Source organism: Ceratotherium simum, chromosome 2, assembly GCF_057802395.1.
Source record: "Ceratotherium simum simum isolate JZ-2026a chromosome 2, ASM5780239v1, whole genome shotgun sequence".
Lineage (NCBI taxonomy): Eukaryota > Metazoa > Chordata > Mammalia > Perissodactyla > Rhinocerotidae > Ceratotherium > Ceratotherium simum.
Window position 1 is genome coordinate 82883023 of NC_141901.1, and position 72089 is coordinate 82955111.

The following is a 72089-nucleotide window of genomic DNA, read 5'->3' on the forward strand; positions in this document are numbered from 1 at the left end:
TAATCAAATACTTTTTCCATTTTTCAATTGGGTTACTTGTCTTTGTTATTGAGTTGTTAATATTCTTTGTATACTCTAGATAAAAGTCCTTTATCAGATATATGATTTGTAGTATTTTCTCCCATGCAGTGGATTGTTTTTTCACTTTCTTGATGGTATCATTTGCAGAATAAAAGCTTTTCTCATTTCCTTATTCCATCGCCATGCTTCCAAATAAATTACTAGCACGGAGATCCTTTTCTCCAGTAATACTTTTGAGGTACCCAATATATGATATTTACCATTTAAAAATGTTGATAGATAATCTTGTAAGGCTTACCAAAAAGAAGATGAAAAGAGTATTCCATCAGATAGAATTTTGGTATTTTGTTTTATTTTAATTCAGTTGCCAACTTTTAGTTTCATTCAATTATTAAACTCTGAATTAAAACAAATCTTTATTCATTAATGCCAAATAAGTATAAAAGTCTGTCCTATCTGTTACCCATATTTATAACCCAGCAAGAAAATTCCACATTTAACCTGCAGTCTGTAATACTTTTCCTCCTGTAAGAAATACTTTTTGGTTGAAAAGAGTGTTTATAGCCTTGGCCATTCAGATTAAGGAGGAGCTGAGGGGTCTCTCACTGCCAGGAAAAAAACAAAACAAAACCGTGAAGCCACTTGTGAAAATCCTTGGCTTCTCTCACATTTCTACTATTTCCCATGGAAAAAAAAGGATAGTAACTAAAAGTGCCTCGATCACAGTGCCAAAGCACAATACTCTGCAGATAGTGAGAGGTCACTAAAACTTTGCTGCATAAAGTTTGAAAAAATTGCAAAGAAGCCAGCTAAATTGAAAGAGGAAAGGGAATTTAATTAATGCAATATCTTAGAGGAAAATAACTGTAGAATAAGTAATAAGTGAGCAATCATTATACTGAAAACTTACTCTGTTAAGGAAAGGTGACATACGCTAAGTCTAGAGCAGAAATAGAAGTTCTCAGGTAAAAAGTGAGAAATCAAGAGGTAATTTCAATTTTTTAACTGACGTTTTCCTTTCAAAACTGGAAGAGATCCCAAAATCCATGGTAAATATAAAATATTTTACAAACTCTGATGGTTCCCATCTCCAACACGCTAATAAAAGGGGCAACAAAGTTGTCTGAAATGCAGGACGAAGGGAATTGAGCAGACAGAGAGACGCTGAGATGGTTTTGAATGACTGAGGGAGCTATTTAATAAACTCACAAGGCCTCATGAAATTATCAAAAGATGTTCACAGATAAATTAATTCCATCACTTTGCTTTTGAAACATGTTAATATCTGTAGTGACCTTCTGTGAAGACATTTCAGAAGGAGATGACGGTAGAATGAGTATATAGAGAAGCACAACAAGTCCGAGGAAGCCAAGACTGCAGGGCGTGGGAAAATCACTTTGTTCAAACATCAAGACATGAAAAACCAAGAGCCCAAAACAAATAAGTGAAAAGCTAGCTCATTTGAGATTGTGCTTTTTTTTCCTTCACATGTTCTAAGCACTTTTGTGGAGGAAGTACTTTCCTCCTACAAAACCGATGTAAAGCAGACTATTTTGATCATAAGCAGATCAGAACCTGCAAATGCTTCTTAATCCACCTTTCACTATGACTGATAATCCCCAGCCCGTGAAAACTTACATGGAAATAAAGTTAAGAAACACATTTTTGAAATGTCCCCTTTAGGTTTTAGGAATATTAACTACCCTCAGCTCAGTTTTCTGCAGTAGAATATAGTTAAATGGTGCTTCGAAGTTCTGAATGACAACATCGTATTGAATTCAGAAAGAAAAACTGTCAGCCAAATGTAGATCATTCATTTTGTGAATTCAAGGATCTTGATTTGAATGAACTTCTTTACAAAATGTAGGAAGAGGAAGGCGATGAAACAATGCAAAATCCTGATGCATTATACTGTTTGGAGAATTAAATTTTTAATGTTAACTAAGAAAAACTCGTGAAGCTAATGTAGTTTAAAGAAGAACACTATCAAAGAGTCTCTTCTAGGCAGAATGCCAGACAGCTTGAGCCAGTTTTCCACAAACAATACCTTCAGGTTTTATTTAAATTGAAATAAAACCTGTTGTCTTAGCTTTAGCTGGCACAATGAAACACACAGCTTCTTGCTCAATTCCAACATTAGTCCTACAATTGCATCTAGCGATACTTATTTACCAATATATGCGCCATAGAGTTTTTACATAGCTTGCCAAAAGTTATTGTTAAAATTCATTATCCAGCTAAAAGTAAAATAAATGAATAGATATATAAATGACTAAATAAATAAATAACACTGAGAGCTTCACGTTTCACTTGCCAGAAGTAATTCAGTTGGAAATGGAAACATCTGGAAATAAAATGGATGTATCATAGGAATTAGGTTGAACTAATTCGTGTCATCTGGAAGTATTCCTTTAAATGACACATTTTTTGCTGGTAAGATAATCAATAATCTTATCTCCAATTCAGTTCTTAACATCTTAAGGGATAGGACTCTGGAGAAACTTAAACTGGTCAAGTAGATTTGCATTTTGAGAACATTTCTCAAATTGCTTATATTCAACCAATTCTTTATTTTGCTTAATGAGGGGCCTTAAGCCCAAGAGTCATTACACTCCTAAACAAATACTTTCTGTGTCCACACAAATCTTCTATTTATAAAACCTTGTAGGTGCACACATCAACCGCATTTATGGTTATCATATCCCCTTTATTGGACATACTGTATTACTGAAATGTCTCTTTTTAAGAACAAACTTATTTTGTCTTTGTATAGTGTCATATTTTTAAAAAATATTATTTTGCTTTTTCATGTATTATATGCACACTATCATAGAAGTGTATTTCCAACACAAGAGTATTTTAAATATTATTTTGTTGATAGAAATAATTCTAGCACTAAGAAATCTCAATTTTCTTGAAAACTTAACTTTTATCTCAATATATTTCACTAATACACTTGAAAAATAATTTAGTTTTATTTATAATTTTTCAAAATATAATATAATGTTTTAATCAAATCATTTTACTCAATAAGATAATCAATATTTATTGATTATCTACCATGCAAAAAACATTATGCTAGTTGATCTGGGGAGAGTTGATATAAATATCAAGCATAGTTGATCTTCTAAGGCTCTTGAAATTTAGTAGGGAATAAAAGACTTGGAAAGCAAACTAAGAGCAAAGTAGAAATGAAGAGGAGGGGGAATTACTCATATTTTTAGAATATTATATTATAATTTGAACCAGATATTATAATTTGATATTATAATTTGAACCAGATCCTGAAAAGCAGAAAGACTCAGAAATAGGTATAGAATGGCAGAAACTACCTTTTGTGGGGCAATATTTTGATATTCAAAGAGAACTGGATAGCAAGATGAGGGGTAAAATTAGAATAAATTATTTGGAATAGAGGAAAGATTCTAAATAGAAATAGCAGAAAAACTAGGAGTAGAAAACAGATTGCCAGATGATGGCCAGTTTACAAGGTGACCCACCTAAGTTTAAATGAAGGATTTTGAATTGTATAGTAATATTAAACACAGAATTCAATGACCCATCTTTCTAGTACGCCTTTCCTTACAGCATATGTTGAAAAATTGAAACTATGTATCTAAGAATTCCTTGCACCTAAGTTTCAAGACACAAATTAATTCTCTTCATAGAGATGTTCTTGTGCTTGATTTGGATGATAAAGTTACTGAGGTTCTCCCTCCTGTTGGCTGCTGCTGCAGTGCATGGTCATGAATGCCCCGGGTATTTCTGCAACAGCATTCCAGGGTCAATTTACTAATTGTGGGCGTCAAGAGGCAGTTGCCACAATAGTAGTGATATCTCCCTGACTCCTTAATTGTAGCTCTAGTAGAGCCCTCTTGATTCTTCTTTCTGATTCTGGTAGAGATGGTTTCCCTAATGGGCCATTTCAATGGTGTGGTCCCAAGAGTTACGGGATCTGGGGGTCCAGGGTAGGGTCCACTTTTCCAATTCATCAGAAATTTTTGTGAGCATATAAATATTCCTTGTATGAAATCACTTCTTATGCAGATAAATAAAGTGGTTTATGTTTTCTGCCCCTAAAGTCTATCTGATCAACAGTAAAAAGACTTTCATTGATATTCAATATTTATTTCCAGTAGGAACTTTGGGAAAGCATGCTTGAAGTCTGTGAAATTAGACAAAGATAACTTCTGATAACATTAGTATACGTAGTATAGTTTGTCTCTATTGGAGAGTTTGGCTAAATAATTAGTTATTCTTTCAGCTTTAATTATATGGATTAAATAGCATGCAATGTGCAGTGTTCTATTTCAATAATCAGTGCTATTTCACACAGTAAAACTAACCTTCTAGAAATCTCAGGGAATAAGAATTCTACCTAGAAGATTTTCCTGGGTAGCCAAGGGCATTAGTCATTAGAATATTACATAGATATAATAGCTATTAGATATATATATAGGTATTATCCAATCATGAAATGAAAGATTAACATTGTTGAAAATAGGAAAAATACAAAAAAAACACAAAGTAAGAATCTCATAATTCCACTTCATAAATATACCTGCCACTAGCTCTCATGCCATATATCGTCCTTTGGAAGAATGGGTATTTATTTTTTAATTGCTTTATAACTTATATTTTTAAGTCAAATGCACTATGTCTCCTGCTACATTATAAATATGTAAAATTAAAAGTCATTTATTCTTTGTTGTCTATTACCTTGTTTTAAACTTATTTATAATAAATACTACTGTGATATTTCTGGGATGTTTAAATTTAAATTATTTCGTGTCCTAACTAAAACCAATATGCACTTGTCTGTGAAATAAATATGTGAATGTGATTGGATATTCCTTGATAACGCAGGGACACCCTATGAATAATTGTTATTGTGATGTGCTACAGATGGAGATGGAGATGGTACATAATGAAGAAATCAGCATCAAATGATTTGGTTTCTTGAAAAGAAGCAACCTTATTATCTCACACTCTGAAGAAGGTTCTTCTTCACTGTTGACCTTAGGGTTTGCTAATTTCTTAGCATCATTCAAAATATATTTAATCTCTGAGCACTCCCCCAATATACCACAGGCACCTCCATTTTGTATGTCTGCCCTTCTATCTTTTTCACACTACATATTATTAAAGAGGAATCAGGAGTCATCATTGCTGTTTTTCAAAAATGTTTATTAATGTCTCATATGAGGCTCATTCAATGTCATAAAGATACCTCAAAGTAAAATAACAATTATTTTTATTTCTGTTAAAGCTGGATTAGAATATTTTGCTTGGTTCCAAGGACAAATACTTTCACAAACCATCCGAAGCCCACCTTGTAAATTAATACAGAAACTCAGTACAAGAAGAGATTGAGCTGCATGTAGATTGCAACCTGCTCACAAACCAATCATGGGTAAACTCAGAGTAAAAGAGATTTTTTATATAAACACCAAAACTATATTCTATTTTTTTGTTGTTTGTTTCATTTGTTAAACTTTTTATTTTGAAATAATTTCAAACTTACAGAAAAATTTGCAAGAATAGTACAAAAACCTCCTTATTTCTTTAGCCAGATTCTCAAATTGTTAACATCATACAACATTTGCCTTATTATTCTGTTTCTATATCTATTTACATGTATTATTTTTCTTGACCATTTGAGAATATAAAGCTCCATTATTCCTAAATATGACGGTGTGCATTTTCTTAAGACAAGGGCATTCTCTTTCATAACCACAATAGCATCATTAAAATTAGAAAATTAACATTGATATCATACTACCATCTAATCCATAGACCCCATTCCAATTTACTCAATTTTATCATTACATCCTTTAGAAATTCAGGATTCAGTGGGTTATGATGTGTTATTTTCTCTGTTTAATCAGATGTTACAATTGTCTCAAATTTGGCAGCAGAAACATCCTTAAATTAATTCTTGTGTCCTTCTGACATGATGGCATGATGATGTCCCTCATTCTCTGATCATGGCCTTTCTTCTGGCACAAAACTATGCTCCACGTTTAGCTTATAATTTCCTTGACTCAGCTCTGAAATCAGTCATCTCTCCAAGAAGCTCTGGTTTCTTTTATTGGAGAACCGAAATAGAAACCAAGATCCAGATGACAGGTTTGCTCATTGTTACTGGGGTCTTATTGCTGCTCAGGTGTCAGTAGGCAAAGGTAGAAGATACATGTTTGCATAATCACAGACATACATATCCACACATTCATATATATCAACTCTATATCTGTATATTTATAGAGAGATATGTTAAAAAAAAAGATTTCATACCAATATTGATCCAACATCACGGGTTTTTATTCTACCTTCTCTTTTCACATTTGTTACTCTCTTCTCTAACTGTGAGAAACATGGCTCCTATTATCCCCAATATAATGGCGAGGCCAAATAACTATTCTAACACTTTAATTGAAGGATGGAATAGGTTAATCAAAAAGACAATAAAAATCGGTCCACTTGATCTCCTCCTCCTCCCTCCCCATCATGAAGACTCGAGAGTCCCGTGTTCAATAGGAGTTGGGTAGACAACGTAGTTGGCAAAATGGGGTATGGTAGGACTACAATTGATACTGAGGCACATGTGATCAACACATATTTACTGAGTATCAATCACGCATAAGATGTTCTGCTAGGTTTTTGGGGGGGAGTGGCTTAGATCTAACTCTATTCATGTGCTTTTTCTTCTGTATTAGCATAATTTAACCTCATCTTGTAAGAGAACTTCTTTCTTATCTGTCTTCTCATCATTGGTTCTCTTCTGACCCTTGTCTGTCATTATGTCTGTTCTGACCTCCTTCTGACCTCCTTGTTCTAAGATGTCAGCCTCAGTTAATAGCATAATATCACAGTCACAGTCTGGCATTGCCCAGAGCACTTTCAAATAATATGATAGTGGACAAGTCAATGTTTCCTACCTACATTCACTCTTAAAATTAGGTTGGGGAGGAAAGTTTCATTAGTAACATGGACACATATGTGTATGTACACACACCACAAGCACTAAAGAAGGGAACAAAACAATGGTAAGACAGCAAGCCCTCCTCTTCTTCCAATTTGCCATGCAAGGCTGTTGTCTGCTCCTAATAGATGTATTCATTATTAGTATCTTAATAATTTCTGGATAATTTTGTATTTGCTTTCTACTCTTCCTTCACCACACTCAGGAGGAGTATAACCTTGAATAGAACTCCTAGGCTCTATTCTTAGTTCCTCCTCTTTCCAACTGCTTTCTCCAGTTCAACCACTATTATCTACTCCCCACACCTCAAAGCAGCACATTCCTTTTGTTAGAGCAAAAAGCAGACATAGTTCAGCAATTTGGAACACATGGATGGAGTCTTTAAAGCAATGCTCCTGCTGTGAAACCACAAGCACGTACATGTCACTAGAATTGGTCTCACATTTGTTTGTTTTCTATATGATGCTGTCACTCCACTTTTCACATAAATAACAATCATTTATTTACATATCTATTCATATGTCTATTTATAGTAGTATTAATGAAGCCAGTAGGTTAGGGAATCAGGAAAATGCTTTTCATGTATTTGGAATGGAATTTTATTTTTTATTTTCTTTCATTACTTTTTTGTTAATTCTTTCCAATGGTACATATGGACTGTATCTTTTTTTTTTTTTTGTATTGTGAGGAGGACTAGCCCTGAGTTAACATCCAATGCCAATCCTCATTTTTTGCTGAGGAACATTGGCCCTGGGCTAACATCCGTGCCCATCTTCCTCTACTTTATATGGGACGCCGCCACAGTGTGGCCTGACAAGCGGTGCTTCCGTGTGTGCCCTGGATCCGAATCTGTGAACCCCAGGCCACTGCGGAAGCAGAGCACACACACTTAACCGCTGTGCCATGGGCCAGCCCCTGGACTGTATCTTTTATGTCTCCAAGCCCAGATACTGACACATTGCCTAGCAGAGAACTTAGCAAAGTCTCAATAAATATTGAATATTTAATGAATTATTGGATAGGTCTGGATTAATGTATTAACGTATTATTACCTGCATTGAAAAATTTAATTTCAGCACAGCCCAAAATGCTGGAATAAATCAAAGCAAGAGCATGTTCTGGAAGGATTTAACTGGTATTAGAAGGGGAAGGAACTAGCTTTGAACCTGTCTCTGTTCACATGCAAAATTTCTTTCAAAAGTCTTTCTGGGGGCCTGCCCAGTGGCACAATCGGTTAAGTGTGCTCACTCCGCTTCAGCAGCCCAGGGTTCGCTAGTTCGGATCCCGGGCGCGCACCAATGCACTGCTTGGCAAGCCATGCTGTGGCAGCGTCCCATATAAAGTGGAGGAAGATGGGCACGGATGTTAGCCCAGGGCCAGTCTTCCTCAGCAAGAAAAAAGAGGAGGATTGGCAGATGTTAGCACAGGGTTGATCTCACACACACAAAAAAAGTCTTTCTGGCTTTAATTACTGAGTCTTTAGAAAAAAATATCTTCTGGTGCTTCAAATTGGTGGTATATGGTTAGGTTTCCATATTTTTATCAGGTTTTTATTTTTGATCATTCAATTTTTTCCTCTGTATTATAAAAGCTTTAGGATTGATCTTAAAGGACCTCTATTTCAGGTGAGACACTGGGAGCAGGAAGCAAAAAAGGTCCTAGATTTTGTTCTAAAACCAGATTCATAGAAAATACTGTCTGGTTATTTCAAGCCCCAAAGCAATACCTTTAAAAATTCATTAAAGGTATTAGGACTTTTTTTTTTTTTTGTAGTAATAATTACCTAGTTAATGGAATTTTGCTTTTTAATAAAGAGCTATAATCACTAAATTGTTACATTGAATTAAATAAATTTTAATTTTCTTTTGATAAGACAGATGTCATCTTTACACATATACTGCTAAAATGCTGGCTTAATACTGATATTGATCCATAATAATATTTGAAATTAGTATACACAGCCTCAAGAAATAGGTGAAAGAATAGAATAAGTTATTTTCCCATTCCTTTTCTAACCCACGCAATTGAAAAGATGTGAATTTTCATTTTATAACACAGACCTAACCTATCTTATTTTAAATTCATTGTAGGAGCTTGACTTGCAAGAGAAAAAATTCATAGAATATTTTCAAGTCCTTTTGCTGTGGAGATTTATGCAAATTCTTTATGGAAATGTAGACACAACTTTCCCTCCATCAGTGATGATGCATATTTTCCTGTGAAATATAGACTGGACCTCACCATCAATATATGAGACTTCTCTAGTGTACTCATTGTGTAAAAAGCACTGATGACATCTCATTGAAAAATAACCTCAAATTAATTCAATATTTCAAAAGACTTTGAGACTTTTAAATAGCAGGTTTGAGTGTATTTTCTCTATGAGGGTGAGGGAGAGAGAAGAGATAGGTTGCAAGGGTTGGGAATTAAAGCAGGTTTTAATAAACACACAAGTTATTAAGAAACCTTACTCAAATTAAGGACCCATCAATGACAGGTATAACAAGGTTTTTACAAGCCTTACAGCTAAAATGCAGGTGATATTAGTATATTTTGACTATTCATTTTCCACTCTAAATTAAAGTTATGGCTTTGAACACTAGGGAATGTTAGTGAATGAAATAATCAACTGCAAAATGGGAAATAACTTGTTCTGAAAATCTTTTCTCAAGTGATTTTTGGAATAGAATCTACGCAATAGAATTTTTCCTTTTCCTCAACTAGGGAAGGAAAAGAAAATATAAGCTTTAAAAATTATCATAAAAATTATCATGATCATATCATTTAAAAATTATCATAAAAAAACACATATGGCGTAAGGCCTCTTTTTACTTACCAAAAATATTTTTGATAGGAGAAAGAAAGGGCTGGAATCCGGGAGGGCAAGTAGACATGTGCTTTTTAAGTTCTATTACATTGATTGATTTCATAAAAGTAACGAGCAATTTAAAAATTACTCTATTCACTTATCTCCTTGTACTTTTCAACAGATGGCACCCAGCAAAAGAGGCATACCATCAATCATCCTGTGTCTTGCCCAGCGCTTTTCCTGTTCCGCTTTTCTCATGTCTCTCAGCGCCATTTGCCACTACGGCATCTCTACATATCTGTTTGCTGAAACAGTCAGCTGCCATAGCTTGGCTTCCTAAGTCACTTGGCCCAAATTTCAGTCTCTCTCTTAAAGAAAAGCTAGGCACAATGTGTCGTGTCCACACGCTCATACCAATATGTGTATGATTTGGAGAAGAGGGCACTGGCGCAGAGCAATTTCTCCACTTTTTACGAGTCCATTGGTCTATAATGATTTTCAAAAAGTTAGATTTTGTGGTGCGTCTTTTCTTGGTGCAACTTAATCGGATGGCTTGGATCGATAAACTCTTGCATTCAGAAGCATCTCCAAGATTTTGACAATTTGTACCAATTAAGTTCCAATGTATCACGAAGTGACCCACCTGATAGTATCTTGTCAGTCAGTTGACAACAAGTTGCTCCTACTGCATGAATTACAGACTGATCAATTCCCGAAGGGGTCCTTCAAAAGGGCAAGAGCAGCAACACATTAGAAGGGTAGAAGACTTACACTTAAAGGAGAGAGGAATTAACTTTCACCAAGTTAATAAACGCCTACACTCTTTTGATTACTAATAGGTATTAGTTTGCACTTAGGAACCTATTCTGTCTGAGTGAACAGATGCTACATGGAAATGTTAGCGTGCCAAAGTTGAAAAACATCACAACAGTAGAATTCTAATCTTCTTTTGGTTAGAATAGAGGGCTCAGTCCTATTTCAAAATGAGTAAAGACACATTAGAGACGGAACCATTTGCAGCAGTAACAAGATGCTTTGCAAAACCTGTTCCTTTTATAGATGGTGCATTTCATCCTACTTCGGCCTGTTTGTTAGACACAGTGGTTTGATTTTCCTTTCACTCTATCAGGGAGTGTGAGTACTGTTCACTTTGTCTTACCACATTCTACCTTACAATGCCACCTTTGTGTGTATGAAGGTCCATCTATATAATATGCGAGCCCAGTGCAAAATGGAAATGTGAAGTCTCTTGTCCAAAGATTGTTAAGACTTTCAAGATGGTAACAGCAGAGCGTTAAACCAAACATAGGATGCTGTCTATGTGCATATCTTTCTCACTCCAGTTTAAAATCTTCAAAGACAGGTTTTTTCTTCTTTTAGTTACTTTGAACATTATACATGAATATGCTTTAAAAATCAAAATATATAAAAGGACCTACAATAAAAATCAAAGAACCTTCTGCCCCAAACCCTCAGTCACATTGCCCAGGGAGCATCACGCTCAGCAGCATCTTGTGTGGGATGTGCCTTGTGCAAAAGCCTTTACACTTGGTAGAAATTAAATAAATATTTGTCGGTTGCTATTTCAGAGTGTATGTTCTGGGTATAGCAGCAATGGAAGAGAGCCATTGCTTGAGAGAATGTTTGACAGTTAAGCTGGAGAGGAGACCTAAATATGCACCTTCATTTAATGAGTGAACACAGAATATCAATAGTTTTCTCTTAATACTAATTGTGCTCATTTATAATGCTTAGTGAAAATTAATTTTAAGAGATACTAATTATATTGTACCCACATAGAATTCACTGTTGGCTTCATAATAGGACTTGCTTGACAAAATCAACTGAATTGAAAGCATATTTGGATCCCTGTAAGAGTGAACCTGATTAATTTGCATTAAACTGTTTGATTTAGATTAGGTTAAAATAAAACACACTTGGAAAGTCCTACTACGTAACAGGAAATTTAATCACATCCTCAGGACATCTCTGTGCGTTAGGGTTTGTCATCACGATTTTATAGACGAGAACAGGAAAGCATAGAAAATGGGAGGAACTAGTCTAAGGCCACCAAAGCAAGTAAATGGTTTCCAAGTCTGTACACATTATAGTACTTACACAATCCCTTGAGTTTCCATGTTACAGAAAACTGTTAAAAATAGTTCACCCAATACTTGTATCAGTTACTCACCGATTATAAGCTTCCTAAGTAAACTGATAATTGTACTACTCAGAACATTGTATCTTTTGCATTTGGAAAAAAATATCATCGCATCAGAATTCTCAACGCTAACAAAGTGTGTGAAAGGGGAAATCAACACAACTAATGTCTCAACCTGAAAAGCAAAAACAGAAGGAGATAAAAAGAAATGACCTGGAACCCTATCTGTCAGCATTATTTATTTATTTATATGCTGGATTTATATTGTACTTTCCTTCTGAAGAGCTGATGTAAAATCTTGCTTTGAAAGAGAAGTTTACAAAATCAGCCTGAGTTTGGGGGTGGATAACCTCACAACATATTCCGAGCACTTGGGGAATGCGAAAGAGCCTGACTGCCACCTTGAATGGGTAATTAACGTTTATTTATCAGTTAACACATTTACAAGTGTTTTGCTTTCATCTTATATTCCTTTCTGTTAAAAAATGAAGCTTTTAGTGGTGACGACATGGTGTCCGGATGAGTATGGTTAAAAGGAACAGTAGGTAATCTGTAGTCTTTTCCAACCAGAGCACATGCGAAGACTACCCCGTAAGCCCTGGGGGGATAAAACAATCTTTTGCATCATATCTCAAGTGTGAAATGAGAGCTGTATCTTTGGCAGCGTTTAGATTTCTAACCACATGAAGGATTGGAAGTGTTTTTGTTCCAGTGTAAAATGAGAAGATGGTGTGATTACAAAATATTCAGGTCTGGGGAAAGGACTGAAAAATAGCATCTTTTCTCAGGTTGTTTTTATTCCCAAATGGGCCATGTATTTATTTACTCTTTTATTTTCTAAATTTTTTCAGTGTCTACTATATGTAAAACAGTCAACAGAAACACAAATATTTTTAAGGCTTGGTTCCAGACCTCAAAATAGAGTAAGGCAAAGAAGAGTAGAAATGATTACAGGGAATGCTCTTCATGGTGAGATGCTGTTTGAAGCAGGAAAGGTGGACCGTATATAATGGGTTGAGTATGGAATTGGGTAGCCTCAATGCCTGAACTGCAATGCTTTTGTGAGTTTTTCTGGAGAAAAGATAATCTTATAGAAAAGTTGCAAAAAACATTTTGACAAGCTATCTTTCAGATCTGTGATGCCTGCATGAAAGAATTTAGGCGTAGAGGAAATAGGAAGATGTAAATACATTGCGCCAAATGTGATCACAAATGAAAGTGCAAAGGGGACGTCCAGCTGACGTGACTCTGGATAAACTGGTCTTGTTTGTAATAACATACATTTTCTCCATGAAAATCACTTAACAGTGCTCACTCCATGATGGACTCCATGTCATTTGATTTTCCACTAATCTGGTATTGTTTATTCTTATGTGATACAATGCTTTAAACGCTAAAACTAATTTTTCTCTGACATTAAGACTTTTAGTAACTAATTTACCGGGAAAAAAAAATCTTTTGTCACCTGTTCTCTATTCTTGTCCTTCTCAGTGAACTAATTTATTATAGTAAACACTGTTTCAGTATTAAGGTAAATAAGCTATGATAGAGCTCATTATGCTTACAATCTTTTATTGCTGCTAAGGCAAACAGTAGCACACAAGGTTGCTGATGAAAAAAATAAGATGCTTCTCCCAGTCTTTGTAAGAATGTTCTGGGAAGACAAGCTAATATATATATATATGTAAAACAAAAGTATATATATTATATATATATAAAACAGATATAGTCTTCCCAAGAATAACTAATTTCTGTCTCTTTCTGCCTCAAAAAACTTTCATTGTCTTACTCAAGTTCTCAGAATAAATCTTGGACTTAGAACAAATCATTGGTAATCAGCATCTCTTGCAATGTGTCCTAATTTAATTATTCTATGCTTTTTGTTTGTTTGTTTGCACGTTAAGCTCTGGGCAGACCGAGCTCCTTGGAGCTCTACCTCTGCCTGGAATATGCTTCTTCCTCATTTCCATGTGTTCAAATTCAACCTGCATTTTTATGCCCAGATAGACTTTCAACTCATCCAAAATCCTTCTATTTATCTCTACATTAAATAATCTTGCCTGCTCTGAACTTACATTGTACTTTATCTGAACTTTCTGTATGGCATTTGTCACTTTCAACCGTGTATAATAGTTCTTTACATAACACCAAGAACACAAATATACATGTTATTTTCCCCTCTCTCTCAAGATAATAACTTCAGTGAAGCTCGTGTCTAAATTTGTCACACTATCTGACATAGGAGCAAGCCATTTGCTTTGTACTTCGATGGTATGCAGTAGATATTTTTTAAGTAAATCAATGAATAAAGATTAATGTTATAAATGATGAAACAGGTAGGTAGCAGCTCAGTGATTTTCACCAAGTCACAAAGAAAACCTGAAGATGAAGTAAAATTAAAAATTTCAATTCAGTAAATATAACAATTTAAAATATGTCAATGGGAGTAAATATTAATTCACTAAATATTCCAGATGAACATTTGACTATAGAATGGACCAATCAGCATTTTAGGGGAAGACACAATACACCCACCCCCCCAGCCCAGCCTTACCTTGATTTTCACAAGTAGTTTCTTTATTTCCCTAATGGTTACATAATATATGGAACTATTTGAACACAGAGACATATAACTTGAACATTTTAGAAACTAACATCTAAAATTTGAGGTTCAAAACACTCTTAACTAACCATTTTGAGGTTTGATTTTTTTCATTTTTGTGTAAGTCAGACACTTCTAGAAGTGTTCCAATCTCACGAGAAATACAAAGCTGTTGGTATTTCATTTTGTCCAAACCACAGAATGCTTGACATTTGGTGGAAAAGCTTATTTTTTAAAGGTGTTATGCCCTATTTCAGTTACATGTTTCACTACAATTTTTCTTTTTTTGCTTTTGAATAAGGGGAGAGGAAGATGCTGGTTATTCATAATCATAGCCATAGTGTGTGTTTAATTATCCAATTTCATAGATCAAAGGAGAACACCTAGAATTGCCCTTTTGCTCTTGACGCTCCTATTCCAGTCTAGTGCTTTCACCATCTCAACTCGGAAGTAACAAGACAATCTGAACTGTAAGGAAAAATCCCCGTGTCTCTTTAGCAAATATTTAACAGCACCAGGGAATAGTGTAATTATTTTATGTGCTGCTAGTGCCTAGTATCTATTTTCCAAATTTTTTTCCTGCAGACTCTTGCATCTCTTTCCTCCATCCCTACGCATTCTTTGGTTTCATGGCTTTAAGATCTAGATGTGATATTGAAAAACATATAGGTCTGCTTTCACATTTTATAAATTAAGAAATTGAATAATGAAATTAAGATTAGAGTAACGAAAGATTAAGATTAGAATAACCAAATTAAGATAAGAATAATGAAAGAAATTAGGAAACTGAATAACTGAAACTGATAACATAGAGATAAATGTAAGGACTTATTAAAGTCATACAGCTACCAAGTTCTCTGGTTCATTTTTGAGTGTATATATTGATTGGAAGGAAAGTAGAGGTTGGTATCAGGGAATTAAATTACTGAATTGAGAAGAAAGAGTAGAAGTTATTCGTATCTTACGTAAGAAAACAAACAAAAGCAAGGAGAAATATTTGTATTTTGTATACTTAGGGTCACAAGGTGAAGTGAATCAAGGACATGGTGAGAGTTTGATCAAATATCAACAAATTTTGACTAAAAGCTGAATTCCCTTCATTTGCTCTTGCTAATCAATTCACATTGACCAAAAATCACTTGCAGAAAAACTGAGTAGTAATTGTAGATGGAGCCAAATGGAGTATCTAGTTTTAGTTTGGCAAAAAGAATGGGAAGTTTAGAGAAGCTTTTAACCCTTGAAAAAATAAAAGATGAGGTCGTAAAAGAATAAGAAATTGAGTCATGTGTAAAAAATGTATTTTGGGTCTGTGCCCTTCAGAGCTTTGGGTTATTGCAGATGTGCTTTTCCAGTCATGCATTCTGTTCAGTGCATAATTCATGCAGTGTGTACACAGAGTATCTCACCTCTTCTACCCACTGGGTTCACTGCCCAGAAGGAACATTTGCCCAGGAATTAACAGAACCCATTGTCTTGGTGACATGTGCTTTTTAGATTTATATCAAAACAATTGTAGTATTTTGTCTCTTACAGTCTCCCAGGGATGTTGGGAGTAAAAGAGGAAAGTCGACATTCCTGATTTCCTGTTAACTTTGCCCCAAAACTCAAACACCCATATATTCCTGGGAGTAGGGGTGATCTGAATGCAAGTTAAAGCTTAGTATCGATAGCCAATGTGGATGGAGCAGATTGGACTGGTCAAGCTATTCTCTTTATTAAAGAAATCTTCTAGATGTGAATAAAGCTTGTACAGTTGATCAGTCCCAGAAAGTCAAGAGGATGACGTGCTGCTTTTCATGTAAGAACTTCCAAAAATGGATAGGACCCATTTAAAATACATTTTAATTTAAATTTACTGATTATCTCTTTGGATCCACCCAATTTCTCAAGCCTTTCCTTCATTCCACCAGTCCCGTGGTCCCAGCTTCCTGAACATTTGTCCTCAATGATATCCTTTTAAAGATAATGAATGCTGCATATTCCACCATAGTAATGTATAGAAAGTATATGAGGTAAATTCAGATCCATTCCCAACTATGGGCCCAGTTTTATAAAGATTTGCTTACTTACTTAACCTATTTGCATTTCTTTGCCAGGTAAGTTTAAACAAATTCAATAAATTATATTATGTAGCACTGAACTAACATATACTATGTTAACTAAACTTCCTCTTTTACAGGTAAAATGAAAAATGACATTAAATGTGGTTGCAAAAAAACAAAAGACAGATCTCAAGCTCTTTTAGAATCATTTAAAGATTTCAATTTACATTCAGCAACATTTTTAGGTGCAAGTGAATTTTATTTTATTCTAATATGTCATAAATTTATGTTTGTATTTTAATTGATAAGATTTAGTAAACTGAAATGCCATACAGGAAAATAACTCAATTCCATAAATATTCTGGGTAACTAATTGTTTTTTGGTTCACAAAATGCACCAACATTGTGTTTCTTGAGTTATATTAATTTATGAAGATAATAGAAACAAATGATTTCTGATGAAATGCTATGTATGTCTAGCTTCCAATTAAAATCCAGGCATATTTCCAGTATAAGAGTTAAGCTTGATGCTATACTTTTAGAAAGTTACTTGATAAAAAAATAAGTGGATAACTATAAAGAAACCAAATCAATCCTGACATATTCCTTAATATGTTAACATATTTTGAAATAAAAAGAATGTTAAAACTGAATTAAATTATGTCCATTCCAAGTTTATAAAAAATCATTTGTATTTCTATAAATGTAGTTAGAGATAACTTTGCATTAACAAATGCATAATCATGTAATACGAAATCTTTCTACCTCATGGTTTGTTTCATCATTACACTTATGTATAAGAGAATATTCATTTGAATAATAATGACATGGACATATATTCCACCCCCCTCCTGATCCGTGCTTCCAAGTGGATGATGCACAATTATTGTAAATCCTGTCCTCTTTATACCTCTTTAGTCACTTTTTGCAGGAAAATCGGAAGGCCTTTTCTGATTGGTAAATTTGGGAAAAATAAATTAAACATGCTTAGCTCAGCCACTCCTTTCTGCTGGCATAGGTATTCTAGTACATGGTTTCAAAACAAAATTCAGAGAACTTTACTTGACACAAATATTTTATTGAATGAGAAACACACTGTTCACAAACAGGAATTCTTCAAACCCAAAACTGATATGAAGCTCAGAGGCATGATGTTACAGGATGGCTTATCAAGTGAAAATGACAAAGTCGTTTAACCTTTACAATGATTGGTTATTACAATGGGAGTTTCCACATGGCAGGGGATTGGGTAAAAGTGATTATCTTATGCTATTTTACGAAGATGATTTAAGTTTCTTTTATGATTATCAGAGGCATTTAAAAGAAATAACATGTTTTGCTTATGTTCATGAAATAAACTAGAATTAGTTTTGGTTATGTGACTTAAAAGGTTTTGTCTGCTTGGGGGATTTTCAAGTCTGGTCTCCAGTTTATTTTAGTTTAACAATGCTAAGTCGTTCAAAATGGGTAATTCTTCCAAATTCTAGGATTCCTTGTTAGGAGATAATTTGGCTTTCATATCTAAAGTCATGTCCTCCTACCTGGTTTCTATTAGTATTTAAAAAAAAAAAAAGGAAGAAGGAAGGAAAGAAAGAAACTAAGTTTGATTTTTATCAGTCCTGCCTTTTTAATCTACCTCACTTTGGGCTCAATTTCTTCTTTCTCAGTAGAAAAAAATTTGTCACCTATCTTTAGTGGAACAGGCTTTTAGTTGACCTAAAGTTCTTTTTGTCCCAAAATGTGTTCCACGAAGCTATAGAACTTTTGTTGTACTCTTGAATACTATAAAATTCTCTAAAGGATTGCATAGCTATCCATGGTAAGACTTTAAGGATTAATAAAAAGTTTCTTTGTACCGAGTTTGAAATGTAATAAAATTATCCATGCTGATCAGATGCTCTCATTGGAAAAATGTCTATGACTTTGATTAGTAAAAACAAGAAATGTTTCCCTCCATCTAACATTTGAGAAGACTGATGGTTCGCCCAAAGGAGGTAGATTTTCAAAATAGTATTTGATTTGTGTCAACCCAGAGACAGTTTTCTTTCCAATCTACGATGCTGCTTCTTTGGAAAGACTGCATATTGCAGCTAAGCAAAAAAATAAAATAATAGTGCGAATTATCTTAGTACTGATTTTTTTTACTATCCAGTACCTGTTCTTTTATTATATAGTTAATTTTTAATATATATTCATGTGTAAACAATGTTTTTTAGAAAATAACCTCCTTGAGAATAAATTTTGCATTTTGAAAAGGCTCTACAATAGATCATAAGATAAACTAATTTTTATTGTATACAACAGTGATAAATCTTATCTACTGAATAATATGAAGCTTCCTTTAAAATAGAACACAGGGGTTAGATGTATTTCATAAGAATTGTTTCTTTTTCTTCTGAACCACTATTACTGATCAAATCACTGTATTTTTAATCCTGAGGACTCATTTTTCCTGTGTAAATAGATAATAGGAGAGATCATGCCTACAGAACAATATATGGTATGCTTCAAGAGGCCATTGTGTGATAGTTCTCATGGCTCTTGGCCTAGAAAAATCATGTGATTCCTATAGTAAGAAGCATGTAAAACGAACTAGCAGATAGTACAAAATCAAATATTTAATAGTAATTTGAGGACGTGTAGTCAAGATAATCAGAAAATGGAGCAAAAATTGTGTAGCTAGAATATTTGGGGAAGGCTTTTCAGATGCAAAATATTGCTTAGTTCATATTTTGTTTTTTAATAACCTTGTTCTGTGCCATTTCCTCTGCATGGTGTAAGTTTTGAGTTTCTTAGTCCTGTCTTTTCTTCTCTTGGAGCTAATTAATGGAATTGTAGCTCTTTGTCTTGAAAGCTGCAAACCCTCTTAACTGCAGTGAAAGAAATCTCAGCAAGATAAGGAGAAACTATTCCCTCCTCTCCTACAGCTGTAGAAAAAATACATAATTCTGCATAATACATTGTTTTTGCAGAGTTATTTTAAGAAGTCTAAGATTTTTGGACTATGGAGACTTTGCTATCCTGTGAAATTAAGCTTTAACCTCAGTGACATCTGTGATTCTGATTGGTTGTAACCTAATAATTTGTTGCCCTGGTAATATCCAAGCTGACATCTCTGTTTTCTGAAAAAATAAAATCTTGTTTTCTTATTAAGCCAGAAGAGGATTGTTGACATTTTCTTCTTTTCCCACATGCTTGGAGTGCTGGTTGAGAGGAAGCCCAATCCATGACTCTGCTCTATTTCTCATTTAAATAAAGAAGTTAAGACATTTTGCCTCATTTAAATTAACAATTTCTTGGAGATGTTATTTGAACTAAATGTTAAAGCAGTGATGAATATTAGAAAGAATACATAGTTGAAAATTACAAGGAGGAGATGTTGGTTTGAGTACCAAATCTTCCACAAGCTCACCATTCATTCATTCATTCATTCATTCAGCATACTTTTATTGAGTTCCTGTTTGGTACTAGAAACTCCTCCAAGCATTTAAAATAGAGAAATAAACTTGGAGTCAGAACAACTTGGGTTTGAAAATAGAGTCTATCTCAGAAAAATTAAGTGGCCTTGAGCAAGATAATGCGTTCACCTCAATAACTCAGTTATCTTTGTCTCATCTTTAAAATGGTGACAATGATAAACACAGAACTGGATTAAAGTCCAGAACAGACCTCAGTGTATTAGTAAAACAAATAAGAGATAACATGATTTATAGAATAACTGAGACATATTTGGAAAAGTAGATCTATATAAGTGAACTATATAAGTGAACTATTCAAAATCTTAGAAATCTACAGTATGTCACGGGGCTCAGGGGAAGGATCAACAAAAAGCTTGTACTAGATGCTGAGATTATATCCTTGTGCTCTGAGAGACATATGGGAGGGTAGAGACAAAAGTGGGAATGCTTCTACACATGTTACCTTAACTCTAGAAACTTCACTCTTTTGGTCTCAACATCCTTCTTTGTTAAGTGAGGGAGTTTGAATACTAGGGTCCCTTCCAGCTCCAACATAATGTAGTTTCATGTGATCCAGAAACTATTCTCATGGCTCAATTTTGCCACTTTTATTAGACACAGCTCTTTTCCCATGTATGAGTCAGAATTGTTGTTATTTGTAGTTTGCTCTTGACTAGGTTTATTTTCCAAAGAATAAGAGAATCCTATGGCTCATTGCTAGTTATATTCTGACTATGAGGATGTGTTCCACATCAAGAGGCTTCCATCACCTATCCCCTCATGCACACATTTTTTATTCAACCGCTACCTTGCTGGTCCTTTATGGTTAAATTGCCTCAAGTTTCTAAAGTTCTTAGAGAAATTATGAAATCTTTACATTAGTTTCTTTGTTCTATTTTTATAATTTTTCCAACATTTATTTTCAATTATGAGAGATTGAAAGGTCTTATGCAAATAGTTAAAGCACTAATACAGTGATCCATAGACATCTAATATTTTTCAGTAAAGAAAAGAGTGGGTGTGAAAAAGATGCTTGAAAATTGTTAATTAAATTTCCTTTCTAATAAAATAAAACAGGTGAATATTTTTGTTTGATTTTGAACTTGATAACCTCAGGAAGAAAAGGAGATTTAGTCGAGATTTGCCTCAACTGGAAACTTGAGCTCTTACAGTAGTAAAGTGGCATAAATTCTAGGTACAAAGAACTGGAAGTTGCTGTGACTCATAAGTCTCTACATTGTCCAATGAACAGAAGAAAATGTCCTTTAAAAACACCATTCCTCATTTCCAACAAGCTGTAGCATTTCATCTTCACCATATCACTAAGGCGAAAGCTTGTATAGGTTATGGTCATCAATCAAAGTCCCTGTTAAAAAGTTCTTTCTACTTTAACTACTCCAGAAATTCTCATTTAGGAGATGCAGTTCACTGAGCTAGATCAATCCATACTAATGCAGCTATCATGACCTTTATCTTTATTTTCCTCTTTCAAAAATGCAATATAAACATAAATAAAAGAGAAACCAAGTCCCATAAAGCTAACAGTGTTTCTAGTTTGGTTTCTTGTCACTGTTGATTTTGTTGTGTGTGTGTGTGTGTGTGTGTGAGACAGTAGTTTGAAAATTCTTAAATTACTTCTGTCTTTGCTCGTGTAGTGGATGCGATGATATTCTGCCAGATCCTCCTTTCAGGACTGAAGCACTCATATCCTGGCTGTACACGGAGGGGAGGTGCTGGCGGCTGAGCCCTGTCAGCTGAGTCCCTCCCCAGGAATTGGTCCAAAATACCTTTGCCACAGACACATCCTTCCTTGAAGGAGGCACACGTCCAATGACTAGTCATATGGAAGTAAAAGGTGTGGCCCCTTTGCTTTAGTGGTGGAGGCCTCCAAAGGGCTCAGAGCTGAGGAATTGTTGCCTGTAAAATGCAGTTCAACTGCTCCTTCTGCCTGATTCTACTTCCCTTATTACACAACATATGATGATCCTGACTGTAAGCCTAGGAAACTGACCTAAAACAGATGGTGTGAAAAGATTCTTTTAATTGTGGTTTAGAAAATTATGAAATTCTTCTTTTCAAATGACACCACCTTTACTCCACTTGGGGCGCACCTTACCCAGGTGTACCTTACTGCTTTACATAGGGACTCAGGTTCAGGAATTTAAGGAAAGAGAGTAAAATGATATCAGATAGAATGTAAGTTTCTTTGAAAAGCTTTTATAGGACTCATTAACTGCCTGGTAAAGATAGAAATATACATTTCTCTACCTCTTCCTTCTTCTATAGCACACAACTGCAGAAATGGCATCTCTGGGTCAGCATAAATGAAATATCCTATGTTGCCTGCTCCCTGCTGGTTCCACGTTTATAACATAATTTTTTTATGTTTCCATAACTTTTTACCTATTCTGAGTAGCATCTTATATTGCCTCCTCCCTCCACCCATGCTCACCAACATCACAGGTTAATAGTTTAAATACAGATGTAAATATATCACTCCCTCACCTTCAATAACTCCCTATCACCCGAGGAAAAAGTCATCTTTTTTAGAATGTATGGTATGCAGGGCAATGTAGTCTACACTTAAAGCTTTAGCCTTGTGAAGACTAGAAGTGTCAATACTTATTTTAATATAGAGGATGTTTGTACAGCAAGGATTGCTCTAATTTCAACTTATCATAACCTGTTACTGAAAAAGTTCTGGCTTTACCAGAGAAATTTGGTTCAACTGAAATCTTGAGAAATTTGGTTCAACTAAAATCTTTCTAAGAAAAGCATAGGTAATTATGAAAAAGTAGTTTTGAGGAGATAATTAGTCAAATAAGAAATCATGCATGTGTTTTCCAATATTTTCTCTCCATAAGCAATTCATGTTCTAAAAAAAGTCAACGCTATTAACATACTGAAACAATAATCACTAAAGTGTATTGTTTTATACAAGTAAACTTGGAAATTGCCTTTTCTTTAGATGTCAGAGTGATTAACAATTAATGTCAGTTGAGAATGCATGTTCCTGGAACTAATCTAACTACCAATCTTCTTATTAAGTCATGATGGATTGATAATCAAAAATATATGTCCTGAAAATGTTTTTTATAATCTCTCTCTGTATATACACATATGATTATTTTAATATACATATATTGAATTACCACATATATATCTGTGTACATAAACACATATGTATGTACATATACACTTTTAATCCAAATATCTATATGATTTTTCTTGCATGACAAAATATGTCACAGAATATTATATCTTCTAAAATTTAGCTCATGCCAATTCAGAAAGTATTTATTGAATATCTGGCATTCTGCTTGCTAGAAGTTTATAACATAGCCTTGTCATCAAGAAACTTATTGTCCTGTGGAGTAAAAAATTTTGGATAAAATTTACAAATCTAAAAACAATGAAAGATCTTATCTTTTAAAGGGTTAAATTAAAAGTTTAAAATATATGATGTAGAAACCTATAGATATAGATTTACGTAAAGGAAGAGTTCAGTGTTTATTAACAATTTTAGTCAAAACTTCCAACTGCTGAAAAATAAATAATTGTGTGTATCATGTAATACAAGTTTATGCATGGAATTTATTCATGACATTTGCAATATGCCTTTATTTCTGAGGACCATTCTTTGAGAGACAATGGTGCAAAATATCTTTCATAACTGCTTTGTCCACACAGCCATCACGTTCTTTTATTCATACGAAGCTAGTAGTCCTTTATGTACAGTTAAACTCGCAAACACTATCCCAAGTACTCTTAGTCACCATGGTCACAAGACATCTCATTTACAGAGTTTCCTAGAGCTAGCGTATTATAGCAGCTGTAGTAAAATTGGTAGATTTACTTCCAAATCTCAATGTACTCTAGCTAGCCCAAATTTCCATATTCAGGATATCAGAAGCAATGCTGGATTCCATCAGAGGTGGTGCAAATGTTAAACAGAAAAAATGAAACTCTTTTTCTGCGTAGCTGCAGAAAAACTACAAAGCAGAATGACTATAAATATTCTATTAATTAGCTAAGTTGTATAACATATTCTGTTGATAATTGAGCTGTAAATCATACAATTTTTTTCTTTCAGCCATTTGCTTTCAGAAAAAAAATAATGTAGGTAAATGAGTCAAAATCCAAACAATTAAATAAAAATTTACTTAATATAATGGTATAATATTTATCATTGCTTTATTTTTTCACAGGCTATAAAATAATTTACAAATAACACCTATTTGTCTTGAAAAGGACTGTAGCATTTTATTATACATTTAAAAATCTCAAAATAAACACAAGGGTAAAGTTACTCATTATGAAATAAACATGGAGTTTCAAGATTCATTTTTGAGTCAAATGAAGGTGTTGTGCAAGGTAAGCCTAGGAATTATGAGGGGTGAGCAGTTTATAACAGTGATATTCTCAACTGGTAACATTACTATTTTTTGCGTCTGGTTGTTGAAGTCACTATCTTCAAATTCATCCTGCAACACACTTCTAGAATCCCTTCAAGGTTTGAGCTTACTGAAGACCTCTAACTGCAATTCAGAAATGAATTTGAATTTGAACTTTAAGGTGTTGATTGCCAGGCATGCTAAATGCAGAAAAAATGATAATCAGTCAACAATTTATATTACTTTATTACCATGTTAATTCAATTCATTCAACATTTGTTGAGTGTCCATTATATATTGGTCATTATGCTAGGCATTTATAACAAAATATGTACTGGCTTATCATGTTTTAAATTTGTTTAACAAACAGCCATAACCATATTTCAATTTAACGCAGTCTGTTATTTTTACAGTTATAATCTGTTGTTTTTAAAAAGCACATGTTCAAAGGCATTTATTGTCATCTATGTACAATTTACTGTGCTAAAATAATGGTAATTATTACTATATTTCTATTAGAATTTTATTCTGAAATTGCCAAGGATTGTTTATTTATGCTTTCTTTCCTAGCATTTGGTGTTTAAAGAAGCTTGAATTAGTAGAAATATAAGATGTTCAACATCTAAGAATATTGTAAAGGATTTTAAATTTGGTCTCATGAAGTATTGACAAATGAAAGATGGTTTTAGTTTATTAGGTCTCTAAGGAACCAAATTAGGACTGGAGGGTAATAAACATGAAGGAGACAGACTTTCTTCCTGAATAAAGAGACAGAGTCACTCCCAAAATGGAGGCAACTCTCTCAGTGGAAGGTGGCCTCCATGCTACAGCAGTATTCATTCAAAGCATTTGTTGGGATGTTATAGAACAACATGATCAAAACATTCTGCAATGATGGAAACATTCTATATCTGTGCTTCTGATACTGAGTCACTAGCATCAAATAATTACGAAGCATTTGAAATGTGACTAGTGTGACTTAGAAGCTGAATTGTTTTTTTTTTTTTTTTTTTGGTGAGGAAGATTAGCTCTGAGCTAACATCTGTGGCCAATCCTCCTCTTTTTGCTGAAGAAGATTGGCCCTGGGCTAACATCTGTGCCCATCTTCCTCTGCTTTATATGTGGGACGCCTGCCACAGCATGTCTTGACAAGCAGTGCGTAGGTCCCTGCCCAGAATCTGAAACCGCAAACACCAGGCCTCGAAGCAGAGTGCACAAACTTAACTACTATGCCACAAGGCTGGCCCAAGAGATGAATTTTTTATTTTAATTGATAGAAATTTAATTTTAAATAAGCATACATGGCTAGTGACAATTATATTGGACAGCAGTTACCGAATGTATTCAAGCAGAAGTCACCAGTGACATTTAAGATTCCTTCTCACACAGTCAATGTTTCTGTGATTTTTAGATAATAAAAATTGCTAACAATAGGCTGTCACTGGCCCCCTGAGCACCCACTTTATGCCTCCATTGCACAGAACTCACTACTTCCTTTAGTGAAGTAGTGTACTGGATACCAGACGTTACACTTTCTATGCGACTGGAAAGTAAAAAGATTTCAATAACACTAACCAAGTTGCGTGCTTTTGTAATTCACACACTAGGTTGCTTCCTGTGGGGTTAACCTTAAATAACTTTCAAACTGCCTCACGCCACTAGTGGCCATCATGATTGTGTGATGGCTATTTCATGTCATTCCTCATGAACCGACTGAAGTGAGAGCTTTCCGGAGGTGTAAAGCAGACTTATTTGGCAGAGAAGTCAGGCGACCACTATTGTGAAAGCTCAAAGTCAGGTTCCCACTTTCAAAATTTGCTGTTTGTGGGATGAAAGAATGATAATCCGCCCACATTGCAAAATTGTTTCCAAGGCAAAAGACTTTTAAGCAGCAGACAGGTTTTTTGTTTTTTTTTTCCACTTAAAGCCTTATTCATGGGCAGCTGCCAGAGGGGGAAAAAAATAAACCTTTTGACTTTTTCTGAATATACTATAATACAGACTTCTTAAATTGCATAAAATTTCAGACAAAGTGGGCAGCCAAAGTGAAATATTTGTTTTTCCTCAAACAGACTCTATTCTTCCTACTACAAGAGTTTTTTTCATACTGTTTTCTCTGCCTGGAATGTCTTTCCTCACAACTTTATGTGTTGAAAGCGTACCTGATCCCTAATATCCACATTAATGCATTCTTATCCCCAGTTTTCTTTATTCCATCTACCTAGAATAATTTTTTTTCTTGAATCTACTTATATTTATAGAGTAAGAAAATACACGTTTACCTCACTCCACTAGATCATATGCTGCCCATCTTGATGGCTCAGACATCACTGTCACCTCCACAGTGCTTAGAACAGTGCCGTGATAATATTAGGCGGAAAACAGACATGATGAATCAGCAAACAAATGAGTGAAGGGATGAATGAATGAACAGAGTAAATTCCTAGGAAACGGTTCACTGGTAAATGTGTCTGAAAAGCAAGTAAAACGCTAATTGAAACATTAACATTTTTTGAGAACTCTTTACATTGCAAATTACATGAAGCCCCGTTTACACGGATGTAAAAGCAAAGGAGAATTTATTGACTGAAGTAGCTTGACTGGTCTTTGGGAGATGAGGCTTCAGTGCAGTTGGAGACAAGATTTGAAATGACATCAGTAGGCTGGATTCTTTCTTTCTTTTGACTCTGTTTCCTCTGCCTCCTCAGGGATCCATGATGGCAGCCAGCAGTTTGAGGGATTTATAGGTTCACTTTTTTTTTTTTTAATTTTTTGTTTATTGCAGTAACATTGGTTTATAACATTGTAAAAATTTCAGGTGTACATCATTATACTTCTATTTCTGCATAGATTACATCATGTTCACAATAGGTTCACTTTTGAAGAGTGACGGCCCTCTCCCCAGTGCTCCTGATAAGACTGGAAACTCGTTTTAGGCCTCTGCAATGTGATACACTGACTTCTTTAGCCCAGGTCACATTCTCCTATCCTGGGACTTGCCTTGAGGTATAACCCCACCACATGGTGAACTAAACCCACAGGGTTAATTGCCAGAAGAAGAGGGAATGTATGTTGGGGAGAAAAATAACAAATGCCCATCTCAGCAAATGAAAAAAAACTAAATTTTAATGAGCCACACTCTGAACTCCATTCAATCCTACCATAAATGACTTGAGACTCCAGGGAAAGTTCCTTATTCTTACTATATTAGTTTTGGGGCTATTTTTTCTTCTGAGTAAGAAAATTCATCAGAAGAGAGAGTGATTTGCATAAAATCCCTATAAATTGCAGAGAGGATTTTCAACTAGCATTTTCTCACCTGTGCGTCTTTCATAGGTACCCTGTGCATCTTTCACAGGTACTCTATGTACAGCTTTCATAGATACTCCATATACATCTTTCATAGGTACTGTATGTGCATCTTTTATAGATATTCACTGTGCATCTTTCATAGGAACAGTATGTGAATCTTTCATGGGTATACCATGTGCTTCTTTCATAGGTACTCTATATATGTCTTTCATAGGCACTGTATGTGCATCTTTCATTGGTACTCCGTGTGTACCTTTCATAGGTATTCTATGTGCATCTTTCATAGGTACTACATGCATTTCTTTCATAAGTACTATATGAACATCATTCATAGGTACTGTATGTGAATCTTTCATAGGTACTCTATGTACATCTTTCATAGATATTCAGTGTGCATCTTTCATAGGTACCATATGTGAATCTTTCATAAATATGCTATGTGCTCCTTTCATAGGTACTCCATATACATCTTTCATAGGTACTGTACGTGCATCTTTCATTGGTACTCCATATGCTTCTTTCATAGATACTCTATGTGCATCTTTCATAAGTACTCTATGTTCATCTTTCATAGGTATTGTATTTGCATCTTTTATTGGTAATCTATGTGCATCCTTCATAGGTACTCCATGGACATCTTTGATATGTTCTATATGTGCATCGTTCATAGGTACTCTATGTGCATGTTTCACAGGTATTGTATTTGCATCTTTCATTGGTAATCTATGTGCATCCTTCATAGGTACTCCATGCACTTCTTTCATAGGTACTATATGGACATCATTCACAGGTACTGTATGTGCATCTTTCATAGGTAATCTATGTGCATCTTTCATAGGTAGCATCTGCTGATAATGATACATGTCTTTAGCATCAGGCTAATATTATTGTTGGCTTCTTTCAGAAAATGTCTCTTGTCAGGCATGACTCAGATTGATAATGACTCCTGGGATAAGGACTAGGTGCCCACTCTTACCAGGGTGTAATTAGGGGCTAAACATCCTCTGAAATGACATCTGATTTTTGCTATTTTTCATAATCTCCTGGTGTCTTGTTTGATTTTGACCTTAAACTTAGCCTTAAATTTATGTTTCTGTGTATTCTATAGAACCAGGACTTCTTTTGACTTAATTCTAAGAATTATTCTCAGGCTTCTTTAAAAAAAAAGAATCTGTTCCCTCCTATTACTTGTGGAAGGCAACATAAGCTTAAGAGCACAGGCCTTGCTGTCAGAAAGGACTCATTTCTTTTCTCAGATCCAATCCTTAACTAAACATGATATAATTTAATTCCCTGACCTATAAAATGACAATAACGTCAAAGAGTTTTTGTGAAGACCAAATAAAGTACATAAAGTACATATAAAGCACAGTGCTTAGCACAAAGTAAATGTTAACGATTACGGGCATCATCATTATTTGTTATTACCTATTAGTTGAACAGCATATTATGTAGAAAGTTATCTAAGAACTGACTTGTTTTTTATGACCCTTCAAGTTCAGTTCGCTATAAAAGATCTGATTGGAAAACTGTGGGCCATAATGAAAATGATAGAGCCCTCAAAATACTAGATTATTCATTAGCCAATGCTCATATGTTCACCCTTGACTTTTCATTCACTACTATAACCATTTCCCAGTTCTAGTTCTCTTAACAAACCTGCTTATTTCTATGTCTTCTTTCTCAGTTTGGACTCTTCTTCACCTACAGGACTGTATCACATGATGAAGGCTAAGCCCCATCAAAGGTAAATTCCTGAATATAGTGATCACAGATGCATTACAAAGACTCACGCTCCTCTGATCACGTCCTTACATACTGCCCTCATGGCGCCATTACCACCTTGCTTTAGTTTGCCTGAAACTTGCTCTAAAACAGTCCTTTTATAAAATACTATGTTTAGGGGAATTATGATTCGCCCAATTTGAGTAAGCTGGAAACATTGAAATCATCTTAGTCAAAGTCTTGAACCACAATGTTTGCGGCACACAAACTTTTGTGTGGCACAATATTCTTTCTAATTCTTATTTCCAATATTTTAAAAATTAGTTCATGTCATCATTTCTCTTTTTCCTGTACCCTTCATGAATTCAAGAAATATTTACTAGTATTTACTGCTATGTTCCATATATTTTGCTAGGTACTGGGATATAATTCTACAGACGCATCTCTTCATTCAGAAAGTTGGTTGTTTTGTTTGATGGTTTAAACAGGCAACTAAAAATGAAGCATTGGATATGATGTAATAACTTTAGGACACACAGGAAATCACCAAGAGTGGAGGGAGATGAAGATCTACGGCAGGAAATTTATGTAGGCCCCAGGTTATTAAGGCCCTTGTATGAAATGGCAAGGATTTTGGGCTTTGTTCTAAGTGTAACAGGGAAATATTAAAAGATTTTTTTCAGACTAGATTTGAGTGTTAGCAACATCTCTATGGTTGTACGGGAGAACGGATTCCAGGGAAAAACAAAGGCAATAGTGAAGATATGCTGCTCAATTAGGTGATCATTAATGTATCAAGGGTGGGAAATAATTGTCTTCTATTTAGTGCCATTACAGAGCTTTGGACTTCAGGGCAAAGATAAGAGAGGACTTGGTGATGAATTGAAAGAGAGAGAAGAGCCAAAATGTCTACCAGATTTCTTATTTGAGCAAGTACACGGAAAATCCTATTATGCATTTAGCTAGAAATAGTAGAAGAGGCAAGGTCCCTATATTCACTCTTCTCTCTCCAAGCCATCATCCTCAATGCTATCAAAGTGATCTTTCTAAAACAATTTTGATTATAAAAAGTCCCTGCACAGGGCCAGCCCTGTGGCTTAGCAGTTAAGTGCGCATGCTCTGCTACTGGTGGCCCAGGTTCAGATTCCAGGCGCGCACCAACACACCGCTTCTCCAGCCATGCTGAGGCCGCGTCCCACATACAGCAACTAGAAGGATGTGCAACGATGACATACAACTATCTACTGGGGCTTTGGGGGAAAAATAAATAAATAAAATTATAAAAAAAAAAAGTCCCTGCACAAAAAAATTCAATGGATAAACAATATTCAAAGAACAAAGCGCAAACATTACATTCAAGTACCTGCATAATTTGTATGCAGCTCACTCTTTATTCCTCTCTCATATTTTTTCCCTAACCACGGTCTCTGAACCTCTGTGTGTGTGTGTGTGTGTGTGTTGTGTGTGTGTGTAATGTGGCCTATAATCAAGTCTTCTTAGCACTTTGTCCAACGGGTAAAATCCTCTCTATCCTTTACGATCTAGTTAAAATGGCACCCCTTCTATCCAAGTTCCCCAGAGTTCTGCGTGCCAAATTAAGCACATCCCGTTACAGCCATAATCTTATAAAAAAAAATATAATGTTACACCACCACAATGGACTTGCATGTCTTCTGGCCATTAGAGTGTGAATTCCCACATGACTGAGGTTAGCTTACTCTTGTACCATACCTTCCACCATAAAGCATGTGCTCAATAAATGTTTAATGAATAAAATAAACACGGGGACAGGTGTGTTGGCATAGGAGTGGACACAGAGGTGCCAAAGTGGCTCCTCTGTGCTCCAACTCTAACTCTGCGCCAATTTTCTAGTTCTAGTTTGTCCAGAAATCTGTGGTGACAATGACCATAGATGGCAGAGATTTATATGGATAAAAATGAGAATGATTTTTCCCCCCAATTTAGATAGTGTTAACATTATCCACTGCTGTCATGCCTTGCCCATTCACTGAAGGACAACTTATTTGAAATATCAAGTATTTTCAGTCGTTTTAAATATGACTTGTAACATTGTCTACATTCTGCCAATATGCAGGCTTACACATCAGAAATCCTCTATTCAATTTTCCATGAATTTTTACACATCGAAGTTGATCATAAATTTCTCCTGTCATTGACAAAATTTAGTGCCATCACCTGACTATATGAAGTACCCTTGTTTAAGTCATGCATTGTTCAAATCAATGTATATAATCAATGTGAAAATTATATTCAATACATTGGTCTTTTTAAGCATTGTTAGGATAAGTTTTATGTTGTGATTTTTACATGAGTTGCTTGTTTACTGTAAAGTGCCTAGGCGATAAATGATTAGCTACAAATCTGATGATCAGCTGTTGAATTTGAAAATAATCACCATATTCTAGTTTATATGCCCTGCTCTTTTGCCTTGAAAGAGAATAATAATGTGAATATGATGATTCTTATAAAATTACGTGTTAAATATATTTTCAATAATTAATCTTCTAGAATATAAAGCAATATATTTTAAAATTGAAAGCTTCCTCAAGAAACAGGGGAAATAACATGAAATTAACATAGAGGAAGACATATTCAAAAACTACTTCTACAAATCTGTTAAAATGTATATAAGAGTAAATAAAAGAAGGTAGTGATCATTAAATTTTTAAAAAATCAGTTTTGAATTTTACTAGTGAATGCAAATACCTAGAATGTCTAGTAATACTTTTGCATTTGATTGAAATTCATAGGAAAATATCAGGATTGAATATAGGTATGAGTAGGATAATTCAAAATGTTTGCAATCAATTAAATTATTTTCTGTGATTCTCCCCTCCTCCTGTACTATAAAATGAGCTGAAAATGCTTAAAACCTAATGGCACCTCCTTCTTGCAAAGCTTGCGTGTTAGGATCTTCCAATATTTTAGTGGCACATCACTGCATAGCCTCTATTAACCAAAATTATCAACTGTTTTGTTTAATAGATGCATATTTAGATATATCCAAATTTTTACCAATATCTTTGCATAGTTCTTCTTCTTGCCTTTTAGTACATAGTTCTGCGCTGAATTTGCTTTTTCCTGAAATGCATATTTTAATGGTTTTTAAATGAGTATCTGGAAGAGGAATTTTTTCTATTATTTTCATTAATTTGTAAAAAGATGTTGGGGATTAAGTGAATACTCCTCTCCCACGCTCACATAATGGCTATTCTATTAAAATAATGATTATTTGCTAATAATTTGGAGGGCTCTAGCTTGTTAGGCTGCATGAGGAAAGTGGTAGAGACTGATCCTATTTATAAAGCAAATCTCTACTAATGTCAGTTACTGAATAATTCATAAAATAAAAATACTGCCCATCAATAAGGCCATTGTACTTTTTCAGAGTCAATTTCTTAAATATTTCTTGAAGCCTTCTCTTATTTGGGACAACAATGTTACCAGCACTAATCAGTATGCAATTATGGATGCCACATGCTAAGAAGGTCTTGAGATGACTTCCAAGTTTCACTAGTGTCAGCTAAAATAGTCTTCTTTTTTCTAAGAAAACTAAAGGGTCTTCCTATCCACCAGAAGCTATCTAATTATGTAAAGAATAGTGATTAACTGATTATGATGAATAAATTAATCTCCAAGGAGATGCACAAATTCAGACATTTCTAATTAGTATAATTTTCATAGGACAACTAGAAAAATTCTCTGTTCTTATTAGCAATGATTAACAGAACAATAACTAATTTTTGGCAGCTTCCTAAAAATTATTAGAATCATCTTGAGGATGCAGATTAAGGAATTGTAAATTCATAGAAAAGTTGTTAAAAGCTAACAATAAGCAATAGCCTTAACAGAAAACTCTGTTTCTAATTAGAAGAATTCTCATCTTCCTTTGTTATGCTTTTCATCATCATTATCAACATCATCAACATCATCACAATTGATACCATTGAGTATCTACTATTTGGCTTGCAAAATATTATGCATTTTATATGATGAATTAACCATAATCCTTTCAGCAGCCCAGTGAGGTCAGTGTTATTATTACCTCCAATTTGACCATCATGCAAAATGGAAACTATTTTGCTTGGTCCTGATTAATCTCCAATTTCACTAGAATTTCTGTTTATTTAAAATTTTTATCATTAACACAAAATTTTTTTTAATGTTATTTATTTATTTTTTTGGTGAGGAAGATTGGCCCTGAGCTAACATCTGTTGCCAGTCTTCCTCTAGTCTGTATGTGGGATGCCTCCACAGCATGGTTTGATGAGTGATATGTAGGTCCCTGCCCAGGATCCAAACCCTGAACCCCGGGCCCCTGAAGCAGAGCATGCGAACTTAACCACTACACCACTGGGCTGGCCTCTTTAAATTTTTGTTTGAATATTTAAGATAACTCTGTCCAATTTATTAAACCCACATTGACATAAGCAAAATGAAAATATATAAAAGAAATACAGGGTTGTTCTGATAATACTCAATATGCCATGTGTCTAGACAGGACACACTTCCACCACAGGTTTTCAATAATAGTTCTCTGTTTTTCTTTTTATCAACAAATCAGACTGAAAATAGGACTGGGGAAATGCTAGAATAAGTTGTTTTATAATATTTAAAGCAGAAATACACAGGCATAACACATTCACAATAGAATTGAAAATTCAATAAGACAGGGCACATCATACGAAACAAGATTCTAAATTTTTGAAGCAGATGTGATTGAAAAAATCATTAGGAAAGTAACACAAAAGACAACATTAAAGAAAACAAAAAACATTTTAACAAATGATCTTCCTTACGAACATACAAAATTTCTGTGTCAAAATAACTACATCTAAAAGTATGGTCCCATAGGGAAGATGGCATACTCTGAATTGTTTTGTTTCCTTTCATCCATCAGAAGTGAAAACGTAATCTTCTTAAGGAAAAGAATATATCAACTCAATGAAAAGATGTCTGTGATATTCATATAGATTTCCAAATCCTGAATGTCTCCTAGAATTAATTCTCAAATACTGTTTCCCATAGACTGTCACAAAAATAAATTTACCACTCAAGAAAATGTGAACAAATAATATTTGTCAGACTATTTCAAGTTTGCTATGACTACATACGAACATCAAATATAAAACATAAAACCTGGGGTATGAATAGTGATAGTATAAGAACAGCAGTGACCTTGTGAAGACAAACAGGCAAAGTATCTTCTGTGCAGGTGAGCTTTTGGTAACAGGTTATTGTTACCCAATAGACTTGGCAGCGTGATGGGGTAACAAAAAACCAAAAGCAAGTGTGTTGTGTCACACCCTCTGGAGATCGATGAGAAAGAATCACGAAGCGTGTCTGCAATGTAACATGGTAAGAGGAAAATTGATGACATATACATACAACGACAACAATATTCAAGTTCAAATCCCTCCAGAGCTTTTCCTTCTCACTCAGAGTAACACGCCAAATCCTTAAAACGGCCAATATGGCCCCTGGTAATTTCGTTTGCGTCTCCCCCTTCACTCTGAGCCCCAACCACGCCGGCCTCCTCGTTCTTCCTATAATACTCCAGCCACACTCACACCTCAGGGCCTCCTTCCCTGTCCTTGCCTCCGCCTGGATCATCAGCTTCCTAAAAGCCCAGGCTCACCGGCTTCCCTCTGCTAGAATTTGGCCCAACGTCACCTTTTCATAGGGACCTTCCATAGCTAACTTGTGTAAAATGGCAACTGCTCCCTAGCCTTCCACATAACCTTGTATTTTTGCCACTGATCACCATCTAAAATGTCACTGTTGTGCCTGGATTAATGCTGTCACACAATATGTGATATATATTTGTAGTTCTATAGTGATAAATGCACTATATAGTATATAGATACTATATAGTTGCAAAATATCCTGTATATTTGTATTGCAAACGTATTTATGTATCTTTAGAAGGTGTATAGATATTATAATATAAATTATAAAATAATATATATTTATATAAATATATATTATACCTAATATTATATATTATTATATAACACTTTATATCTATATTCTATATTTATATATATATATATATATACACGTATATATTTGTAGAATATACACACCACACATGCATATACACACAAACCTGTGTGACGTGTATGTATTAACGGAATGAGACTCATTGCCCAGATTGGAGGATGGGCAACATGGTACAGTGGAAAAAACCTAAGGCTAAAGACTCACATATATGAGTCTTAATCCTGGTTCTTCGGCCTGCTGGCCAAGTGACAGATGGGGAAAAGAGAAGAGCAATCAATGCAGAAAGGAGCTCATGAGAAGATTCAGGTAGAGTAGGAAAAAAATGTGCATTATTCAAGAAATGCCAAATTTCCCAGAGGTGCCACCTCTTTGATTGGATTCAAGAAAGTTCTTCGAGGAAACTGGAACTATAATTGGATATGGGAGACTATAAGGATTATAAATTTGACTCTCTGCATTAACACATTCTTTAGAACACTCCAATCTTAAGCAAGTTATATACCTTCATTTAGATCTCTTCTGTCCTAGGATCTCCCTCTGATTATTTGGACTAATGAGGATATCTCTGAAGTGATCAGTCTGAAGCTTCATTAAGTATACCTAACATCAATCTCCACAGCAGGTCAAGGGCTGGCAAAGTTTCTCTGTAAATGGCCAGATAGTAACTATGGCCCCCATTTGTGGGCCATAACACCTCTGCAGAAACTACTCAAGTCAACCTTTGAGTGAAAGCAGCAATAGATGATGTCCGCATCTAAAATGGGTATGGCCGCCTTTCAATAAAATTTCATTAAAAAAAAAAAAAGAAACAGGCTGTGAGCTGGATTTAGCCAAGGGGCTACAGTTTGCTAACTCCTGGTTTAGATAACCGTTCAGTAATAAGATTAACATTAATGTTTCCCGAGTGGTAGGTGCCAGGAATTCTTCCAGAAACTTTATATTTCAGCAAGCAAAAAAAACTTCTGAGATAAGAACAACTATTACACCTTCTGCTCATTTTTACAGGTGAGGAAACTGAGAAATAATTCTCTCATAGAGAAATTAGGTGTCTTCCAGAAAGTTCTGCAGAAAGAGACAGAGTCATATTTCAGACTTGGGGGGCTGGCCCCATGGCTTAGTGGCTCTCTGCTACTGGCGGCCCGGGTTTGGATCCGGGCGCTCATCGGTGCACCGCTTCTCTGGCCATGTTGAGGCCGTGTCCCACATACAGCAACTAGAAGGATGTGCAACTATGACATACAGCTATCTACTGGGGCTTTGGGGGGAAAACAAATTAACCAATAAAACCAAATTTTAAAAAAAGTTTCAGACTTGGGCAGCCTGATTCCAAGGACTATTTTCCAACCAAAATTCTGCAGGACTTCTGGTTGTCATTAAGTAGTTCCTAGAGTGAAATAATTTGAAACAAGTAAGATGTAGCACTAATTAGTTACCTTCTATTCCCTCAGATAGAAATGGTAAAACACAGTTGATTTGTACATTGGTGGGTCACAGAAATTTCTTTAAGTTTTTAAAGTCTCTACCTGCCCTCACCCCCAACTCTGTTAAAAAAATTCACTAGGTTAACTCTGTGTTCTGTAGCAGATGTTACAATATATAAATAAATAAAATTTGATTTTCCACTGGGATATTTTATTTCACTTTTTTTCCTAATCAAAAGAAATTTTCAGGGAAATGAGAAATACCACTATTAACCTTTTTCCTTCTGCTTGAGAGACAACAAATTCATCATTTAAAATGAGAGCAAATAGAGCATTTCAGTCAAGTATAGAATTCTCTTAGGAATATTCCTCACTTAAAGGATATCAGAAGTTTTCAAATTAAGTCAGTGAAGATCATGTCACATTCAGAAATAATATTGTGCCCGAAGAGTCAGGTTACTCAGCAAATACAGGTCTGTTTGGTGCCACTGAATAGTTTCCTTTGTCAATAATGATTTGCGCCAAGCAAAACGGAACAGCTGTCTTTCACTTGTGATGAGGATTCATGGAAATGAACTTTGTGATGGGTGTTAAATCCTGTAAACCTTAGGACTTTATCTTTTAAACGACATCCATGCTTCACTTCTTGGCTTTCATGATTCATAGGTGGCTGAATTAATTAAAAACTGCAGTCTAGCTGGTTTCTCTAACATAAGAATTCCACTCGGAAAAGTCCAAAAAGTATGCAACCAAGAACATACAAAATTTTGTCAAATTAGAGTTTACTTAATTCAGCTCTAGATATCTGCTGTACAACAATATACATATAGTTAACAATATAGTACCGTACATTTAAAAATTTAATAGAGTAGATTTCATATTATGTGTCCTTTACCACAATTTAAAACAAAGAATTTAACTAATTGAAAAAAGGTGATAGCTATACTTACAGTCTCATAAATTTTTATTTCTGAGGGAATGATAACAATCCACTTACTTAAGTGCCATTTTTGTTCCTGGATAAAAATCATCATCTTAGCCCATCAGAAGGGTCACGGTAGAAGAGAGGTAAACTAAATATTCAACTCATTATCTTGGTCAAGTTCAAAAAAAAAGGAGGACTTCTTCCTGACATTACAAACCCATTCCCTTACAATGTTTAGAAAGTGCTCACCATTACACACGTTACACACATGCTCATTTTTTCTCACATTGTTCACATCCTTAAAGCGGGTACTGCTGTCTAAAATGACACAGAACTATGAATGAAAGTGCATTATAATTAATAATAAAAACTTGACTATTTTAGAGTTAATGCTTAGCCTTTCAGTCTTAATGTGTGAATGTTGTCTCGTAGCTGTATCAAAGTCTTGCACCAAAAAAAGACCGAAATATACTATACGCAATGAAATGTTTTTAAAATAATATGTTTGGGAAAGAAAATTGTGTTTTATGTATATTTAAACAAAATTCCATAAATTTGATGGAATTGTTCTTTACTCAAACCTGAGACCACAGACTCCTGGCGGACTTATATGTTCTGGCTGCGTGATTGCCAAATGAACTCACTCTGATCAGCATTGTAATGGTACTAAACGAATGCATGATGATGATTGCTTAAAATGTACCTTTTTGTATAATAGCGCTAATTATCAGCCACCCTTTACAATGAGTAGATAATCGCTATTAATTTCTTTGGCATTCCCTCTAGTTACATTAATCACAATGAGCTCAGGTGACATTAATATGAATAGAATATATGATGCCATAGGAATTCCATCGTAATTTAACAGTAAATAATGTGCACAGATTTTGAAGCACCATGAGCTTCCGTCATAGAAAGTGAAAGCCTTCATAGCTGTCTCAGAAATGTGAATTGCTGTCTTTCGATTCTTGGTAATAAGAAGTGTTTATTGAAATATAAGAAAACTCTGAGGAAAAGCTATATCAAGCTAAAAGTATAAGTTTTCAAGAAAAAAGATGATTAAAATTTTGCATAGTAGTTATGTGGTGATAGTTATAAAGGAGAAGAATTGTCCCAACAGTTCGAAGGCATGTTCGTCAGTTGGATGATTAAGAGAGAGATGTCTAGACACAGGTTTCCAGGCTGCGTAAGTTGCTAGCTCTATGATTTGGGCAATTGACAACCTCTGTGAGCATTAAATTTCTTACCTCTAGAATGAAGATAAGTTCTATGTCCACATTATAGGAGTTTCGAGAAAATTACACATATAAAAGCATTAAGCACTGTGTCTGGGTCTTGGCAAATGCTTAATAAATGTTAACTGTTAATGTTATTAATATTAATAAAGAATAAATTTAAAGTAGATGACATCTATGAAACCTTTGCTGTTGAAAACATCTGTAATAATTTTAAAGCTTTTTTATAAAACTACTAAATAAGCCAGCTTTAGTCCGTCTTAATTTTTATTTTTTTTGCCCTCAAGAAGGAGATTTCTCCACAAATGGTTACATTTCACCCTGAGGTAGGTAAAACTGGGTTATTAAGGCAGCCACATGTTGCAGATCTCCACTTTCTCCATCAGTGTTTCCTGTGTGTGTCAATCTGCTGCTCATATCAATGAGCTATTCCAAGTGCTTTTTTTTTCTCTTTTTATCCATCTTATCTTGATTCAGTTTCCTCCAGTTCATCAAAGAAATGCTTCTTCTTCTAAGAGCCTCGTTTAAAGCATCTTGTTATGTCAAGCTAAGTAAAGTCATTTATAACAGAAGAAGAGCATTGTTTTTCCAAGGAAAGCAAAATATCCCCTTGCAAACTGACAAGCATTCCTGTTTGCTGACTGGCTGAATTTAAATTGCCTTGTTTGGCTCATACTTCCACCACTGAGCCTTCCTTCTGTACTAGGTGCTGCTTCTGACAACACTTCCTTGCATATGCATGCTATCAAATAATTGCTACTATGCTCTCTTGATATTTCCTTCAGCTGTGTATATATTTTTCCGCTTGTAAAGCTTTTTTCCTAGGACCCAGTCTAAAATGTTATATTCTATGGAGAAAGTAATGCCTGGGTGAGTCCTTCTTCTGTTTTCCTATCTGTTAGAGGAAATTATTGTTGTCTCACGTGACATCATGATCATTCATCCTCCAGGATTAACTGGTATATTTGGAAATTTGGGGAAAAGACACTCTAAGACAGGTAGGATTTTTTTTTCTTTCTCTTCAATTAAATGATCTAGAATGAGATTTTTTTCTTTTTGCACACTTCTAGCATAATCTATTCCATCACTTTAGCCTGCCATGAAGTCACTCAAAATTACTGTAGAAACAAAGCAAACCCTATGTCAGAATGAAGGATACAATATAAAATGAGGGTTAATGAAAATACTTCTTAGAAATAGGAAATAAGATTAGAGATGACATATTATTATCAGCCACGAGGGATTCTTCAGGCAGCCAGGAAACACATACACAGCTCTTCTGGTATTGTCATCATACCAGACTTCCGTTTACTAATGAATTCAGAAATAATCGTCACCTTAGGGCTCTAAGAGTAGCATGAATTAGAGTTGGATAGTTATAAACACTATTATCGAGGGCAACCTGCAGTTTGCATACCTTGTTGCCTAAAAGAAAGCCCGGAGTCAAACAAACTCGCTTGAAATCTTCAGGATTTTAAAGTGCAATTAAAAAAAAATATTTTTAAGAGCTCTAGTTTAATTTTAATCTCCAGAATATGAACCATCACATTGTTCAATTATCAAAATCTGGTCACCTACTTAGCTATATAAGCACATAAATCTTTTTATATGACTTGTCATCCAATGTAATCACATCAGCTATATTTGCCCAGAATAGAGAACTCTTGATGTCTTAGGGTGATGACTCAACCACTCAGTAGAAACAAGGAGATAAGTTACAAATGTGGAGACACAGCAACTAACACACTTGATTGATTAGTTGATGGGGATAAAGAAAAGATGGTTTCAAAGAGTGTGGTGCAGGTATTTGTGGGATAAAGCTCAGAGATTTGTGGCTTCAAAGCTTTAAAGTGCTTTTTATCTGTATGAAATTACCAAAGTGGCAATTGAGTTCACACAATTTAACAGTTATTTCAAGGTTGTGGGAAACTATTAGCAAATATAAATGATTGTTACTAAGAAAGATTTCATACTAGCCCACGATGTCTTTTTTGGTGCCAAGCTTCTCACAAAATCTTGGAATATTTTATATAAGAGACAAAATATGTCACTTTGAACATGGTCAGCTGTGTTCTTTTGTCTGTAGTACAAGCTAACTAAAATGCAAGCTTCCTACAATATAAGCTTCACAAGGGCAAAAATGTCTCTGTTTTTGTTTCCTGATGTATCCTGAGAGCCTAGAACAATGCCTGGAATATATCAAGTACTCAATAAATACAGATGCCTGGAATACATCACGTACTCAATAAATATATATTGGTTGAATGAAAGTTTGTCTCTAAAAGATTATGTGGTAGATATCTTTCCTCAGTCTGATACTAGTAGCTTAAACATTGATCTCCTTGTAAAAAGAGTTATCTGGTTCTCCTAACTATGGGAAGTCAAAAGAAATTTCCATTTCTTTTCTCTGTTTCTATAGACTGGGCAAAGTTACTCTGTATTGTGAATTAGCTAAGCGCGTGGACTCTATAAGACAGATTGCTTGGGTTCAAATCTCAGTTTACCTTTTACTAGCTGTGTTACCAAGATCAGAATACAAAATTTCTCTGTGCCCCTCTTAGCACAGCAGGAAAAGGATTAAACAAGAGTACGTAACTCATAGAGTTATGAGGATGTATTAAAAAATGCCTAGAAGAGAATTTAGCACATAGTGAGCACTCAGTAAAGCCAGTCAATTTACTATTGCTGGTACTAATGTGGAACATCTACAATAATTTTTCTCATGCTGGATATTCCCATTTAGGTGGGATTTTTCAACAGATCAAAGGTAAATTATTTTCTTGGCAATTGAGAATCATCTCATTCCTCTAACTTGATTATTTCTATATTAACATACCTTATTTACAACTACGCAGTATTACTAGAATTTATTTTTATATCTTTATTTCCCATTCTAAACCATTGCCTTTTTAAATCAAGACCTTGCCTTATTTATCTCTGTATTCCTAGAAGACAGGACAGTGTCTGATACACAGGTGCTCATAAAGTATGTTTGACTGATTGATGAATGAATGAATGAATGAATGCATATCTATGCATGTGTTTGGCTTCTGTATACACAGATCACACTTCTGCTCTGGTTCACACATTAGATTATTTGCTCTGAAAAACAACTAATACGCAAAATAAAGATTCAAAGTAAAGAAATTTTTTATTTTTACTTTAATTTCTGAATGCCAAAAATTTAAAGGATGTACATTTGTGTATCTTTACTAGTATATTGAAACATTTTCTCATAAATATCTTTCAGGCTTTGTAATTTCATCAAAAAACAACGTTATAAAGAAAAAGTCAAACTTTCAAATTCTAAACATGAAAATGACTTGACTAAAACAGAACAGTTCCATAAAAAGTATTTGGTAAAGAAGTTCTTTTTTTTTGTTTATAGTTCACATTAGAAATTGCCACTAGGAATTAGATATGCTATTACAAAGATAAAATTCCTAAGATAAATAACCCCTTATTATTCACGATATCTTGTCTCAATGAAACTTTAGTGTTTGGCATAACGTACTTGAATTTTAGATCACTTAGTTTTCAGTTAAAAAATTTAGATAACCCCTTTCTCTATTAAAAGAAAAAATATTTAACATTCTTGGATGTTGGAAGAATGGACTTTGAATAGTAATTCCCTCCACTTTCTTCATCACAGAATTTATTTGTGCATATTGAAAGTCACAAGTTTATGTAGCAATATGTTTAGGTCATTCACAAAGCTATTGTTGTTTTATCTTGAAGAATCATATATGTAATTTCTTTGGGGAGCAATATTTCTAAAATGTTGATGCACTTCAAGTCACAGAAAATGTCAAATGCTTTCAAAACTGTTAGAGGCAGATTCGTGTTCAACAAAAATTTGCAGGATTTCAATCTTTAAGGAAAGCAGCAAAGCTGAGATTTGATTCATTTTTTTCTACCCTCTGTCATTACCTTCTCAGCACTTATGACATTTTGACATGTCTTTTTTATGATCACAAGCATTTATATATCATTTCTCAATCATTCTTTTTGATACTCAGTAAAAGAAATATAATGACTTAATTCAATACATTCAAAGAAAATAATACCTTGTCTCAATTTTATTCAGAATCTTGGTGTTGTGTCATTTTATAGTTGATTAAAATTAATATGAAATCTTCAGATAGTTTTAAAAATTCTGATTAAAACAATGCAGAAAGCCTTGCACACTTTTTATTTAAAATTATCAAAAGCCAATGATTTCTTAAAAAACTCAAGTGATAACATAATTGTAAGGCAAATTAAATGAATGAATGTTACTCTTCCAGGTTTAGTAAACACTTTTTCTTTGTTGATAGCTGTATTTTCAGTGAAAAATGTATATAAAAATTTTATATACTGAATTGTGTTTTAAACAAAAGCTTTCTAACTTATAGTTTCAGCCCTAGAGTTGGTTAATGTTTTGGCCAAGGTTCTATCATTTCATTATTATAAGTTTTTGAAGTAGGTAATTTTTTTGTATTCCCCATGAAAAATAATCCGTGTTCTTATATGTTACATTAGGCACAACTCAAATAAGTAAAATCTCTCGTTCGTGATTGATTGCACTATATCAATTAGGTTTTCGTTGTTGCTGTTTGTTTTGATTTTTGGATAGGCTTGCTAGTTCGCTCTCCTGTAGTGTTATTAAATTGATTACAAAAAGATTAATGTATATCATTTGACTACCATATTCTAAGAAACTTTATTTAAATCCATAATTTGCATTTCTGACTTGAAAAGATTTTCTTGTCAAAATCTCTCATAAATATTTTACACTAAAAAGCACATTCTTCAAAAATTGCATGAAGTTATATTCATTTATTCAAAGTTCTTAAGCTCTGATGATTTTCCTAGCTAAAAATAGTGTAGTCTTTATGATGTTCATTTTAGAGCTGATGGATGCCAGGATCTGTATATGAAAATGTAAAATAATTTATAACATGAAGAGAAAGAACACAGTCTCCTGCAGAGATTAAGTGTCTTTAACACCAGGACTAGCTTGTCTCGTCTGCCTTTGGAACAATAGATATTCCAATCTAGCATGACATTCCAATGACAGTCTTTATCTTCCATTGTCAGTTAAAATATGGGGAAGAAGTTTCTTTGAAATTTCCCCAAAGTACCAGATATACTGCAATTCCCAGTGGTGCACTTGTTTGCAAGGCAGAACCGGAATCAGCTAGAATACTGAACTACTTAGTTATACAACAGTGGCCAGAGAATTTCACAAATGTGAACTCACTCACTGTGTTCTTCAAATCAAATCCCCTAAACTATCATCTGACATTTGGTCAAGGAAGCTTTCTCATCTCTAAATAAAGAAACATTGTGAATAGTTAATGTTTCACTTTAATATTATTCTTGTCCTGTGTTTAAGAGACAATTTAAAATATTGTAACCACAACGGGTTTATTGAATACATTTTGAATAACAGCTGGTAAAATTTTCAGGCTCTGAACACGTGCACATTTTAAGCTTTATTTTTGTTGCCAATATGTTAAGAACATCTGATTTCAAACATTATAGTAGCTTTCATCAAAGATATTTGAGTCTTTAAAAAATAGTTTATTTGAAATAAAATTGATTTAGTAAAATCAATACTAAAATACCATTGCTTGCATTTACTAATTTTTATTGAAAGCATATATAATAATATTTGTTTAAGGAAATAAATTTTGTAATGGCTCAGGTACACAGTATAAGCTAAAACATAACAATAACATAAATTCAATGAAAGATGAATTTCATATATGAAAGGTCTATGATCATATATATTATAAACTATAAATAATACTTCTGACTTGTTATAACTCAAAATGAATTCATTTAAAAATCATATGAGTTTTGTCAGGACTAGTTAGAAAACAGTCCAAGATAACGCAAGGAGTGTGATGTGTTTGATTCTTCATTTTTATTACAACTTTAAATCAAATCAAAATGGATATACGGGGAGAGTATTAGATTAATAAGCACTTAGGTCATGTTATATCTTTATTTCAAAAATAAGAAAAAGATATAGACTACTTAATTAACAATATTCTCACCCTAGTGTTACCGCAATCTTATGTCCATAAAAATGTTAGATAAAATTCAAACTATATTGATTTATTTTGGCCTTCATTATATTCCTACATTTACTAAATACTTAAAGATTAGATCAAAGATATCATTGAATGCCAGAGTAAGTCTTTTCTTAATTTATCTCCCTGCTTCTCACACAGATAACATCAATTCTGCCTGCTCTATGCCCTCCACCAGCTTGATGTTGTTCTAGAATAGTAGTTCTGGGGCCGGCCCGGTGGTGCAAGCGGTTAAGTGCGCGCACTCCACTGTGGCGGCCCGGGGTTCGCCGGTTCAGATCCCGGGTGTGCACGGACACACCACTTGTCAAGCCATGCTGTGGCGGTGTCCCATATAAAGTGGAGGAAGATGGGCATGGATGTTAGCCCAGGGCCAATCTTCCTCAGCAAAAAGAGGAAGGATTGGCAGATGTTAGCTCAGGGCTGATCTTCCTCACACACACACAAACAATAAATAAAACAGTAGTTCTGACTTCATCACCCTCTAGCCCCTTACCTTGTTTTATTTTACTTCATAGTACGTATCAACTACATGGCTTATGAAATATTTGTTAAGTGTTTCTTCCTTTCAACCATAGTATAATGTAAATCCTCTGAGAACAAGGACTTTGCCTGTACAATGGTGCTATATTTTTTATGTCTCATAGCGGCTGGCACATGCTAGGTGTTCAATGAATATTTATGGAATTAATGAAAGAGTGCTTTGTTGTTTCCAAAAGTATTATTTAATTATATTTTTCTTAGTAGTAAAAATTATAAAGAAAAGCAATGTCATTCTAATTTATAGAGTATACTGTTTCTCAGATACAAGTGAATAAAATAAAATATTTAAAAGAATTTCAAAATTTATAACTAGATTTTCAAGTACAAGTAATGTTGTATATGTTAATTGGATCTTGAAAATGTGAACTGCCTAGCTTGAACATGAACACTGACAACCTTCTATCCCGAGGATAGTATGTATATTTTTAAATGCCCAGAGTAAGTTTAACTGTAGCTCTTGGGATGCAGACAGTGTTAACTACGTTCACATGCTAATTTTTCAGTGTCCTTAGAGAAAAAAATGATCTGGCTTATAGCTACATTTCATGATAATTCTTATATCAATTCTCTTATTGTATCATTGCTCCTGCAATTCTCCTTCCCTGTTCTCTCAAACCTACGTAGGTTTATGGCATGCATTATATAGTCACAGATATCTTATGTGATGCATTTAAACAGGTAATGCAGACTGAGCAGATGGCACATTTTGCAGTTTTACTTAAGCTGTGAAGTAATGGTTCTAGAATTTGAATACAAATTTTGTTAAGCTAAATTCATAAGTTTAGATTTCTTCCTAATATGTCATCATATTTGATCCATCCTTAAGGGTTGGTGGTATAAGAGTATTCTCAATAGGACCTGCCTCAATTTAGATAGTTCTAATAATGAAAATACAGCTGATTAGATTTAAGAGAGTTGATTCCAAGTCAACCAAAGAAAAAGAAAATTAATTAGTCAATTTCGGCAGTTTAGTTAATTGGTAAACATTATCCAAATCATGACAGATATCTTAGAGCAAAAACTTTAAGTGTGACTCTAGTCTGTCTACTGACTCAGTTTTTTCTTCTATTAAAGTGCGATTTCTCTTTCTGAATCTGAAGATCCTAATCCATTTTTTATTCTCTCCTCTTGGTATTCATTTTGTTGCTTACTTCCATAAACATATATTGTATTTTTTCTCATTTTGGGGGGTTAACCAGCAGCTGATAATGACTTTATATCATGGTTTCTCCTCTTTCATTTTGAAGACCTTACTTACTACGAAGGTGATATTTTTTGTTTAGTTGGTTATTTGTTTTTTTAGGAAACACTGTCTCCTAGTTAAGAGATTTCTACTTTTCTGACTAATTTCCCCTCTTGTAGGTAATAATAACTTCTCTCTTTCTGGTGACCCTTGATTCATCATTTTGTTGCCCTGCAGTGAACAGGACTTCTGTATAGAAGGTCTCCTAATATTTTATTGTAATTAAAGAAAAGGCTTTGAGTGCTTGTTTTCATACAGAATACTTTAAAATAATTTCTGGCCTTAGGAAAAAAAGGATCAAAAGTTATATAATTCTGCTTATGTTAAATCTTAAAGTTACTTATTTACAAAATGACATAATTTATCCAAAATGTCTCTGCATTTGTAAGGTGGGGGGTGGGAGTGGTCTATGCTGGTCTAGTCTGCCATGTTTCTAAATCACTCTACGTCTCTTTCTAGTTCTACTCAATTCCATTCTCACATAAATAAGTAGATTTCTTCGTTTTCCAGTCCACATTGTGAGATCATGAGAAATGGTTATCATTAAAGCTCCCAAGATTCATAGCTTTTATTCAAGAGAGTAGTCAGTACTAGGCAGACGTCTTTTAAATTGTAGCACAAAGAGAAGTAGGATTTAATTCACTTAAGTAACATACCCACTGCCGCTCACCCATCCTACATCTCTTCCTATAACCATGGACATGACGGCTTTGGGGAAATATAGTTCTCAAAATATGACAGGCTCCCAAACAAAAATATGTGTGCCCACTGCAACTGGGGTCCCTTGGGGTTCCATTTTAATCGCTTTTCATTGGATATTCACATCCACTTGATGATTGCACTGCTGTTAAACTTTTTTCAAAAGTCCAAATCCCATTGTGGCAGCCTATACGTAACAACCAAGCAAAGATTTTCCATCATCTTCAAAATAACGTTCCAAATATTTTCCAAAACAAACAAGATCCTTTATGATCTGGATCTTCCCCACATCCATCTTTACATTAATATTTTACTCTTTCCTTTAGCCATATTTAAATACTTGAATTTTCTTTAAAAGATACTGTTAGCTAATTTCCATGACAACATTATGTTGTCCTAATTCCCTTGAATGTGCTCATCCTCATGTCTTTAGTTCATGAAATTCTAATGTCTTTTAATTTGGAGCATAAAATCACAACACAATATTTGATGATACCTCTTTCCCTATGGGTATGGTTTCAGTCAGGTGTCCATCGAGTGTGTTCCCACTACATAACTTTATGTTTATTACCCTATGTTGTAATCATTGGTTTACTTGTCTTTCTCCACATTACACTTTGTGTTTCTTGTTAACAGGAATCATATCTTTAGTATGTTTGCATCTTCTACCTCTGGAAATTAAACACACTTAACAAATATCTCTTAAATGTATTTATATAATAATTAAAATATACATTTATAAAGAATTCTTGAAACTCAGCAACAAAAAAACAAACAACTTGATTAGAAAATGAGCCAAAGTTCTTAACAGACACTTCACCAAAGAGATACACGGATGGCAAGTAAGCATATGAAAAGGTGCTGCACATCATATGTCACCAGTGAAATGCAAGTTAAAACAATGAGATACTATTACATACCTATCAGAATGGCCAAAAGCCAGAACACCGGCAACACTAAATGCTGGCAAGGATGTGAAGTAACAGGAACTCGCATTCATTGCTGACAGAAATGCAAAATGGTTACACTTCGGAAGACGGTAGTTTCTTATAAAACTAAACATACTCTTACAATACAATTCAGCAACCACACTCCTTGATATTTGCCAAAGGAGTTGAAACTTACATACATACAAAAACCTGCACATGAATGCTTATAGCAGCTTTATTGCCAAAACTTGGACGCAACCAAGATGTTCTTCAGTAGACAAATGAATAAGTAGACTGTGGTTCATTTGGACAATGGAATATTATGAAATGCTAAAGAGAAATGATTTATTGAGGCTTAAAAGACATGGAGGAACCCTAAAAGCATATTGCAAGGTGAAAGAAGCCGATCTGAAAAGGCTACATACTGTATGATACCAACTATATGACATTCCGGAAAAAGTAAAACTATGGAGACAGTAGAAAGATCAGTGGTTGCTGGGGGTTAGGGCTGAATAGGCAGAGTACAGAGGATATTTAGGGCAGGGAAACTACTCTGTATGATACTATAATGGCGGATACATGTCACTTATACATTTGTCTAAACCCATAGAATGTACAGCACCAAGAAAGAAGGCAGGCAGTGAGGGAGGGAGGAAGGGAGGAAGGAAGGAAGGAAGGAGGGAGGGAGGGAAGGAGGGAAGGAGGGAAGGAAGGGAGGAAAACACTATGAAGGTAGTATAGTTATGGATGATTTTACTACTGTTCCCACCTATTTATTCCTCTTCTCAACTACTAGTTCCCTGTTGCCATGTGATTACAGTGCTTCCTGTGGGTACTTTTCTTTTCCAGAAATGTCAGTGCTGAGCTGCAGCCTGGATTTGGCCAAAGGAATGTAAGTGAATTTTGCCAAAATTTTCCAGATGTCACAAAAAAGAAAACTTCCAATCAAAATCACTTATAAATATAAAAACCTGAAATCAAACATTAGCAAATAAAAATGCATTATTTTCTAAAAAGAAAAAGTCACCATAACTGGGTAATATTTATTTCGGATAAGGAAGAGTTTCAATATTATAAATATCCTAATGTAATTTATCTTATAAATATATAAAAGACAAAAATATTATTATCCTTTCCATATTCACTGATAATATACTTGATAAAATTCAATATGTTTTAAAAATAAATCTTTAAAAAATAAGAAGAGATATATACTTATTTAACAGAAAAACATACCTATATGCTCAACTACCAGCAACATACCTAAGAATTTTCTTCTAAGGAACAAAGAATAATAATTGCCATGATTGATTCTATTATTTAACAATGTCCTGATAGTAAGAGCCAATATAACTAAATAAGAGGAACATAAAGAAGTGTAAAAATTAGAGAAGGAGTTAAACATCATTATTTACCAATGATGTGATTTTGTACTCGAAAAACCAAAAAGATTCAATTTTTTAAAATTACAAAAAGTAAAAAAATAGAGTAAGATTATCAGGTAGAAAACAGATATATAAAAATCAATTGCCATCATATTTACTAATAATATCTAATAAGGAGAAATGCTGAAAAAAAGCTACATTTATAATAAAAAAATGAAATGCTTAAGGATAACCTTAACAATAAATATGCAAAAGATATATGAAAGAAACTATGGAATGTTATCAGACACAAAATGAAAAACAACAGCAACAACAACCGAAAAAACAAAATATGTGGGAAAAAAAGACATTATGTTTTTGGGAAAAAAGACTCAATGCTATAAAGATGTGAATTCTCCCAAACTAAATCTCTAAATGTAGATTGATTTCAATAAAATGTCAACAGCTTTTTTTTTTTAAATAAATGACAGAACTATTCTAAAATTCATTTGGAGGAAAAAATGGCAAGCAAGAATATCTAGAAAAAGTCAAATGAAAAGAGAATAATTGATAGACCAAACACCCTGCTCCCATATTAAAACATATTATACAGTATCATTAATTAAATATTGTGGTTTGGGGTATGAATAGGCATACAGACAAATGTAAAAAAATGAAAAATCTATTAAGAGGCCAAAATAAATATTAAAATTTAGTGCATGATAAATGTGGCATTTAAATCAGTATTGATAAATGATGTTGATACATTTGAATGGCTCTCTGGGGAAAGAAAAGTAAATTGAATAACACATCTTATGCAAAAATAATTTCCAGAAAACAAATTTAAAATTTAAAAAGAAGAACTATGCAAGCATTAAAAGAAGACACAGGAGATTATTTTTAATAATGTCGAAATGGATGATGACATAAATGTTGACATATAAACTGTATAAAAATAATCCCCTGGGGTAAAAATGTAAATATATAATATTTAGTAAAATATAATATAAATATATATAAATATAATATATATTATATATAATATATAATAAAATATAAATGTCAAAATATAAATAACAAACTGAGAAAAAAAAGTGATCTGTAACTGAAATCACAGGCAAAAGACTAATTTTCTTAGTACATCAAGAGGAACTAAAATCAATAATAAAACATCCAAATACCTAGTAGGAAAATGGACATGTGGTCCAAAGCAGCATAGCACATAAAAGGAACTAAAAATCTCTCTTAAACATATGATACATACCAACTTCCACCATGATAAGAGAATAAAGCCTAATACTTAATTAAAAATCTTCTTTTTTTGCCACTCAGATTGGCAGAAATCAAAAAGTTTGATAACAGAATAGGGTGATGAGAATGTTTAGAAACAATAAATACAGTGTTTCTCGTATACATTGCTGGTGAAAGTGTGAACTGGGATAGAATCTACTGAGTATTCCAATACTGACCCAAATTTGGAATATATATGTACTTTGTCCTGTGGGCTCCATTTCTAGGAATACATCTTATAAATTTATTTAACCATGTAAGACATTACCATTGCTTACAATAGCAATTTGTACAAAATTTATTAGACAATATGGCAGATAAAAGCGATAGAATAGAATATACTTTCTAAAAGGATTAAGACAATGCTGTGTTGGCCTGTGTGGAAAGATCTCCAAGATTTTGTTTAGTGAAAAAATACAGTATGCTAAACAGAGTATATTATTATACTGCTATTTATAAAGCAAAAGGAAGGAAGGAAGGAAGGAAAGAAGGAAGGAAGAAGTTCAAAGGTAGGAAGGAAGAGATAGAGAGAAAGAAAGAGATAAGAAAAAGAAAAGGAAGGAAGGAAGGACAGAAGGAAGCAAGGACGGAAGGAAGGAAGGGACAGAGGGAAGGAAGGAAGGACGGAGGGAAGGAAGGAAGGATGGAGGGAAGGAAGGAAAGAAGGAAGGAAGGACGGACGGAAGGAAGGAAGGAAGGAAGGAAGGAAAGAGACTCATATATTATAAGTCATCAAATATTTACTGACCGTGTCCAAATTCTTAGACTCTGCTCTACATACCTGGGATAAATAAGTGAACAAAATAGACAGTTTCTACTCTCATGCAGGAACCTCCATTTTAGTTTACACATTTCCTTGTACATGCTTAGAATATTGGAAGTTTATACAAAAATAATGTAATTGTAATTTATTGATGTAACAAATGCTATTGAGTTTTCTTTTTTTAAATGGGGAAGGCACTAGAGTAAATACTGAATGAGGAAAGAGTAAGACATTTTTTCATACAAAGCTAAATCACTTGAATTTTAATGAAAATGACTAGCATGTATTGGCAGAGGAAATGGTTCAGTTCTGAGAACATGGCAGGGCACAAGAAGAGGTAAAGATGGCCATAGATAGAAGTGGATTAAAATCCAATTCTGTTGGTTTAAAAGGAGGTATATCAGACAGATTAATGAGAAATAAAACAATAAAAATTGTTTGTAGAGGCAGGATCTTTTTGAGACACTAATAAAGAGTGATTTGATTTTGGAGAGGGAAATGATACGATAAAATTATTTATGATGACGAATCTTGCAAAGAATCATAGACCACAAGAGCAAGATGGAGTGTAAAATATGCTATTCCAACCAGCGTATGTTTTATAGAACAAAAAAAAAGGTAGAATACTTGCCCGGACTCGTCTGACTACTTTGTAAACAGGGCTAGTAAACAGATTTTCTGACTCACAGTGCTTGAGTTAGTTGTGTGAAGGGCAAATGAGTGGAGGAAAATATTAGAGATAGGGCAGCCAGAAAGGAAACATAAGGTTTAGAATGAAAAAGCCAAGTAGTTATCATCATAAATAGAGATAAGTGGAAATAGTAGACACTCTCTAATAATTTTAGTTAAGACAATAGAACCAGAGTAGATAAATTACACAAGGAGCAGTCTCTACCGAAGATGGATTTGCTTCAGGAAGCGGAATTGTGAAACTGGACTGCAGAATTAGGAGGGAGATATATATTTCAGACTGCAGTCGTTAGTATTTCGAAGTTTGTCCTATGATATGTATTGCCTATTCAAAAATTAATTCTATTTTATTTTGAAAAAAATAAAATAAATTGGAGGAGTGTAGACATCTTTCAACTGGATGTTTGAATTGAGCAATAGAAAGAATACTCAATTAAAATCCTGAATCTACCATTTATAAGCTAAATTACCTTAGGCAAGTTATTTAACTTCTTTGAATTCCAAACTCTTTGTTTATAAAATTGGAATCATAATACTTCTAAAATTCCTTTCCTGGACTATACCCACGCACATGAACATGTAAACGTGATAAATATTAATAACATGAACCTACACGTATATGTCACTGAACTACACGAGAACTGCTTTTATTTGTAATTTTGCTCAAGCCTGGTAGAGTCTAAGCATACACAACCTATCGTGTATGAAAGGGGAAAATAAATACCCATGTGGAGCATAGAAGTTTCTTTCATTCATAATCTCATAATCTTAACAAAAAAAATTACTAGGAAATTATTAAATACACATTATGACATAAGAACTGTTCATGACTAACTCTATTGTTTCCTTAATTTAAGGCTTACAGAAATAAATAATCTAGACCTGAGCAACACTTCAAAAGCTTCATTTCACCTGCTTGCATTGTTGAATCCTTAAATTCTAAACTTGAGCCATATTGAACTACTTTCAGGTCTCTGAGGCACTGTGCTTCTATAAGGTTTTCAACATGTTGACCTGCTGTTTAGGTTCTTTCTTATCCCTTGCTCCACTCCCTCCCCTATTTGCCTTCAGCCAGTCACTTCTTCCCAGAAACTGTTCCTAATGTCTGAGTCTAATGAGCTTCTCATGTGTCACGTAACCCCAACATTATCTGTGCCTACTCCCCCTAGTAATAATTGGAACAATGTCTTTATTGAGTTATTACTATATACTGGCACACTGTTAAATATTTTATGTGGATTTCTCAATTATTGTTCTAAATGAACCTCAAAACATCTGAACTATTAATATTCCCAGTTTATAAGTATGGAAAATAAGACTTGGAAAGAGTAAATAACTTGCCCAAGGTCATGGGGCTGAAAAGTAGATCTAGGATTCAAACACAGGTTGCCTGATTCGTTCCAACAACCTCCTGTGATCCACACTCATTTACCTGCATTTCCCGACAATCATGCAAGACTCCTCAGATCAGAGACAGTACTCTGTGTCTTACTTTACCTCTAATTCCTTGCAAAGTCTGACATCAAGGTGTGACTCTCACTGATGCCCATTGAATTCGAGGTCATTGACTGTGATAGAATTTGGAATTTTAGAGCCAGAGAATTACAGATGTTATCCAATGGGAGAACAGGTAATAAGATGAAAACAGAAAAATGTGGTTAACGTCATCCTTTCTGGAAGAGCTGCTGGGTAATGCCTGGCATCTGACACTTCTGGGAGCAGCCCAGGGTGTGAGAACATAGCCTACATCATCACTTGCTTCAAGACCCCTAAGAAGGAGTGCCTCTGACGGGGAGCTGGAGCGCTGGTGTCTGAGAGGCTGAGGACAATGACGATAGCATCAACTAGAGGACCAAGCAATCATCCATATCATGCCCTCCCATACTGCTTCTGAGCCCTCCATACCATGAGACAGCTCATTAACTATTTCACAAGTGAATAAATACATTTAAAAAAAAGAATGAATAAGTAATAACATTATTTAAAATATAATATATATAATATAATAAAAATCATAAATAAAAGCATTTGGCATCTTTTATCATATATATCAAATATATATATAAATATATATTTTATGTTAAATATATAAAAATGTATATAAAAAGCTAGGAATACATATCTAGGAATGATATAATCTCAATCATAATTTTGATTTTAAATTACCTCTTTTCTCTGGGTAGGCCTGTATTACTCTTCTTGATCATGCTGTTCAATTTTCCTGATACTTTTCTATGTGACCAAACCATTTTTATTGCTTCTCATTCTACATTTTCTTTTATTTTTATATAAACGTCTTTATTAATCTTTTCAGCCAATTTCCACTCTTTTATAATATTTGTTTAAATATTATTTTAATTATTATTTTTTGTAATTCAATATACTTTATAATATATAGTCATTTCTCTAAAGCTGATATCTTGCGAAGTTTGCTCTCTGTGTTTCTCTTTCTAGCGAATATTTTGTCTTGTCTGTACAGTTTCTTGATGTTTTAGTGATCTACGTGGTGGAAGTAAAGAATTTTGGTTGTGTAAGAGGCAATAGGAGAAAAATTAAACCATTTTCTCTTAGTGAGATGAGTAAGTTCCAGAATGAGTAAAAGTTGAAAATGTACATCCTAAAGGATAATAATATGGATAAAATGATACCTACACATTCATGCAAATGTATTAAACATTAATTTTTCTTATAGCATCTCAGAAGCACGACTTTTTATCTGTTATGAGCATACTCTTATGTGGGTTACGTATAAACTCTAATTTACAAATAAAGAATACTGAAAAGTGTGTGTGTAGTGTTTATATGTATGCATAAATAGACTATGAACTCTTAACACAAAGGATTAACTCTGTGATCCATTGAGTCTACTTTTACATTTTAAAAGGATACATGAGTGTGGTCACTTAACTATATTCCAATAGTCTTAACATATGTGCACACACATACACGTGTATACACATGTGTGTGTATCACCATTCTTTAAGGCTGTGCTTTATAAATTCCAAAATGTTTTATTTAAAAAGTAAAAAAGTCAAATTGAGACTAAAAATATATTCCTGGTAAACTGAGTTAAATAACTAGTCAATTTCTTTTTAAGTTACCATGTAAGTTGTTTGGCGACATTGCAGGAGAGGTGATTGGTTGACATTTTTTTCCTCTTCATATCAATCTTCAAGTACATCTAGATCTCTGTTAATACTGTGGATGAATATTCACATGGAAATATGAAGCAGAATAGATAAAATATCATGGGTTTAATATTATATTTTCATCATATATCACCCTTTGCCCATACCCACTTTATGTCTCTTTTGAAGTGAGAATCTAGCTTTCTATTCAAGAGTACATTTTAAAAGTTTGCTCCAATCTAGTATAAATAAGTGTAGATAAATTTTAAGCCAGGTTTTATGAGTAATGTTTTCACCATATGCATAATAGGCACTTAGCTGATAATGAAGTTTCCTGTGCAATATATTAAGTCTTTATGTATTATATAAAACTCTATAATGAAGTATCAGAAAATATAGTTGTTGTAAGTAGGGACTGGATAAATGTTTTCTGTTATAATTGGTCTAATTTTATATCATCATTATTAATGACTTCATAAGGATCCAATTCTTTCTCCCACCTGAACTGAGAAATGGGCAATTTTTCAAGGCCATAAAAATTTAGTATTGAATTATAACTGCACCCATTATCTTAAAACTAAACTCATCCTTAGGGTACAATCACTCTGCCTATGACACATATTTTTTCTTCTTTGCTAGTATAAGTAATAGTAATTTTTACCTTTAATGAGATAAGCTGCATAAGGTCCTGATCAATTATTCAGCCTCCTAATTTATTCATATTATCTAATTTATGTATTTTTCTTGCTTATTATTTATCGGCTGTGTCTTTTGGTTTTTGTTCTGGATTTAGTTGTAATAAATATTTTACATATTTACAGGAGATATGGATTAAAAGAAAAAAAGACTTGTTTCCCTAGGTTATAGTATTAATAACTTGAAGCTCTGTAGACCAAGGCAATATCTATCAATGGCAAGAAAAGTACAACATCTTCAAGATTAGAAACCATGGGAAAACAAACTTTTCAATCTAATATGCATTTGATATTTTACATTTTGTTGATACAATTTGAGAATAAAGGAAACTGAGAATGAAAAACCTACCACAACTGTCTCATCTTAATAGTTAAGAATTCCTCGGAAAGATTTTGAATTTTCAGGGCAGCAATCTTTCCCCAAATATTGGCATTTATACAAAAACGTTGCAAATGAATATTTTCTTTCTAAATTTAAGTGAAAAGATAAACAAGAAAAGAGAATTCTTGTTCAAAGCTCACTATTTTGTTTTAAAATAAAACAGGTGCTACAACTGGCAATGATGGGCCAGCTTATTTTAGACCAACTCTCTCACTGATAACAGTAAAAAGGCTAGACAAAATGTTTATTTAATATGTCAATTTGAAATCATCAGAAAGCTACCAAGAATTCAAGGACTTATTTGGCCAACATTCTGCATAAAACAGAAGACCAAAGTTCTGAATGTGACTTTTGAAACTATTTTTTCTTTTGAGGTAGTTGCCAATTCAAAAGTGAAGTCTAAGAAACTAAGAATCTGAGCAGAAGCGAAGGATGACAAGCAGAGAAGCTGGCAAAAGTCTTAGAAGCTTCCCAAAGCTGAGGGGACAAAAAATGTGAGTTCAGGGCCTGCAAGGTTGAAAGAACCCTATGAACATCCCAGGTTTCCTCTTAGAACCCTGAGGGCTACATTCTAGTGATGAGGGAGAATTACGAATAGACCAGCGCTTGCAAAACTGAAGTCTAACTTAGAATCAATTCAATCCTTGTTTAGGGCAGCTAACTGATCTGCCTGGGAGAAGCAAAAGTAAACCCTCTACAGAGAAGAACAGCCTCTAGCCCAGCATGTTAGTCCTACTTTTTTTGTTTGTATTTTCATAAAATGTATGAAACTTAATCAAAAATATTAAGTATGCAAACAGACAAGAACTGACTGAAAACCAAAAATCAAAGCAGATAGTAGAAAAATAACAATAAGAGATACATATATTGTGATGTTAGCCCAAGATGGGTGAAGTGGTCAAAAATAAGTGAGGCTACAATGTATCTAAACAATGAAATCAATAAGGTAGCTCTTATTAATATACATAAAATGTTATACTCATTACTATAGAATGCACCTATTTCTCAAGTGCATGTGGAGGTTTTCAAAAAATTTATCATGTATTAGATCACAAAGAAAATCTCAAGTTCATTAAAATAAAAATAATACAAACAACATTCTCTAATTCTAATGCAATAAAAGCTGAAATTAATAACAAATCTGGAAACCTAAAATGTCATTCCATACAGAGGCTTAAAAAAATCCCTCTCTATTAAGCAATTTCTCAATGAAAGAAGAAATATGAATGAAAATTAAACTCCTAAAAATATTATAATAATGATTAAAAAAATGACACATTATAGACTATAAGTGAGACATGTAAAGCAGTAATAAGAGAGAAATGCATCGTCTCAAATACTCATATCAATAGAAATAAGAAATAAAATAAATTCTAAATGAAATAATATCAAATGTTCATGAAATGCAGCTATAGCTTTATATTAAGAAATTATTAACATATACCATATCATTAGATAAAAAGAAAAAACTCACATAGGCACATATGATTAATTCTAGAGATGCTGAAAAGGCCTTGTAAAAATTCAACACCCATTTCTGATTTTAAAAAGAAAGAATCAATAAAATAGTATTTGAGAAACATTTTGTAACAGGAATATGTGTGTGCCTATTTGTGTGTATATATGAATATATATATATGTTGTCTGTATATATGAATATATACAAAATATATATATGTTGATATATATTATATATACAATAAATGTGTGTATATATGTATATGTAACTAAATGAAGAAAAATATATGATCATTTCAGCAGATGCAATAAAGTATTTGTTAAATTTGTCACCAATTTTAGCAATAATAATAATAATGATTTATCAAATTAGAAATATATGGTGATTTCTTTAATATGATTATTTAAAAGTGGCTATAAATAACAACAGCAGTTGTGAACTTAGTAACAAAATGTTGAAACCTTCCTTCTGCATTTGGTTACAAGATAAGAAGGGTCACTTTCACAGCATCTGTTTAATTTTGAACTGAATGTCTTTGTCAATGAAACGAGCTAAGAAAAAATATCCAAGGTATGTGTGGTTAGAAAGAAAGAAACATAGTGTTATTATTTACAGATTATATTATTATCCATATAGAAACTTCAAAATTTCTACAGGGAAATTATTGGAATTAATAAGTGACTTCAGCAAGGTTGCTAGGTAGAAGGTCAATATACAAAAATCAGTTATATTACTATATATCTACAAAACCAATTGGAAAACAAAATACCATTTAAAATAGCATCTAAAGTACAAAATACTCAGGAATAAATTTAATAAAATATGTATAAGACCTCCACGGAGAAAAGTATAAATTCTTATGTTGCAACATGAAAAAAGGTTTAAACAAATAACGAGATTATACTTTGCTTATAAATGTATAGATTACCTGCAATTTAAATTTTGAAATATTGGGATGGGGGGCAGAGTACTGTGTGTGTGTGTGTGTGTGGTGTTATTTGTCAAGCAGATTATAAAATTTAATTTTTTAGAAATGCCAGATAATAATTTAGAATAATTTAGAAATGCCAGATGCCAAGAATAGTTAGGAAATTCTTCAAGAAGAAGGCAGAAGGATGCCTTTTCCAGCTATAGTAATTAAAACAATGTTGTATTGGAGCAGAATATTATAGACATATAGACCAATATAAAATCTTAAAACAAAGGCGCGCATATACAGAATCTCGATGTATAACACAGATGGCACTCTAGATGAGTGGGAAATAGACAAAGACTTTTATAATTTGCCTTGGAACAATTGGCTAGCTCATAAAAAAAGAAATTGATCTTTAACATCCCATCCAAAGCAAAAATCAGTTCCGGGTTGGTTAAAAACCTAAATGTGAAAGAAAAATCAATTCGTAAATGTTCCATAGGGAAGTACTTCTTAAACATGACAAGAAAAGCAAAATCACTGAAAGAAAAATGGTAGTTTTTACTTTATTAAAATTAAAAGTGTTTGATTGTGAAGAGACGCTAGAAAAAGAATAAAGAAGCTAGAGGGTGAGAGGCTATATTTGTATCACGTGTAAATGCTTTCAAACTAGCATCAAGTATAAAAGGAACTCCTACAGAGTAAGACAGCCCATAGATCAATGGATCAAAAGGCCTGTACAGATAAATCACAAAGAGAAAAATCCAAATAGCCAATAAATTTAACTGGTCATTCATCTTATTATTAATCAAGGAAATATAAATTTAAACCACAGTGATATACTGTTATAAGCCCATCAAATTAGCAAAAACTAAAAAGTGTAGGTAACAATTAGGGAAACAGGAAATCTTGAATCTTGCTCACTGCTGTTAGGGGAGTAAATTTGTATACTCAATAAAAAAGAGTTTAACCTTTTCCAGCAGAGTTGAAAGTAAACTTACGCTATGACAAAGCAATTCTTAACCCAAAGACTAATCTACGTGCATTTATACTGTGGTTCACATGTAAGATGTTTCATATATCATTTATGCAATAGGCAATCCAACAACTGCAGATGTAATTTGTACTGCTTGGTAGAGTCACACAATGGAGTACCATCCTGCAGTGAACATGAACCACATAAAATAGCTTGGATGAATCTCAGGAACATAAAGTTTAACCAAAGACACACACACACACACATGCACACAAAAATATAAATGCAAAAAAATCCCACTAAACTCTGATAGTTGGGGTTGTATACGTAGGTATCTAAACCAAAAAAAAGTAAGAAAATAATTATGAAATGTCAGGGAGGTTACTTTTCAGGTAGAAAGATGGTTTTGTGATCAAAGAGTGACAGATAGGTGTACCTCAATGTGACTATCAATGTTCCTTGTCTTTTCCTAGACAGTGGTCACACAATTATTTGCCTTATAATTACTTGTAAAATATGTTTATGCACTTTTTTAATCTATATTATATTTCAGAGTAATATAAAAATATATATAGTATGATACCCTTTGAGGCATATGTCTGCAGAGATATGTATTATATAGAGTAAACAATACTTACTCATAAATGGTGATATTTGGGAAAATTTTAAATTTCTTCCTGGTATTTTCTATATTTTTCTATTTTTTTATTATTACCAAGTATCATTTTTACAAAAGCCAAATACTTTCCGAAGAAAAAAAGATATTGTTATTTTGGTATAAGATAATTTCTTGTTTCCAGTGTGTAGATTTTTAGTTGGAGTGTAGCCCTCCTGTAGGAATGCTGACAAACTTAGAAAATATTTCCATCTCTACTCTAATTCTGTTTTTATTATACTTGTGAGATTTGAAAAATGTATATGCAAATTTATAAGAACTTGTTTTTTAAGGTGAATACCATTTAAGAATCTGGACTTTGCCACATACAATAGTCCAGTGGTTTTTAATCTTTTTTATTTTGTTTTACAGGAGAGAAAAATATAATGTATGCGCCAGTGATTTTTCAATTTCAGAATAAAATTCACAGCTGAAATATAAAATATTGTTTCATTTTAAGAAATAGTCTGATGATGAAGATGTGTTATAAAATTATTTTCCTTAGGAAGTAGTACTGTGCAATATAATTATTATTTAATAATTATATATTAATTCTATAGAACAAGAGACTAAAAGTATATTTCCATTTTTATATTTTGAGGGTAGATTTCTTCTAATTTTAAACTATCCATTTTGAAAAAATGTTAGATCTACTGTCTTTTTTTTAATCCATGGAGAAAAAGCATTGAAACAATTGCTTCCTGTATCTGTTTCTCTTCCTATCTCAAATTTTGCAGCGATCTGAACTCACGTGAAAATATTCTTGGCAAATAAGTTACAAAATTTCACTAGGGCAAGAATATGTACATTAGTAATATGTTTATAAGATATTATGCCTCTAAAATACACGATATATAAAAACTATTTACCTTCTTATTGATAAGGTCAGGTAAATATTTTATTGACAATATTAGAAAAGATAGCTTGGAATTTCTTAGGTCCAATTCTCTGACTTTTAAGAGTCGATGAAGCTTTTACTATTGTGTTCTGGCTTAGACCTATAAGTGAATATATCCCCAACCTATCCCCAACCTGCATGTTGCACGTTTATTGAAAATTTCCAAGTTCCTATTAAAAAAAAAATTACACACACACACAAACAATTTATCTAAACGTTTAAAAATATTTTTTAATTTGATTTGGCTCATCTGTATATGCGATAGCTAGTTTAACTTTTCTGGGTTTTTAAATTTTTCATTACTGTAGATCTGTGCAAATACCAATTTTGATATCAGAAAATACAAATTATAAATACACACTTTCAAATGCTAAAGTTAACAAGATGTTTTTATAATCTTTACTCCAATATAAGAATTACATTTCTATTATTTATGGTCCTTTTGATTTGGGATAGCAAACATTTCTTTTGATTAACAACATAAAACAGTGAAATTAGATCAGTTGTATTGTTATAAAAATTGGAAATATTTAAAAATAATTAGACCCCATAATTTTATAAAATGTTATATGTAGAATAACTGCCATCCTCACATAGATCCATCCTTTCTTAATTGGACCCTTTAGAGATCACTCAATTTTTGATTTTATATTTTTTTTGTTGACAGTTTTTGAAAAGATTCAGTTTGATCTATGGTTGAAAGGAATGTCCCTTATAGGTAACTTATCTATTATTCTCTGCTGACTACTTGGTAGGGCTGGTAAGCTGATAATAAACTTATCAAACTAAAGTAAATAATTTTATTTTTTAAAAAATGGGACCAGTGGCTTATTGATGTAAAATTGCAACCATAGATATTTTATTTTTAATAAAGATATAATATCTGCAATTCCTGAGGATGCAGATTCAGAGATTTATGAAAATTCTATGAAATGTTTGACCAAATTTTTGAATCACTCACTACACCATATTTCAAACCTATATTTATTACTAAACAAATGCATTTCAAAGATTATTGCAAGAGCTTTTTTATATTTTATCAAATTACCAGACAAATACCACAAATACTTCATAAACTTTTTTGTTGTAGCCAATCAGCCTGATTTCAGAAAACTTATGGTTTTCCAAGAGCGAGGAATTTTAAGTAGACTCAAGAGATTAGTTAAAAACATTTTCCAAATTAGAAACAGCTGATGGTACTCCTTAATATCTTTCCCATAAGTAATCAATTTTCATTTACTTTTCAAGTATGTACCAATCATATAATAGCTGTGTTTATTAAATATGGGTTTTATTTTATAAAACCAACCAAAAGAATAATGGTATTTTATCCTAGCTCATCATTAGGCTTGGCATTCAATCCTTTCAATCTCCAAAATTACCTGTCTGAAATGATATTTTTTTATTTAGCACACTGAGGCCCTTCAAAGTACATAATATTCAACAAGGAATATAAAACATTGCTACCAGACTTAGTCAATAATTACACAGAATTTTAATAGTGATTAAGATGATTTCCTTTTTGTGTCCATGTAAAACACTCAGAGGTTAATTTGCTTTAGAAAGCTGAAACATTATGTTCACATTTATTTCATTTATCACAAATCACTCATTGCTTTATGAAGGAAAATCAGCTCCTAATTGTGACATCTGCTGTTATTTTAACTTACCCAAAGGCAACTCATATCTTTTATCTTTCTAAAATATCGTGAGCCAAATTGGGTTTACAGGGTTACAGAAACTTTAAAAAAGAAAATTAAAATAATTTGAAGATATTATTTTCAAATATATAGCTGGGCTAAACATATATGGCCAAAAATGAAATGTTAATATACATTAGAAATTTAACATCTAACAGAAATCTAGCATTCTAACATCTTAGAAATTAAGCTGTTTTCATTATGATAAATGTTCAGTTTTAAAAATCTCTATTAAACAATTCAATAACCAAGAATAATAGACTTGCTTTTTAGATGACCAAAGCAAAATTTATGTTAGGTGATTATTAGAATAATTGGCACTAAATTCTAGAAGAAATTCTTAAAGATTATTCAATTTAATATTATATTACGCAAGTTATATTAACTTGAACAATAGTTCCACATCTGGTCAAATGCATATGGAAAAATGCTATTTAGTATACCTCCCAGTAGAATATACATATTATACATTATGATTTTTAATGTCCTATGGACCCTCAGTGAAGAATGTGCTTAACTTTGCTTTGAACATTTCACACATTTATTTATGTATGGTACAGTTTTTAGTTTCATCTCCCTATAATATTACCTTTTTAAAATTATTAATGTTCTTTTCTCTTTTGTTTTACTATCTGTAAGATCTTTTCTCCAGCCAAGGCATGTATCTGCCTACGAGAATGGTGGTGGTAGTGGTGATGGTGATGTGTGGTTGTAAAATAGGATTAATCATATGGGAATCATCAAAGAGCAAAGCCAAGATAACATGCAGCTTCTGGCACCTAAAAATATGATTTTTGCAGCTAGAAAATAACCTTGAAATTCAGGCTATTCTGTCATGAGAGGGAGCATAAAATTCTGTTTTTGTTTTTTTTTTAATAATCCACTTTGAGCATGTCATGGGCCAATCCTGGAGTAATTAGTGCACAGATTTTTCCATAATACACAGAAGATAATACCTATGCCCATTTATTAGATAATTTCTATGGTAGCAGGAAGGTACTGTGTAGGGACAGAAAGAGGAGAAAGGAAGAGGTTAGAAAAGTAATAAGAAATGTGTTATCGTTTCTCCTTTCCAGACTTTCACCATGGCAGGGATTACTAAATAATTTGAGGTAATTTACTCAGGATCTTTTATCTGCTCCCTCTGTGGGCCTCTGGGACAGGATTCTACTGTGAATTGGCATTCCCAAAGTTACATATCCAGATTTAGTTAGGAGGTTGCAGCAGCACGATTGGAAAAGGAGATGATCTAGTCATTTCAGGTCTTTTGTGTTATGGATAATAAATTAAGAGTTCATGCACCTGCTATTGGGCTTGCCATGATTGGGCAAAATGATTTTTGAAACAGAGTCCAGGGTAGGGCAGCAGAGTTGGGAGCTGGGGCAGAGAGAAGATACAGGAGAGGCTAGAGTTCAGAAATTACGGTTCGCTCAAAGGAAGGAGAGTCAATGTGGAAAGATGGGTAATGCCTCCTGGGACATTTATCTTATCTAAAAGTAAGGACCATTAGTTCACTGGCCACAGCTCAGCAGGATGTGTCCTAACCATGTAGACCAGGAAAATTGGGTGTTGCTTTGCAGGACCAATACTGATCTATGCACAATAAAGGACCAGCCAGAGGGGAAAGCACTGCCCCAAATTAGGGCCTCCCCCACCAGGAGCAGCCCACATCCAATGACTGGTCAAGTTTGATTACAAAGGTTCAACTTCTGCCCCTCAATTCAGGCTATCCCTGGAGTGGCAAGTATGTTGAGTGTCTTAGCGAGAAATATGCACTTCAGAAGATGGGAGTAAAACCTAACAAAGTTTCAGGGACCTGAATGAACTTTGTGAATGTACTAAAACCATTGAATTGTATGCTTTAAACAGGGTGAATTTGATGGTACGTGAATTATATCTCTTTTTTTTTTTTTTGGTGAGGAAGATTAGCCCTGAACTAACATCTGTTGCCAATCCTCCTCTTTTTTCTGAGGAAGATTGGCCCTGAGCTAACATCCACGCCCATCTTCCTCTATTTTACATGTGGGATCCCTGCCATAGCATGTCTTGATAAGTGGTGCATATGTCCGTGCCTAGGATCTGAACCCATGAACCCCAGGCCGCAGAAGAGGAGTGCACGAACTTAAACACTATGCCACCAGGCTGGCCCCTATATCTCATTTTTAAAAATAAACACTTAGTATGTTTGAAGAAGCTGAGATAACCAATGGTTGAGTTGAGAATAGTGAGACTGGAAGGAGAGAGGAGTAAATGGGGGAGAGAGGTAGTTAAGGTGGTTAAAGCGTCATCAGTCATAGCGAATAAGTAAAGAGAATACTTGAAATTGATATATCAAGAAAAAGCAAGAAAAAAATATTACTTATTTAGAGATTTAGAAGAAGCATAAGATAATCTTAAACCAAAAATGGTTAAAAATAACTACCTCTGAGGAATAAGGCTTGACAGAGAACTTTTCTCTTCATTGCAAGCCCATTATAATATTTTATATTTTTAAAGGACATGCATTGTTATGGACTAAATTGTGTTTCTCTAAAATTTATGTGTTGAAGCCCTAACCCTTAATGAGACTGTATTTGGAGATAGGGCCTGTAAGGGGAAAAAGTTAAATGAAGTCATAAGGCTGGGGCCCTAACCCAATATGACTGGTGTCCTTCTAAGAAGAAAGACGCCAGGAATGCATGCCCACAGAGGAAACGTCATGTAAGGACGCAGAGAAGGCGGCCATCTGCAAGCCAAAGAGAGAGACCTCAGAAGAAACCTAACCTGCCAACACTTCGATCTTGGACTCCCAGCTTCCAGAATGGTGAGAAAATAAATTTCTGCTATTTAAGCCACCTAGTCTGTGGTATTCTGTTATGGTAGCCATAGCAGACTAATATGTGCATATTGTGTAGATAAAAATAAAACAATATAAAATAAAGTGCACAATAAAGCTGGTCATTATTTCTCTTACACAGAGAATATATGAGCCCCAGAAAGCTGGACCGAATGCCAGGCCTTTCACCCTTTCTGTCAATATGATTATTGACAGAGGCCTTTACTCGCTTCTAAAGCAAGAAAAACAGTAGTCCACAAGGGTGTAATAGAAATAAGTTCAAGAACACTTAGCCATATCTAGTTTCAATAATGGATAATAGCTACAAAAAGTAGATCAACCAAAGTAAGAAAACAGAAACCAAACCATTTATATTGAAAGGGCTGTATACAGAGGAGATGACACACTCATCAGTAGAGCCTGGGTTTGGATTCTGGTTCTGAAGCTCATTAACAGTGAAATCTTGGACAATTTCTTAATTTATCAAAGATACAGTTTCCCTACTCATAAACCAAAGCTAATACCAAGTCTTCCTAACAAAGTTGTTAGGACTATTAAGTGAAATCAAATACGGAGGACACCACACAGTAAGATCTAAATAGAAATTAACTTTAAAAATTAATAAATAAAAATAAAAACAAAAGGAAGGAGCTTTGCCTCAGAACTACTTCTATGGATTTAGCAGAATATAAATTTGAATATTTTGATGGTATTGTAATAGTAACTGTGGCCTAAAAAGGAAAATAAAAGGCCTTAATTACTCCTTTTCTTAAGAAATATATTTGTAGATTAGTAACATTTGAGCCTGAAACCCCCTATCTTTGAAGTGGTCTACCAATGACTAATCAATTCCCAACCTCTCCATGAGTGGTTTCACCTTGCAACGGAGAGGAATTATGATAAATCTCTTTACATTTGTCCCATGGAAGTCTTTCTGTATCACCTCATAGGTATGTTTTGAAACTCAGATAAGGATTTTACACAAACTGTATAGATTTTCATAGGGAAGCATAAAACTGGACCTAGAGTTAGGACTTGACAAATAGAACTCAAACCAATTGCTACAAGTACAGAACAAGTGTCCAGAGGAAGTTCCCTTTGGGATTAAATTGGATTAGTACTCCAGTAGTAGGATCTTATTACAGTAAATCTTCTCTTAAAATAGTTAATAAAACTGGTCAAGAGCAGGGATAAACAGCAAGGCCAACACTTTGAAGTCGTTTTATTCCCTTAAATATTTAAATCACATGTGTCATTAAAGCCAGGAATAATTTATCATGGAACTATATTTACATTTCCCATGAAGTGCATAAAGCCATAGAGTGGAGAAAAAAGGCATAAAGATTCTTGTTTTGGTTGACAATTTTCAGACATTATTCACATATTCAAAATATTTATTGAGCAATGACTTTGTTCCAGGAACTATAATATAAACATGCCACATTCCTTTCTTTTAAACAGTTCATAAATTTATACAGGAGGCAGATAAACCAATAATCACAATGCTTTAATCCACACCATTTTTAGAATACACTTTCCTCAATTTAAATCTTAGCAGTCTACTTAGTGTTGAAGGCAATGGGGAGCATTTGAGGATGTTTTACAAGGGTGTGATTATAGGAACATGGCCACCCAATGCCTAATAAATAAATTAAAAACTCCTTAGCATATTGTAATTGTACTTTATGATCTGTTCCCTCATCTCCCATTCACATTTCCCCAGCTGTGTATTCTTTCCCAAACAGGGCATTACTTTTCTTGCTTTAGTGTCTTTGTGCAAACTGTCTGGCCTGCTCTGCTACTTTCTCCTGTTTTGCAAGAAGCAGTGACGCTCAACTCCTTCTCATTCATCTAGACTAAACTCATATGTCATCTCTCTTGAAAAGTCTTCCCGGACTCCATTGTTTCTGCCTGCTCTGACGTGCTTAGTGAGCCACTCCTAAATCTGGTCCCACCGAACCTGGGACATATTACTATCAACACTCATCACATAGCCTTGTAATTATTGAGTCACATTGTTAACTCTGCAGACTGTGAGACAAAGACTCATTAATTCTTTTGTCAAAACACAATGTCAAGGACACAGGGACTCAAAAATGTGTTTGAGTACTTGGATTGGAATGTGCAAGGGGTGAGGAACGGTAGTGGAAAGATATCCACATTTTGCATCTTTGTTTACAGTATTAGATGACAGTACCATGGATTTGAGTTATGCTCCATAAAAAACAGAGAGCCACTGGGGCTTTTAAACAAACCAGTAGTATGTTGGATTCATGGATTCATTGTTCTGGCACTTAGATGTGAGAGTAGGATAAGAAGAACAATTGTCAGACACTGATTTGACAGAGTAGATGCTGTAAAATGGCACTAGCTAGTCCAGGAACTCCCTCATTCCCCTCACAAACCTGCAGGATCTTTCAAATAGGGTGACTTTCTGTTTAGTCATGAATGCAGCCCACACACACAAGAATGGCTGGACCAGTTGTTCATAATGATGAAGCATGTAAATGGTCACCATGTTAAGTCCTTGAGTACTTTTCTCCTCCTATAACACCTCTGTTATCCCATTTTCTCCCCTGGGACCTCCTTCTTGCCCATAAGTCAGCAACCACAAAGTTAGTATCTACTTAGCAGGGAAACCAGGATGCTGTTCTGGAGCCCCAGGCAGCCATATTTCTCAGTAATCAATGTCTGTGCCCTGATCCATGTTAAATATTTTAACTATCACTTCTGGTTGTATAAGTATTCTGACAACATGATACTGGATTGGGAGCAACAGCTATGTATATGTTAGGAGGTTATTATAACAGCACAAGCGATAATAATGAAACTGACATCTCTCGTGAGGTGGAGGACATAGAATTAGAGCTGGGATTCAGTTCCAGGTGAGGGAAGAAGGCACTAACTTTCCCAAACTTAAGGACAAAGCACTAGGTTCAGAATGAGGCAGAAGCTCAGTTAATAGGAAGAGGATGTTTTATATCTTGCTAGATTAGCAACCTGCTGTCTGAATCTTAAAATGTCAGAATAAAGTGCCTTAAATAATCCTAAATTTAGAAGTCATCCTTGGGCGTGAAATAGGTGTAACACTACACATACAGGTTGAAGTAGCTACCTGCTTTGAAGATAATAAGATGAGGATATAGGAAGCCAAGAGAATTCTTATGAGAAGAATTTTAACATCCATTTGTAGATATAAACAAAAATTCTCTCTGTTTTAAAAGTCACTAAGGGGAAAATTATTATTCTGGCTTAAAATGTTACAACTGACTTTCCAAATAACTGAGTACATAAGAGATTTTTTCAACACATATTGTCTTGACCAGCAGATATAATTTCACGTGCAATGTCTAAACTGAGTAATGAACTAGCTAATTGAATATAGACATGATTTAGGATGATTCCTGTTATTATTTCTTTTTTATCAATATGAATTGTCTGATATAATTGATGCCACTATTCCAATCATCCTGACTCAAAATTTGAGAATCATCCTGGATTCCTTCTTCTCCTTCACCTCCTGTATCATCAGTTACCAGGTCTTATAAATTCCACGACATGTGTGTCTGAGAGTCTATGGCTACCCTTCCTTTCTGAGCTACCATATGCATTTATGCATCTTCGTATGTCCTTTGACCTATTGTAATTATCTTTTAGGTGAAGGCATTCGTGACATATCCCACATATTCTGATTACTTTTAGTCACAAGAGCAGACTCATTTTACTAATTAAGTTCTGGTTAATATAATATCACAATTCTGAGCTCTTACCATTTGAAAGTTTCTCCAGCCCTGGTTGGAAGCCTCAAGTGGTGATTTTAGGGGTAGGGAGGCATAGGGTCAATATCTTCCCTAGTCCGAGTCTACATCCTTCTCAATTCACTAAACTAGCTATAATTTCTGGTCTCGCCAAGTTAGAGCTGGGGGTGAGGAACGGAGAGTGGTAAAAAAGATCCTACTTGACTGGTACATCGTAATCTGACTCAGTGGCTTCTGATGACAGATATACAAATCAGATTCATTATCTTATGGGACATTGTTTTAGATTCCTCATAGAACCTTCTACTGGAAAACTTCCACAGAAAATCATTTGGTGTGAATAATGTCACTCTTCTGGCTGTGGCCACTGTTAATTCCCCTCTATCCCCAAAGCATCAAGACAGTAGTATCTTACCCCTCCAGATGGTCCTCTTGTGTGGGATTACTTTTTAGAAACACACCAGGCCAGATTGGTTCTGGTGAGATTAGGCCTCCCAATGCAACCCTCTCTATCATACCTACTCTATTTCAAACTCATCTAGCCTCTGCCATTTACCCTTAGAATTTTCTCAGTAAAGTTTGACCCTATCTTTATGTCCTCTTAACGCCCCAGGCTCATGTCAAGTTCTCTAAGAGTTTCTTTTGAAGCCCAGCAACCTTAATTTATGTTGGAGAATTCGTACACCTCCCTTTCTTTCATGACAGCATTCTCCAAAAGAACAATATTTTCCAGTCATTTCAACTTTTTCAAACTTCAACTATTTTCAAACTTCAAGGCAGATGAAGAGCTAGTGTTGGTAGAACTATTTTCATAATCTCTTAGCATGTTCTGCACAAGTACTCTGACACATTCTCGTATTTCTTGTATTGTTCTTGGCCTTTGCTCAAAACTCCTGAGAGAAAGAATCTCATTTTAATATCTGATTACAAATATATATCTTTTTCACCAAGTGGATTAAAAACTTCTTAAAGTCAGGAACCAAGGCAATATGGAGTGCTGGTTAGAAATATGGACACTGGAGCCAGGTATGCTATTGTTCAAATCTTAGTTCTGCTATTTACCAGATGGAGGATTTTAACCACATTATTTACTTTCTCTGGGATATGGTTTCTTTGCCTGTGAAATGGGGCTAATAAACCTATGTTATAGTAATAGATATAATTTATTGAGCCTTTACTCTTTTAACATTTATTTAGCATTGTGTAAAAAAACAAAAATTAAGTATGTAAATCCCCTTACATCTATTGTCTCACTTGTATGAGATGGACTTTATTATTTTCCCTCATTTACTGATGAGGCTTATATCTATTAATTAACATGCCCAAATTTAGATAGCTATTAACTTGCACAAATGACAGAGTTGGGAATCTAGAAATTTCTCTTCCAAAATCCATGCCCACTGAGATAGATACACTGATGGCCAGCCTTATTGGGCTGTTGAGAGGATTACATGAGATAACTTGTTTAAAGCATTTATCACTGTACCTGATTTATAAAGCCTATTAGTAAAATATAGTCTCCATTATATAATTCAATTTTGCTCTTCCTTCAATATTCCACAGTTACTAGCATATTGGCTTTGCGTAGCTACTAATAAGTGTAAATTGAATATAATAAATGAATAAATTATAACCTAGTGTTAATGTATGGTTATAAATAATTAACCATATATTTTTCTTTCTTTTTTTTACAGGCTGTTCCTACTATAAGCATTAAAGTTCCTTTTTGTGTATGCAATTATTAATGTTACCATCACACCCTAACTTCAATTTTCAGTATTGTTTTAGAAGTGTTCTCTTCAAGGAAGGAAATTAATCCAACTTCCAAATAAAAATAGAAAAAAATAAAAGTAGCTACCATATTCATTTTGTTTTAGAATTTTCAATCCTCTCTCACATGTTATTTAATTTATATCATCATTTGTCTCATATTTTATAATATTCATTTTGTAAGTATAGATACCACACCCTCACTAAGCACAGTGCTTGCTATGCAGT